Below are 72,089 nucleotides of genomic sequence, written 5' to 3'. Positions count from 1 at the left end.
CCAGGCTTTTGCCTAGACTCAGGGCCTGAGCAGCTAGGCTAGCCTTGTGTGCACCAACCCAGTTGGGAGTTCCGCTGCCCAGCAGAGTGATCAGCACGCAGAAAAGGTCCCTGCAGCATCTACCCTCAGCACTCCCTGAAGGAGCAAACGGGCACTGTTCTGGTTCTCAGACACAATCTGGGGCAAAGCACACTAGGGTTGCAAGGGCACCCAAGAGGAGGACAGCACATCAGCAATCTGCAACAGGGGAAACCCTGCCATCCAGTGTTGCAGAAATAGCCCTAGAGCCTCTCAGAAGGCTAAAACACCAGCCAGAGACAAGACCAACTAGCTCCAGAGAACAAGATGGCAAAGGGTAAATGCAGGAACGCTACTAACAGAAATCTAGGCAATATGGCAGCATCTGAACCAAACTCTCCAACATCAGCAAGTCCTGGTTATGCCAATACACCAGAGAAACAAGATTTGGATTTAAAATCACTGGTCATGATGCTGCTAGAAGAACACAAAAAGGACACAAATGAATCTCTTAAAGAAATACAGGGGAACAGGAATAAGCTAGAAACCTGTATAATGGAAACACAAAAATCACTTAAAGAAATGCAAGAGAATAAGGCCCAGAGATAGAATCCAATAAAGAAGAAAGGCAAAAAAACTTAAAGAAATGCAGGAGAACTTGAGTCAACAGGCAGAAGTCATGAAAGAGGAAACACAAAAATCTCTTAAAGAATTGCAGGAAAACACAAACAACAAATGATGGAACTGAGCAAAACTATCCTGGATCTAAAAACAGAAGTAGAAACAACTAAGAAATCACAAAGGGAGACAACTTTGGAGATAGAAAACCTTGAGAAGAAATCAGGGGCCATAGATGCAAATATAAACAACAGAATATAAGAGATGGAAGAAAGAATCTCAGATGCTGAAGATTCCATAGAAACCATGGACTCAACTGTCAAAGAAAATGCAAAATGCAAAAAGATTGTATCCCAGAATATCCAGGAAATCCAGGATACAATGAGAAGACCAAACCTAAGGATTATAGGTATAGATGAGAGTGAAGATTTACAACAGAAAGGGCCAGCAAATATCTTCAACAAAATTACGGAAGAAAACTTTTCCAACTTAAAGAGAGAGATGCCTATGAATATACAAGAAGCCTACAGAACTCCAAACAGACTGGACCTGAGCAGAAATACCTCCCGTCACATAATAATCAAAACCCCAAATGCACTAAACAAAGAAAGAATATTAAAGGCAGTAAGAGAAAAAGGCCAAGTAACATATAAAGGAAGACCTATCAGAATCACACCAGACTTCTCACCAGAGACCATGAAAGCTAGAAGATCCTGGGCAGATCTCATGCAGACTCTAAGAGAACTCTAAGAAATGCCAGCCAAGACTACTATACCCAGCAAAACTCTCATTCACCATAGATGGAGAAACCAAGATATTCCATGACAAAACCAAATTTACACAATATCTTTCTACAAACCCAGATCTGCAAAGAATAATAGGAGGAAAACTCCAATACAAGGAGGGAAACTACACCCTGGAAAAAGCAAGATAGTTACCTTCCTTCATCAAACCCAAAAGAAGATAACCACTCAAATATAAAAAGAACATCAAAAATGACAGGAAGTAATAATCACTATTCCTTAATATCTCTTAACATCAATGGTCTCAATTCCCCAATAAAAAGACATAGACTAACAGAATAGATAAGGAAACAGGACCCTACAATTTGCTGCATACAGGAGACACACCTCAGTGTCAAAGATAAAAACTACCTTAGAGTAAAAGGCTGGAAGACAATCTTACAAGCCAATGGTCACAGGAAACGAGCAGGAGTAGCCATTCTAATATCAGATAAAATTGACTTTCAACCTAAAGTCATCAAAAGAGATACAGAAGGACACCTCTTGCTGGTCAAAGGAAAAATCCACCAAGAAGAACTCTCAATTCTGAACATCTATGCGCCAAATGCAAGGGCACCCTCATTTGTAAAAGAAACTTTACTAAAGCTCAAAGCATACATTGCACCTAACACAATAATTGTGGGGGACTTCAACACTCCACTCTCCTCAATGGACCAATCAGGAAAACAGAAACTAAACAGGGACACAGTAAAACTAATTGAAGCTTTGGACCAATTGGATTTGACTGATATTTATAGAACATTTCACCCTAAAGCAAAAGAATATACCTTTTTCTCAGCACCTCATGGTACCTTCTCCAAAATCGACCATATAATTGGTCACAAGACAGACCTCAACAAATATAAGACGATCGAACTAATCCCATGCTTCCTATCAGATCACTATGGTGTAAGAGTGGTTTTCAATAGCAACAAAAACAACAGAAAGCCCACATACACATGGAGGCTGAATAATACTCTACTCAATGACACCTTGGCCAAAGAAGTAATAAAGAAAGAAATCAGAGACTTTTTAGAATTTAATGAAAATGAAGGCACAACATACCCAAATCGTTGGGACACAATGAAAGCAGTGCTAAGAGAAAAACTCATAGCCCTGAGTGCCTCCAAAAAGAAAATTGAGAGAGCATACACTAGCAGCTTAATGACACACCTGAAAGTCCTGGAACAAAAACAAGCTAATTCATCCAGGAGGAGTAGAAGACAGGAAATCATCAAACTCAGGGCTGAAATCAATCAGTTGGAAACAAAGAGAACCATACAAAGAATCAATGAATCCAGGAGCTGGTTCTTTGAGAAAATCAACAAGATAGATAAACCCTTAGCCAGACTGACCAAAGGGCACAGAGAAAGTATCCAAATTAACAAACTTAGAAATGAAAAGGGGGATATAACAACAGAAAGTGAGGAATTCCAAAAAATCATCAGATCCTGCTACAAGAGCCTATACTCAACACAATTGGAGAATCCGGAGGAAATAGACAATTTCCTTGACAGATACCAAATACCAAAATTAAATCAGGACCAAATAGATCATCTAAACAGTCCCATAACCCCTAAAGAAATAGAAGGAGTCATAGAAAGTCTTCCAACCAAAAAAGCACAGGACCAGATAGATGGTTTCAGTGCAGAATTCTATCAGACCTTCAAAGAAGACTTAACACCAATACTCTTCAAACTATTCCACAAAATAGAAACAGAAGGAACACTACCCAATTCCTTCTATGAAGCCACAATTACGCTGATACCAAAACCACACAAAGATCCAACAAAGATGAGAACTTCAGACCAATTTCCCTTATGAACATCGATGCAAAAATACTCAATAAAATTCTTGCCAACTGAATCCAAGAACACATAAAAAATGATCATCCACCATGATCAAGTAGGCTTTATCCCGGGAATGCAGGGTTGGTTCAATATACGGAAATCCATCAATGCAATCCACTATATAAACAAACTCAAAGAAAAAAACCACATGGTCATTTCATTGGATGCTGAAAAAGCATTTGACAAAATTCAGCATCCTTTCATGCTTAAAGTCTTGGAAAGAACAGGAATTCAAGGCCCATATATAAACATAGTAAAAGCAATATACAGCAAACTGGTAGTCAGCATCAAACTAAATGGAGAGAAACTTGAAGCAATCCCACTGAAATCAGGGACTAGACAGGGCTGCCCCCTTTCTCCTTATCTTTTCAATATTGTACTTGAGGTACTAGCTCGGGCAATTTGACAACATAAGGAGGTCAAAGGGATACAAATTGGAAAGGAAGAAGTCAAACTATCATTATTTGCAGACGACATGATAGTCTACCTAAGTGACCCAAAAAACTCCACTAGAGAACTCCTACAGCTGATAAACAACTTCAGCAAAGTGGCAGGTTATAAAATCAACTCAAGCAAATCAGTGGCCTTCCTATACTCAAAGGATAAGCAGGCTGAGAAAGAAATTAGGGAAATGACCCCCTTCACAATAGCCACAAACAGTATAAAGTATCTTGGGGTGACTCTTACCAAACATGTGAAAGTTCTGTATGATAAGAACTTCAAGACTCTGAAGAAGGAAATGGAAGAAGACCTCAAAAAATGGGAAAACCTCCCATGCTCATGAATCGGCAGAATCGATATAGTTAAAATGGCCATTTTGCCAAAAGCAATATACAGATTCAATGCAATACCCATCAAAATCCCAACTCAATTCTTCACAGAGTTAGAAAGAGCAATTATCAAATTCATCTGGAATAACAAAAACCCAGGATAGCTAAAACTATTCTCAGCAACAAAAGAAAATCTGGGAGAATCAGTATCCCTGACGTCAAGCAGTACTACAGAGCAATAGGGTTAAAAACTGCATGGTATTGGTACAGTGACAGGCAGGCAGATCAATGGAACAGGATTGAAGATCCAGAAATAAACCCACACAACTATGGCCACTTGATCCTCAAAAAAGGGGCTGAAAACATCCAATGGAAAAAAGATAGCCTTTTCAACAAATGGTCCTGGTTCAACTGGAGGTCAGCATGCAGAAGAATGCGAATTGATCCATCCTTGTCTCCTTGTACTAAGCTCAAATCCAAATGGATCAAGGACCTCCACATAAAGCCAGACACTCTGAAGCTAATAGAAAAGAAACTGGGGAAGACCCTTGAGGACATCGGTACAGGGAGAAAGTTTCTGAACAGAACACCAATAGTGTATGCTCTAAGATCAAGAATTGACAAATGGGACCTCATAAAATTACAAAGTTTCTGTAAGGCAAAGGACACCATCAAAAAGACAAATCGGCAACCAACAAATTGGGAAAAGATCTTCACCAATCCTGCATCAGATAGAGGGCTAATATCCAATATATATAAAGAACTCAAGAAGTTAGACTCCATAAAACCAAACAACCCTATTAAAAATGGGGTACAGAGCTAAACAAAGAATTCTCACCTGAAGAACTTCGGATGGCGAAGAAGCATCTTAAAAAATGCTCAACTTCATTAGTCATTAGGGAAATGCAAATCAAAACAACCCTGAGATTTCACCTTACACCACTCAGAATGGCTAAGATTAAAAATTCAGGAGACAGCAGGTGTTGGCGAGGATGTGGAGAAAGAGGAACACTCCTCCACTGCTGGTGGGGTTGCAAATTGGTACAACCACTCTGGAAATCAGTCTGGCGGTTCCTCCGAAAACTGGGCACCTTACTTCCAGAAGATCCTGCTATACCACTCCTGGGCATATACCCAGAAGACTCCCCACCATGTAATAAGGATACATGTTCTACTATGTTCATAGCAGCCCTATTTGTAATTGCCAGATGCTGGAAAGAACCCAGGTATCCCTCAACAGAAGAGTGGATGCAAAAAATGTGGTATATCTACACAATGGAGTACTATTCAGCCATTAGAAACAATGAATTCATGAAATCTTAGGCAAATGGATGGAGCTAGAGAATATCATACTAAGTGAGGTAACCCAGACTCAAAAGGTGAATCATGGTATGCACTCACTAATAAGTGGATATTAACCTAGAAAACTGGAATACCCAAAACATAATCCACACATCAAATGAGGTAAAAGAAGAAAGGAAGAGTGGCCCCTTGTTCTGGAAAGACTCAGTGAAGCAGTATTCGGCAAAACCAGAACGGGGAAGTGGGAAGGGGCGGGTGGGAGGACGGGGGAGAGAAGGGAGCTTATGGGACTTTCGGGGAGTGGGGGGCTAGAAAAGGGGAAATCATTTGATATGTAAATAAAAAATATATCGAGTAAAAAAAAAAAAGGATGGATGTGGCAGGCTCCAGTCCACTGTGGGAAGTGCCATTCCTAGGAAGATAAACCCTAGGCTATTTAAGAAAGCCAGAGGAGAGCAATCCAGTAAGCAGCATGCTTTCATGGCTCTCATCCCCAGGTTCTTGTCTTGAGTTACTGCCCTGGAAACCTCAGGAATGGCACAACCTAAAGTGTAAGCCAAAGCCCTTCCTCTCTGAGTTGCTTTTGGTGGGTGGTTCCTCATAGCAAGAGACCGAAACTAGAGCATCAGTTAGAAGAGAGGTGATTACTGCTAGAAAGGGAAAGAAAAATAGAAAATGACCTATGGAATGATAGCCCCTGTGTGACCAGACCTTCCCTTCATTCTTCAGGTAGGGCAACAGCCTGCATCTTCTTGGGCAGAACAAAACTGATAAGAGGAAACAATGAGTGTCCCACCTGCAATGTTTTCTCTGAGAATCCCGGGCTGCTTTCCATTGTAATCTCAAATCTCTTTGCTAAATTCTGATCTTGCAAATGCCTTCATAGAACACATTCAAAGAGATTTTGTCTGTGCTTTGTCCCAGGAACACAGATGTGTAGAAGAATGCCGGGCCCCTGCTTTTCATTATCACAAGCATGCATTAATAGTCATACAATTTGTTTTAAGAAAAGAATATTGTAGGGCGAGTCACAAGGTTTCCTCTTCCTTGGTACAGCAGTGGATTCCAGGGGATCTAGGTTCTGAATGCAAACCTACAATTCCATGAAAGCCTTGTGGACTGCTTTCATGGTGTAAAGCAATGGTTCTCAACCTGTGGGTCATGACCCCTTGGAGAGGTAGAAAACCTTTTCACATTCATACCTTCAGAAACACAGATTTTTACATTATTATTCATAACAGCAGCAAAACTATAGTTATAAAGTAACAACAAACATAATTTTATCATTGGGGATCATCACAAGATAAGAAACTGTATTTAAGGATCATAATATTAGGAAGGTTGAGAAACACTGGTATAAAGGTTACTGTGTGCTGAAGTGGCTCATAGGTTCCACTGGAACTCAGAATAAAGTATTAAGGGTGAATTCACTTAATGCCAGAAATGGTAGTGTGTCTGTAATCCAACTGAGGTTGGAAGAATTGGATTGAGGCTAGTCTGAGATATGCAATGAGAGATAGATAGATAGATAGATAGATAGATAGATAGATAGATAGATAGATAGATATCAATAATAATGAGACATGGAGGGAGTCAGAGTAAGGAGGGAAGGATAGCAATAACATAAATACAGATCTCATATATAAAATTCACAAAATAATTAAAAACATAGAAAAGATGAACAGACAACCAATGACTGGCCCAACTTGAGACCCTTCCCATGGGAGAGAGCCACTTCCTGACGCTATTAATGATACTCTGCTATGTTTGCAGATAGGAACCCAGCACAATTGTCTCCTGAGAGGCTTCATCCAGCAGTAGGTGGAAATAGATGCAGAGACCCATAGGCAAACATCAGGCAGAACTTGAGGAGTCTTGTTCAAGAGTTGGGGATAGAATTGATCAGCCAGGGAGGTCAATGGCACTAAAAGATCTACAGTGTCAACTCACCTGAGCCCACTGGGGCTCAAAGAGACTGACCCAACAACCAGAGAGCACGCAGGGGCTGGACCCAGGCCCCAGACACATTTGTATCAGATGTACAGCTTGCTCTTCGTGTGGGTTCCCTAACATTTGGAGCAGGGGCTATCCGTGCCATTGGATCCCATTCCCCTACCTGGACTACCTGTTTGGGCGTCAGTGGGAGAGGAGGTGCTTAGTCCTACTGGGACTAGATATACCACGGTGGGGTGGCACTCAAAGTGGGCTTTCTAGAATGGGAGGGGGTAATGGGGGGAGGGATTTGTAAGGGCAGAACTGGGAGAAGAGTAGAGAGGGGGGTAACATAAGTTAAAAAAAATAAGTTATGGAAAGAAAAAAATAATACCTACTTGTAAAAAGAAAAATAAACATAGAGATAAATCTAAAATTTAAATAAGTAAATAAGATGGAGGTCTGTGCATCCTGACAGCAGCATAGCTTCATGCCCTGCTGTTAATGCCTTCCTCACTATGCTGGACTGTTTCCCGTGGAACTAGAAAGCAAGATAAACACTTTATCCCTTAAGAAAGTAAAAAGGTAGGGAGTTATAGAGGAGGGCACCCACTGTCAAATTCTGACTTCCACATACATGTGCACAGATGTGCATCTACATATACATGTGTACATACACATGCATATACATACATCTACACAAAAGAAATTTATATTGCTCTGACAAGGCCATGATTTTTCTCCCTCAGATGACACTGGGCCTGAGAATACTCTGGTCTAGGACCATCTCAGAATATTCGGAGAACACGCCAGACGCTGGTAGGATGGCTCTCCAAGCATTTCTCAGGGTTGATCCAGATAGAACTACTCTGAGGGTCACAGACAGATCTCAAGGAGAATGGCAATGGCTTGAGGTCCATAGAAAATCAATACTTGCCATCTCTAGTGTCTCTGGGCAGAAGGCATGGGACAGAAAAGGAATCTCTAATCTCAGACATCAGAGTATAAAAGACTGGTGTCTGACCCGCATCTCCATCAATGAACACACAGAATCCCTTTCAATGGTTATAACGTACAATGAAATGTTAGTGCTAATTTCTTTCCAAGAAACAACATTTGTTGAAGATAGACATGGCTTGAATGGAGTCCAGGACTGTACTGCTATCATTCAGGGAATTCAGTACCACAGATGCGTTCAGCACATTGGGTATGAGTCTTGGTTCTTGGAGGGATTTTAGTTAGCTAAAGAAGACAGTAAATATAACTCGGGCACAAGTTAACCTTATTTGTCATTAAAGGACTTTAGAGCACCTCCTAAGATGGGCCCTGAATATTATTGGAATATCAACATAGAGAAATGCTTTGCAATCCCAACCTCACCAAACTGAGGGACATGTCTGCAATGACAAGTGTCACAAACCCTTCCCACATGAAACTAGGGATCAAGAGCGAAGGTAAATATGAGAAAACATGTGATTGTATGGTGAGATTCTGTGTGGGAAAGGAACTCATCATGATGGCTGGGAGGATGCTCCAAGGGCCAAAATGAAAGTGTTTACCAAGCCTTTGGAGGGAGAGATGTGACCCGTCCTCAGCAAGACTAATGTGTACAGTAAGAACTGGTGACAAGATAAATTGAACAGTGCAACTCTAAATACATGTGCTGTCCCACCACTTTTAATATTCAGTCCTACTAAATCCAAAACCTTTACCACAGCCTCATAGGGCTTGTTTTGTTTTTTCTTTTCTTTTTTAATTGTTAGTATTTAGGGAGAAAAAGACAAGAGTCCTCTTGAAATCTAGCCAACAAGAAGAAAACCACTGTCAAACAGCTGCTCTGTGAAAAACCCAGTATACATGGGGCCAAGTCTAAATACAAGGTTGTTGTTTGTGGCTGGAAGAGATTTACCTGGGTGGTACTGCTCCCTACACAGGATTCCTTGGTAATTAGGAAGCAATAAATCTAATGGTTACTAAGAGCCCTGAAGGACGTGGAAGCAGGGAGTGGATGCTGGTGATCAAAGGGAAACACTTTGTCATCCATTGCACAGTCGACTGAACATAAACCAAAATAATGTATTTTATATCTCACAAGAAGGAGAGGACATTTCAAATGTCCTACCACAAAAACTGATAAGTAAATGAAGTGATAGGTCAATTAGCTTGATTTGATCATGCAACATTTATATCAATACAACACATTGTATCGCATAGACGGGCAATCAGGGCCTGTTTATCAAACATAGCATTAAAATAATTTAAGATTAAATTTTATTGAAAAAATAACAAAAGAGAAAAGTGAGAGAAAAATAAGACACTAATGGAAAAATAACTGTCTGACAGACTAGAAGACTCGTTTGTAAAAATAAACTTGAGGCAGTTCAGGTCAGGAACAAAGGAAACCTGAATCGAATTTGACCTGATAAATAGTTCCTGTTTTCACCTTCAATTTCCAAATATCCCTTGCTGCAACAGTTCCGATAATTTCTCCAATGAATGTCTCCTGAAATCCGCTAGACTTGAGGAAATGTTATTAGATCCATGAGGGACAGCTCCATTTTTCTTCATATCCTATGAACTTCTTCCATGGCCAGAGAACCTAAGATATTTTCAGTCAGGCAAGCAGAAGAGAGAACAGGGTTGGGTTGGGGAACAGAGAGGAATCAAGAAATGGAAAATATAAGCAACTTGACTAAATATGACATTTTCTTACAACACAGGAAAAAGAGTGTGTGTGTGTGTGTGTGTGTGTGTGAAAGAGAGAGAGAGAGAGAGAGAGAGAGAGAGAGAGAGAGTCTATAAAACTGCAACTCTTATTTACATATTCTGCTCTTCAACTTGCTTAGGTTTTAGCAACTGTGCTTTACTACAAGATGGCACCAGACACCAAAGCAGGGTATTTTTACTCTCCTCTTCTGGGGATGTTGAGACCTCAAACTCTATCCAAGAGGATCTGGCTTGGTGTGATGCTACTTGGTATCTTGTTTTGTTCTTCTTTCTTTCTTTCTTTCTTTCTTTCTTTCTTTCTTTCTTTCTTTCTTTCTTTCTTTCTTTCTTTCTTTCTTTCTTTCTTTCTTTCTCTTTCTCTTTCTTTCTTTTTCTTTTTCTTTCTCTCTCTTTTTTCTTTTCTCTTTTTCTTTTGCCTTGCTTAAAGCAAAGATGTTTAATAAATATATGTACAAAGACTGATCATCACGGCAAAAGAAGCAAAAAGTCATAAAGCCTCACAGTTTGCCTCTTTAAAGTATGAGTTTGCTAAGAGGCCTTACTCAGACTTCATCTGGCCACCCATGAGTAACAGTAGCCATTCTCCTATAAGGGAGGGCCAGGAGTCAGATCCTTGGGGGACACTTTGGATGAACTCCACATGGGCTCTAATCTGTGCTTGGGCTCTGTAAGTTCCCAAAGGGGGATAATTTTCCCAAGACTTAATCCATGATCTCCTTTGAGGGGGTAATGATGTCATGTTTGTTGAGTTCTTTGAACCCACACAGGAGAAAGGCAACGCACAAGTTGAAGACATTCTTCTCACACTATGCAAGACATAGCTAGCATATTTCTGTTCTGCATATAAAAAGCTGTCCCTCTTCCTTATCCTGCTCTATAGAGTCATTACACAAAGGGACATAGATCCTTTGGGACCCCCCTAAGTTGACTTCTTTACATATTCTTTCTCCCTCTCCATCCTCCTCTCTTCTCTCCTCTCTATGACCCACCTTCATCCCTCTCTTTATTTCTGCTTTCTGGGGGTTTTTTTGTAATTTTTTTGTTTTGATGTGTGTGTGTGTGTGTGTGTGTGTGTGTGTGTGTGTGTTGTTTTGGCAAAGGGGAAAAAGAGAAGAAATAAATACAAAGAAAACCAAGCAGTAGTCCACCCTTATGGAAAAGGACTGTTCTGGAATTCATGGAAAGAACCTGATTGAATGATACCTCCCCGGACTTTAATTTGATATTTTACCAAACAAGGATTTAAACCTTAAGTTCTGCCCTCATCATGCATACCTCTTGCACAGATATCGAAAGAGTATGTTTTGATTGCAAGGAAGTCTTTTGATGCATAAAGTCTTCCCACATTATGGTGGGAAGAATGCGAACCAAGTGCCAGAAGCAAGAGGGGAACCTTGAGATTGCTATGTCGCTCAGTCTTGCCTAGAACTCACGATCCTGCTTCTCCCTCCTGAGAACTGGCTTTATAGGGTTGAGCCACCACACCTAGGTTCTCATTATGATTTAGCAAAATAACCACATTGTTATAATGTCAACTAAATTCATCGTTTCTTTATTCTCCAGGTCATAATTTATTTCATATAAAACTAACTTGAAAGATCTTTAAAACTACAATGAAAACTCAGCTCTTGCTAACAAGACTTCCCTAGTTGTAATGAAATCTAACTCCTAACTCTTTGATCTGTCTGTCTATTTATTCCAGACTTCTGACTCTAAGAATCCGTAAGTGGTCTTTCCTTTCTCAGATGGCAAACTCTGTCATGCCTCATAATTGAGTGGGCACTCGATAAATGAATGCTATAGTGCTCTGCAAAATAATTCACTTCCTATTGGCAGCAAATCCAAGAGAAACTTCCTTAGAAGAAAGGACTGTCAGTTACCACTTAACAAGCCTGAGTTGGCTCCCACCGAAAGAGCAGGCAGAATAATAGCAACTTGCTCCCCAACAGCAGCCACATGGCTATCTGGTTGCTGCCTCCAGTCACCTGGCACGCTGCTGGTCACACAGAAGGAGCTCAACAAGTCCTTGTTGTCAGATCGATTCAGAAAGGCACGGGACTGGTGATATGTAATCCATCACCTGATAGGTGGGAGCCAGCTGGGTTTCTCACAGGCTGGCTGTGCCAGTTTTTGACCTCCTGTGGTCTTTGGCTCTCTTACAGCTGACAAATTTAGTTAGTGCGAGATGCCAGACTAAGAGCAGGATGCCCAGAGCAAGGGCAGGAAGGCTGTTCTGGAACTCTGATGGGAGATTTGCATTTGTAAGACCCTCATCCTCTCTATAGATGATTTCGCCTTCAAACTTTATCCCAAGATGTCCTCTATAATAATCTAGGCCTGAGCTTCAGACTGGACAGGAGAGATTTAGAATTAGACCATACATCAGACTTAGCTGGGAAGCCTGTAGCTGCTGATGGGCAGACCTTGTTTATAATTACTGCTATTCTTAAGAAGAACATTGGTGTTGACATTCCCATAAACCAACCAAAAGGGCTAGTATGCAGCGAAAATCAAAAAATAATGCTTTAGATTTTTGTAAGGTCTGTTATTCCTTTCACACCATTAGAACAACAAACATCACTCTTATTGCCAATTGGAACTTTTTTATTAATCACTTGTTATATGCTAGACATTATTATGAGTAATTGTTTAAATCAGACTAATCCTTATAAGAAGTGAGTACGCTTGAACTTTCAAGTTTTCTGTAGGCCCTGTCCTGATTTCAGAGAGATTGAGTAAATAAATTTACATAATTTTCACAGGGAAAATAAATTGCACTTCTAGAACAAAATACCCCGGAGTTGTTCTCTCAAAAATAGTCTCTTTCATATATTTTTAGATGTTATGTAATTTGGTTTTTGAAAATTTTATAGGTGTATACTTTGAAATATGATAATCTCTGCCTCCCAGATCACTGGAATAGGGGGACATATACAGTTTTCTTTGAAAGCCCTATTAAAACAGGATTTCTGAGGAAGAGGCGGGAGTCTCTGAACAACAAGTTTTCTTTCTGTTCTTTAATAAACTCCGTCACCACCAGCATCTCTAGAGTTTCTTTCTCCTGTGTCATCCAAACCTACCTTGCACCACTGGAGAGTAATCTCTGGGAACAAAACTGGATGCTGAACCTCTGCTCAAATTCTATCTGCAAGCCTCCCCATGCCTCACAATAAGCTCCAAAGCTTTAGGGTGAGTCCCCAAGCCACACTAATCCAGACCCTAACACCTTCTTCAGCCCTGCTTCCCACCGCTCCGTCCTTGAGCCCATCCTGAATTCTTCACACTGCCTTGGACCCATGGGGCTTGTGATGGGTTGTATATGCTTGGCCCAGGGAGTGTAGGCCTTGTTGGAGTAGGTGTGACACTGTGGGAGTGGGTTTTAGGACCCTCATCCTAGCTGCCTGGAAGCCAGTCTTCTCTGAGCAGCCTTCAGATGAAGATGTAGAACTCTCAGCTCCTCCTGTACCATACCTACATGGATGCTGCCATGTTCCTACCTTGATGATAATAAACTGAACCTCTGAACCTGTAAGCCAGGCCAAACTAAATATTGTCCTTAAAAAAGTTGCCTTGGTCATGGTGACCGTTCACAGCAATAAAACCCTAAGTAAGACAGGGCTCTTATGGTTTGGTTTCCTCAACAATCTAAGCCCTTCCTTCTCTCTTCCCAATGTAGCCATTAATACCAGGTTACAAACTCTCAGTTGTGTACAAACTCTCAGTAGATTAAGCCAACATGGATTTTTTTCCTCATTCTGTGTCACTGTGTGACACTGTGGCAAGTATTCCCTAACAGGACAAACGGTAAATACTTTAGGCTTTGAGTAACATGGTCTTTGATATGTGAGTATATGCATCCAAACCTTTAAAATGTATCTAAAAGCCTTCTTATTCATCGACATTGTCAGAGGTGTGTGTACTGCTACTCATGCAGTCCATCAGAAACCTTGGCTAATGGCACAGCCACCTCTTGAATGCCTTCTGTTGCCAGGGAGACAAAAAGAGCCCCCCCCCCATACACACACACACAAGCAATGAAATGTCAGGGTCTGGAAGTGATGCCCTTGTAACTTCTGTCTCTTAACAGGTGAAAGTTAATTTCTTAACTCAGCCAATGATAAAGAGGCTGAGGCAGGCTGTGAGTTACTGAGTGAAAAAATGCTCACTAGATCAGCTCAAGTCAAGCACCTGAGGAAGCCTTTTTCTTACAGCCTCATCCTGCAACCAAGTCAGCTGGGCTTCCCCTGTAATCCTATTCATTCGTTCATTCATTTGTTCATTGATTCATTTGTTTATTCATCTGTTCATTCATCTTTGCAATACTTCCGATGGAATGTATAACCTAGAGCACGCTAGGCAAGAATTCCACCACTGAGGAACAGCCGCAGCCCATCTCTGTATTCTACAGCATCTTAGACAACTTGGGGTTATAGTGCCGTGTGTAAAACACTGCCGTAATTTTCAACATGCCTCTCTTACCCTGACCAGCTCCTATGGCTTTCTCAGCTGAGTGTTTATCCACGGTGATTGCCTTGCATAGCCTAGAACCCAGCACTGTTCGAGATGTATACTGTTTGGGGTGTGTAGTTCCGATTGCAGAAGTAAATAGTGCTGCTCGCACAGTTACCTGGAGGCCTCTGTTCGTTGGTCCATGTTATCTCCTCGTGATTACTTTATTCTTTTAGTTATCAGTTACTCCCACGCTAATCGCATGCATACCTTCTCTGTAACTTCTTTCAGCCAATAATAGATTGGACTGAAAGAGAGCCAGTTCTTGAGGCCTCAGAAAATGTTGAGCATCTTGTGGGTTGTTTCCTTTTTCAGTTTACAGGTCAGACAACAGGCCCAGAAAAGGGAGAGGTTTGTTTTTGTTGCTTGTCGTTGCCCGGAGGCAGAGCCAGTCGGATGATAGACCAGAAAAGCCACCAGATTGAGTGTATAGCCGTAATTCGGCTTACCAACAGTTTATTTATACTAGAAAGCTTAATACGTGCTTTGCTTGTCAAAGATAAGTCTTATGGTACCATATCAATGTTTCCCTTGTAGTGTACACTTCTCTCTTAAGTAAAACACTAAAAACAAGCAATTGACGTCTCAGTTAACGACTGAACCTGTTCATATCAACTTCGCCTATGTCCCTCACCCATTTCACCAGGTGTAAAGTGGCTATGAGCTTTTCAAGGCCTAGAAATAGGAAAGTTAGACCACGCCCCCTCACACTTTGTCTGTGAGGTGAGTACTTGCTGGGAACACTGTAAGATGGTTTCCACCCATCTTCTACCCTCGGATTCTACACAACAGCATCCACAGTGGGGAGCTTTGAAAGATCCCATCTGCGGGTAAGCTTATCAATCACAATGAGGCTAAATTACAAGGACAAAAAAAGGTGTCCAGGCTGAGAATTACCCCCCAGGGTCCCCTGGGCACAGGAAGTTCCCAAGTAAACATCTCTTCCAGTAGTCTGCCCCTGTGGCCCGCTCAGGAGAACCAAAGCAAGGACATTTCAATGCCAGAAGAATGCTAGGACACGGGATCTGAAATCTGCCAGCTTTGATTGATTCGAGGCGCAGCAACCTATAAAACAGAAGTGTATACACACATTAACAGGCGAAAGAAATAGCTGTATCCCTCTACTCTGCTCAGATCATAGCACAGAAAGCGTCGCAACCAGGACGCTATGTTTAAAAAAAAAAAAAAAAAGCCTGCAGTAACTAAGAACACATCATGGACTTAAGTCCTGTCTGGCACCCACCTCCCTCCAATCTTAGCCTTTCTGGGAGGCTCGACTTTACTTCCTTCTTTCCCTCCACAACGCTTATAATTGAACGTTACAAACTATACCAAGAATAAATCTTCCAGGGTCCCCTTCCTCCAACCAGAAAAAGGTTAAGCTTTTAATTACAGACCCTCAAACTATCATTTTGTGCAATTAGCAATTAACTATAATCGTTGATGAGAGAATGCAGAGCCGCGCTGGCAACTTCCCTCCTCCCCATCCCAGACTCGGTTATTTTAGTCTTGTTCTATTACTGAGGACAAGCCACAACCGCGGGAGCGCTCTCTCTCTCTCTCTCTCTCTCTCTCTCTCTCTCTCTCTCTCTCTCTCTCTCTCACACACACACACACACACACACACACACTCTTACTCAAAGCCACATTTAATTTTTAACAAAATGGCATCTCAGCTTGCCATCGAGATGGAACTCCACAGCAGAAAGCGGAGCTGTCGCACCCCTCCTCTTCATCACTTTCAGGGTGGAAAGAAGAGTCCCCCGGAAGATGCTACCTACCGACCTCACAACATCAGCCCTTCCTTGGGGCTCAGGAGAGGGAGGAAAGGGGTTCCTTGCTGCCCCCAGACCCCTCAACTGCCAGCCCCATCAAGCCCGGAGGCCGTGGCAACAGCAGCAATAGTTGCATCAGCGCTCCTTGCCAAGGCGCCAGGAGGGTACAGTAGCGACTGTAGGGAGCTAGGGAGCGCACAGCTGCTGCGGCCGCGGGTTCCCTGGATCAGGAAATTAGGACAGGCACCCGGGATTGGAGGTGAGGACCGTGCGCGAGCCAACCAGAGGCCGCCCCGGGTCCCCCGTGAGCCCCGGGCCAACGCGCGGAGCAATCGAGCCCCTGGAGCCATCCGATGGCGGCGGCGACAGCCCCAGCCCCAGCCACTCACGCACGCACGCTGCCACTTGCCCCCGCACCCTCCTCACTGCGCGCGGGAGAGCGGTGCGTGCCGGAGCGGCTGGGCTGAGCTCCCCCACTGGGGTCCCCGCGCCGCTCGGCCGCGCTCCTGCCACCGCCCGGGCGGTTGCCCCTAGACCGCTCACTTGAGCTGTCCCCCGGTGGCGGACGGGCTCCCCGCCCCCTCCTCCCGCGCCGTTCCCTCCCATCTCCCTCCCCTTCTCTGCAACGCCTGCATTATTTTCCGCCCGCAGGGTCCGCGCGCACACCGCGGCCGCGGCGGGGGAGGTGACCGGGTGGGTGGTTGGGTGGGTGGCTGGCTGGGAGTAGAGTGTGCAAGTTGCAGGCAAGGGGTGCCCGCTCCTTGCGTGCTCTTCGTGCTCCCGGCTCCTCACTCCTTCCCCCTCCTCCTCGCCTCCTCCCTCCCCGCCCCCACCTCCTTCCTCCTCTCCGAAGGGCTGGTAACTTGTTGTGCGGAGCGAACGGCGACAACGACGGCGCGACGGAGGCACCATCCGGGCGGGCAGCATGGGCACGTCCGCGCGCTGGGCGCTGTGGCTGCTGCTCGCGCTGTGCTGGGCGCCCCGGGACAGCGGCGCCACTGCAAGCGGTGAGTGGGGACGCGCCCCTCCGCACTCGGCCCGAAACAAGCCGGGGCGTCCGTGATCGCTGCGTTTTGGGGGACCCCGGGGCTCTTCTTGCCCATCCCCTCCTAGCAGGCGCCTCTCCACGCTCCTCTCCTGCCTCCTCTCCCCACCCGGGTGGCGCCTCTGAGCTGTCAGAGCCGAGGTTACTGGGAGCCAGGCCCGGGGGACAGTAGGGTTTAGGGTGTCCTAAAGCGTCCCTTGAACTTGTTGTCATCCTTCTGTGCCTCCCCTTCTTTCCAGAATCTCTGTTTTACATGGTTTTCACCCCCCATTGACAAGGGCTAGGGGATGTGGGCTTTGGAGCCACTGAACAATGGTTCTGCCTCCTCTGCCAGGCGGGCTGTTAGGACCGTGGCAGAGCATGGGGCCTGGAAGCCCGGGTGCGCCCCTTGGACTTAAGCAGGGTTAGAGCGCACGGTGGATGAAGGTGGGCGTCTCCGAGGACACCGGGCGCCAGGTGCTGGCCGAGCCGGGAGTCCTCGCGCCGCCGTGAGCAAGCGCACGTTCGGTGGGCGGCAGCCTGGAGGCCGAGCCGTGACAAGTATGCAGCCTGTGCCGGGACTGCGACTCCCCAGGCGCCGGGCCGTCTCTCAGGCTCCAAGTGTGGCTTTCAACTGGATTGTCCTCCGAGTGCTTTTCTCTCTCCCTTCCCCGGGGATTCCGCAGCTACTGCAGCATTTAAAACCCTCTGGGGTCTCTGAGATAACTGAACGGGGGGAGGGGACTGGGATCAAGACTTAATCAGGTTACTTTGCTGAGCCTCATTCTGGGCAACACTTTCCCCCAGAGAAACTGAGTCCAAGTGTAGTGGCTGTACTTAGCCTTAATTCTACACAATAAGACCCGAAGGTGTGATGCTAGAATTGGAGTGTGACTGGAACTTGGGGAGGGCGGAGGTGACGACTGTCGAGTCCCCGGGGGTCCGCACACTGGCTTCAGCACCCCATCTTGGGTCACTCAACTTTCCAGAGCAGGTGATAAGACGCCTTCCTAACAAGGTTCGGTCTGATCCTTGGCGGGCCACTGAAGAGGTCTTAGAGGTCTTAAGAGGTGACACCAAAGTGCTTGCTTGCCAACCAGCTCTAGGTAATTAGGGAAGAACACTGTCCCAGCTCTAAATAGTCCACAATCCCCATCTCCTGTCGCCGGGTAGCTTAGAAGGCCCGCCTGTGTGCGGTCACGTGTGCCCTGGAGTGAGAGCGAACTTTCAAGTGTGTGGTCAAACAGTCTGTCGAGCTATGCTGGGGTGTTTAAGTCTCCCAGCGCCCCTGGGCCTTTGGTTTCTCTGTCCGGAGCGTGAGAAGCTGGGCAGGGCTTTTCTGCCCCATGCGATTGGCTGGTGGCTGGATTGCGTTTAGCTTGGTCACGTGACTACGCGGAGTTAATTGAGCCGCCCCAGCTGGGTTACCTTCAAGATCCTCCAGGCTCAGAGGGGCCTTTCCCTCTGGCGTTTTCTCCAGCTGCACTCTGAAAAGGGCCCAGGTATAGTGACGCTAGAATCCTGTGTGATAAACCTATGTGCTCAGAAAAGCCCTGTGTGACAGAACATTTCAGACGTTGACATTAATCATTAATGGATGAGTAATGTTAACTTATTAAACCATCTCTCAGAAGAGTGACTTGACTCGTGTTATATATTTTGTAATATTTCAAAACATGAATGTATAAAATCCATTACTGACTGTGATCCAGGGAGGTGGGAGAAAGGAGTCACTTTAGCTTCAGAACTTTTTCTATTCTTGAGATGTTTAAAGTACTAACTTTCCAGCAGGTGCTGTTTTTTTACGGGCTGGTCAGAAAGCACCCAGACTGCTGCAAAGAGCTAGTCAAACATCAGAAGTTGTTCAGCTGGGTTCAGGAAAGTGGGGATAATCTTTGTTCCTCATTTACTGCAAGTGGAATATGGTGGTACTGAAAAAGTGGGACAGAGAACCAGGCACAAACCTAAATAATCAGAGCGAGAGAAGCAGTTCTTTCTGAACTGCAGAGAACTTGGAGTTGCTTAAAGCAGGTATTGACCATAAGTGAACCCAGACAGTTGTGTCGTAAGTTCAAAGTCCCAAAACATGAGAACTGATTTTTCTACCCCAAACCTTCTGTGCTTACTCTCCAACTCTCTGTCCCCCCAACACACACACACACACACACCCTCGCGCGCCACTTCAAACTACCTGACACGTGGCAGGCATGTGTGCAGAATTTCTGCAAGGAACTGAACTGAGGCTAACAAGGGACGTTAACAAAGGAGACCATCACAAGGGCTGCTGGCAGAATACATGGGGGTTCTAGGACTCTTCCCTCCAGCCTGGGATAGATTAAGATGTGGTGTGTCATACAGTCTTCCAAGCCAGAGTTCTGCAAGAGCTCTTCCAATCTGACCCGTGACTATTACTTCTCTTACCCTGGGAGTGAGCAATACCAGAGTAGGAGTCTGAAAGACCATGGGAAATAATTCCTGGCTTACTAAAGCACCAAGAAAAGGTAAAGACCATAGCAATCCAGGCTAAAGGTGAAGGCTTTCTTTTTTAAAAGAGAGTCACAAGCCTGAAACAGCTTTTTGCCCAGGTTCATCCTCTTACCAGTAACTCTAGTGCTGTGTCATTTCAATGCAGCTCTTTATATTTAATGCTGGAATCTCCAGACCTACACTGAAAGTCCAAGCTCAGTAGAGCTGGCATATGTTAAGACTTCAGGCCAACCAGCTGCATTTGCAAACACTATGCAGTACTTGTAAAGGCGTTTTCCTCTTCTTCTAAACAGCGGCAAACCTGCACATCATGTTTCTGATTTCTAAAATGTCAATAACTATAGGCAGAACTTCGCTGTGGTACTTTTTGTGAAGGTCCTGGAAAAGCTAAAGAGCTGTCATGACCCTTTTCTGTTCCCTGGACAATGTCAAAACAATAAGACATGTGCCTTAAGGTGAAGAATACAGATTCCCAAACCCTGCCATTTACTAAATAGCATAGAAAGAGAAAATGCATAGTAAATATTTTCTAGTCTCTTCCAGAGTGTTAAGTGGCTCTCAGTGGGGATAAGATGAAGATGAGGTTGTTCCCATTTCAGCCCCGACCTCTGCTCCTGGCCCTGATTGGCTTAACTTGACCTTGCTTTGGAAAGCCACTGGTAGGTGCTAGCCTATGAGACATTAGGCACAGCACAAAGCCTGAACCAGTGCTTGTCACATAGAGACAGTGGCTTACAAGGGAGAGTCTCACAGCTGACTAAGGCAGCAGCCCTTCTTCTCATGGAAGGTGACAGGGGCGTCTAACTTGAGATAATCTCAAGAGATGATCACCTAGACCACAGACAGCAGATGGCTTTCAAGAAAAGTAGAAGCCCTTCTTTGGAGGTTACACGTGAAATGTGCTTATTTAAAAGGAAGAATCTAAGACTGTTTCCCCATCTCGCTGAGGAGGGGATAATCTGAGGGCTGGTAGCTTCTTCTGAGGTCTCCAAGGCATTACTATAACCCAGTTCTTGGAGAACCTGATTTTTTGTAAGTGAAAACTGGCTCAATTTTACTCTATTTGTTTTTAATATGAATCCCTATTGTTATGCTTAGCTCCAGGGTTGGTTTGCAACCATGGCCCTAAATGTGGTGAATTCCAACTAGTTAGACATGCTAACTGTGGTCTAGCTGCATGAGAAAGCACCTTAAACTGGACCTACTTTGCCTTTGGGTGGAGAAAGAAACCTGGATGATTTGGGCCTGTGAGTCTTTCTTATGCTCTAAATTAGAAATGTAAGAGAGGAACCACTACATAGAGACAGTAAGTATAGAGATCTTCCAGAAATGTTTCCGTGTTTGTTCAGGGGCCTTTCACCAGCTTTGTGAGGGAGAGATGCACTGTGGAGAGGGGAGACAGTAAGCCCCAGCCAGCACTTAAGAAGTACATTGAAGGCAAGAAACAACAACTTGGAAGGGTCAGGCACTCACTAGAATGACCAATTCTGCCACCAGCCTGGAGCATCCTGGGTTGGCAACTGGCCAGTAGCCATGGAAGTGAGGGGGTAAGGGGATATGCAGTTTGCCAGGAAGTGATGTTTGACATTTGGGAGCTCATATGTTATAACCACATTTTCTGCGAAGAATTTAGTGTATACTGTCCTATTGTCTATACTTGCCTCTGATCTTGAATTGTCCTAAGAATGCTTCCTCAAGATCTAAGTTATTAACTGGCTGGGGGGTTACCATGCTGGTTATAAAAATCCCTTCTGGCTTTAACATATGAAAGTCTAAGTTGCTGGTGAACTGGAAGCCAGTCACCTTTATAGATCTGCTCAGGACCACTTGATATCAGGTCAGCTCAGAAGCCAGAAAGCTGCCCTCTTGACGCCATGTTTTTGTAGGAAGTCAAACCAGGAAATTCAAGATCCAAAAGGAGGTGAGCATAGAGACTGTGAGTGAAGTGAGCAGGGCAGGTGCTTCTCAGTCACAAAAGCCACTGCCATCAGCTGAAGATGTCCTATGATCTCCCACATGCTTCTTTGACCATCACTCATAATGTTTCCCTAAAATCACCTGCAACTTAGACTTTAATACGCCAAAGCCAGAAGGGATTTTATCTCTGTCAAGTGATCCCGTGAAGGTAAGGATTCAAAGGACAGCAGTGGTTATGGCCAGCATCCCAAAGAGCAGTAGTATGTCAAAAGTAAGACTTGGGTCTGACACACCCACCTTCTAACCTGCCCAGATCTTCTGTGTCTTTTAGAATCTCTCTCATGTGGAAATGTGGCTGACACAATTATGGCAGACAACTGTGCAAAGTGTCTTGGTTTTTTTTTTTTTTAATAACTTGCCACACAAGATGAGATGAAAGTACTCTCACGGGTATAGAAAGCAGGTACTTTTTTTTTTTTTTTGACATTTTATTTTCTATATTCTTTGTTTACATTCCAAATGATTTCCCCTTTCCCGGATCCCCCCTCCCCATATGTCCCATAAACCTTCTTCTCTCCATCCCTTCTCCAATCACCTCCCTCCTTTTTCTCTGTCCTTATATTCCCTTCCCATGTTAGATCAACCCTTTCCAGGATCAGGACCCTCTCCATACTTCTTCATGGGAGTCATTTGTTATGCAATTTGTGCCTTGGGTATTCAGGGCTTCTGGGCTAATTAATATCCACTTATCAGAGATTGCATTCCATGTGTATTCTTTTGTGATTGGGTTACCTCACTTAGGATGCTATTTTCCAGATCAAACCATTTGCCTAAAAATTTTGTGAATTCATTGTTTCTAATTGCTGAGTAGTATTCCATTGTGTAAATATACCACATTTTCTGTATCCATTCCTCCTTTGAGGGGCATCTGGGTTCTTTCCAGCTTCTGGCTATTATAAATAAGGCAAGCAGGTACTTTTTATAACTTTATCTTTCAAAGGATTCTACCAGGCAAAACTTCATTTAGCAGGTCATACTTCATTTCAAGTTCAGAAAAAGCTGAGAAAATATTTTGACAAAAGTCTATAATGCAGAACAGCTTTGCAGGTTAATTCATTAACCAACTAATACATTCATGGCTATTGACTGGGACTTAGCAAATCGTTGGATGCTGGATGATAAATCCTCAGTGCACTGGCTCTGGAAAAGGCATGAAAACTTTTGGGAAATTAGCCAGATCTCTCCTGTTTCCAAAGAATTTAAAGACCCAGAGGGGCCCAGAGGGCCTCCATGAAGAAGTGCTATCTGAACCTGCCCCTGGTGGGGGAGAGGATAGAATCATATGGATAAATGTAACCAAAACATCGGTGAGAGCGGTTGAAAGCATGGGAAATAAGGGAAGCCCCTTAGAGCTGTTAGCTCAGCTGTTGTAGCCAGAGCAGATGGTGGGTGATGACTGAGAGGAAGAAGTCAGGGAAAGCTGGTAGGGAACTAAGACTTAATTCTGGAGTCAGTGGGAAGCCAGGAAATGATCCTATCCTCGGCCCTTCTGGATATTCTAAGTGGCTTAAATCACTCTCTTAATTTGGATAGAGAATGTGACAGCCTGGAGGCAAAGGGAAGGGCGACTTAAATTTAGACCAAGTGAGAAATGAGGGGTCACCCATGGCCAGGATTTGATGGCCCAATGTCAGGGGACAAGGATCAAAGACTCAAAGAGTAGAGGGTGGGTTTTGGATCAAACTCCTTTACATTGCATGTCTGGCAAGCCATCCAGATGAATGTTACCTATATCATAAGCTCAAAAGCTATATTCTGGATGTCATCAACATGTCTGTTATAAAACACTTTCATTTATCTCCTATCTGAACCCAGTGATAGACATGAGGGCTTATGGGGGATTAACAGTATATTCAGTATTCAATTTCAAGTACAACCTTGAAAACAAAGCCTCTTCCATGATATGTTGCCTTTGTAACTTCTTGGTCTTCATGCTGAGGATAGCCCCTTGGGGCTATTCTCCATCCCCAGGCAGATAAGGTACAGAGACTTTACAATGACTTGGTCAATGTACACTCATCAAGAAACTCAAAAGACTTAGTCCTTCTAGGAAAAGCTACTAGGGAGATTCTAGCAGCATATTGACAAACCTACAATGATGGGAAGACGGGAAGAGGAAACCAGGCCCTATCTCAACTATAAAGCTATGCTGTGGAGTATCATTCTTGAGAAGGAAAATTATTTCATTCTTGATGAATTTAAGCAGACAGTACTAGGCAAATTCTAAGGAAATGGAATATTCTAGAATTATGCAGTCCTGAATTGGTTAGTGTCATTTGTGTGCTTGGTAGGTAGCATGGGATTTAGAGCCAGAGTTCCTGAGTTCAGATCTTAGGTCAGCCAAGGGTAATCTTGGGCAAGTTACCATACTTTTTCTTTTTCAAAACTGTGAAGAGGGAAAAGGAAAGGGTCACATAGAACTAAGGAGTGGAGACCGGAGACATCTTAGAGCAGCAACTGGCCAACAATAAAAAGCATCTGGCTGTATCTAGGATTTTAAGATAATTACCATCAGGTGTAAATGGAACAACTTGTGACAACTGAACTGTAAAATTCATTTGTCTGCATCTCAGGGCCTCTTCCTGGGCACCTTGCTGTAGAATTTGCTGCTGATAGCCTCTCATTCCTGTAGGAAAACTTTCTTTTCTTTTCTTTTCTTTTCTTTTTTTATTTTTTATTTTTATTTATTTTTTTTTTTTTGCTGACTCAGAAGTCTGCTTGTCCTAAAAGGAGTTTTAGCCTATGAATAGGATTGGCATTAAATTAGCAAACGGTAGAGACAAGTAGACTAAAAATAAATGCCCTTGGTGACCCTAGAAGTGCCAAAGGAAATGGACTGAAGAAAAACCAGTAGAAGATAGCACCCTTACCCTGTCAGCCAGTGAAGGGAATGCTGGGCCTGGCAGAGTGTGGCAACCCTCTACCCCTGACAGATTCAAGTTCTTGCTGAGCCTAATACTCCGATGTCTGGAATACTCAATATTCCAGACATTCAAGCAAGAGGACTCCTGCCAACATTACTCAAAGCCTACGGGGAAATCTGTGGCCCATGCTGAAAGCCAGCTAGGCTATTCACTGTAAGGCCTATGCAGTGCTTTACTGAAGTTCACAAGCTGATTTTCTATGTTAACCCTTTCAGAACCAATTAGACAGTGACAAGCTGACATCTCTGTATACTCAAACTTCCCACTTCCCAAGGCCTGTGAATGGCTGATTGTGGGTCGCAGTTAGTGAGTGCGAAGTGTTCTGGTGAGTCAATCTCCTGGGACATGGATATCTTCTAAAGCCTGGTGCCACCTATACAAGCAACAAGAGAAGCATTTGGGGGACTGTATCTATTACTAACTCTAATAGCCACATGAGTGGGTAGACGCAAGCAAACCTGAATCTCTGGGCTCAAAAGGACAAAGGTATTCCTGCTCAATATTAGAGTTAGAAGGAAACTTAGAAAGTTTGATCTCTTCATGGGGGAGGAGCCTTTTCATATTCCTAAACTAATACCAAGAGAGTCTTTCCCATTTGCAATGGAGATAGAGATCCCGACTCCATGCCTCTCCACTCTAGCCTGCTCCCACCCCCATTCCATTAGCCCCAAGCTATTTCCTGAGAACACTGCAGCTTTAAGGAAACCACTGGAAACCGTTTTACATCCAGCTACCCACCTTTCAGAACAGACAGATGCAGGGCTATAGAGTCCCAAGCATTTCCACTCCCAAGGTTATTTATGGTGTACCATGACTTTAGCTGAGCTTAACAATGAAAAGAAACCTGGTGGTAGACGATTTCATGCCCATCTGTTCCCTCTATGTACTGTAATAGTGAACGTGAGATTTAACGTCCATGGATGAAAATAGACCACAGGTGTACAATCCTATAATCCCCAAAGCCTTGAGAACCAAAAGCTTCTTAATTCACGTGGTGGTTTCGGTTCTGGACCTCTGAGCAGCAGTGGTCTCAGCGGAACATCCAAGTGGAAAGGTAGAATCCTTTTGGAACCTGCGGAGAAAATCTGCAGTGTCCCAGGAGGGCTGGCTGGGGTCTCTCTGTGTTCAGTTTAGTGGCTGAGCTCTCCCTGCTGTGCATGGAGCAGAGAAGTAAGCAGAAGCAGGCAGCACTTTCTACCTAGCAGGCTCTTAAAGTGCTCTGCTCGCTGGTTGAGCCGGAACTCTGAGAAACAAGGCCATAAAGCGCAGTGTCTTTGATTCTCTTTAGAGAGCCTTTCATCAAACCAGCTGGCTTTCCATCCATCCTTTTCTCCATCATCTTTTGGATAAGCAGGGATGTTTTGGTGACCACTGCCTTCCTCATGTACGTTCTCCCTCTTTGACAATGGAATGTCACGTATGTCATGGTAACATACAACTTTCTGATAAGCAAGCAGAAGCCTTGCTGACATGGGCACGTGTAAGAAAAGAAAAGCTAGACATTAGATCCCTTTCTGCTTTAGGATACTGGAACAGATGAAAATGCTCTGTCTGTTATAACCCTGTTTTGAGCCAAAACCTCCAGGGATTTTAGCATAACCTATTACTGTTGATAGCTTGTGTATTACAACTGGATCCAGAGTCCAAAATGATCAGGATCTGTCTATTAGCTTTATCATGTTATATGCTTTGCTTTTAGTTCCAAGACAGCTCGAGGGTGTACAAAATCCATCACACAAGCCTCATTTTTGAGGAAGCTCTCTCCCACAAGCCTAATTCTAAGGCTAAAATGAATTTTCCCCCAAGTCTCTCTTGAAGTCTTGATGGCATGATTATCATCCTCACTATGTAGATTTCAATGTTAATGGGTTTGGCTCATTTTGACTTGCTCTCCAGAATGAAAGCCTTGGATGTCACTCTTCACCTTGACTATATCCTAGCAGCAGGGAGCTGTCCTAAGTTTGTTCCATTCTATATTCTCTGAGTGTAAATTCCTTTTCCTAATAAAGTCCTTTGAGTGGATTCCTGCCATTCCTGTAGTCCTCTAAGCGGAAAGGTTATAGAGCTGTAGCAAATGGCCCTAGGAACATAGACCTCCAGCCCCTAAGAATACAGAGAGCATCCCAAGAACACATGGTGGCAGGAGGAGGAAAGGAGGGCAGGAGAGAGGGAAGAGGCAGCCAGGTACCACACACTTGGCTTCTTGGTTTTAAAACAGACAACTGATGTTCACCTCTCGTTCCCTTTGTAACTCCCTAGTATTTTTTTATTTGATAAAATATTTGTAGAACAAATAAACATTATGTAATGGTGGTAGGAAATATTATCAAGTTATTTTGCTCCGGTAGCCAAGTTCTGGCTTGCTAACCGTTTAAAAGCCGGAAGGTCCACACAGGTTTGAAAAGCAATGTACATAGTACCCAAAGGTAGCCACACCTCGGTGTTAATCTTGTCTTGGGCCAAATTTTGATCTCTTGGGAAATTAGCCACAATGTGCAGAATTCTCCCTGACAGCAGGGCGGAGTTGACACCAGGGAGACCAACCAGAGCATTGTGCGTTTCACACAAGAGTTCCAGTCTGTGCTTGCCTCTGCCCTCTCTGTTTCAATGCCAGCATGCCCCAGCTGCAAGTGCTGAGAGGTGGCAGGAAATCTGAAGGCTTTCTGCTTGGAGCCACCCTCCCCCAGCGAATCTGCATGCACCCTGGGATGCATGCTGGGTTTTGTAAGTCTGTACAGAGTATGTAAGAGAGGCCTTGAAGGGACAAGAGCTGCACCTTTTATTGCAATGCAAACTGGTCTTGCAGAAGGATAGAACTGTTGATGAATAAAGCACCTAAACATCCACCATCCTCGCCATGGAGTACCGCCATGAAAATCTTAGTTCACACCTCTCTAAAGGACATTTCCACAAAGAGCCAAAGCCACCAAGTCAGATCCGTGGCTCTAGCTTGCTCTCCTTTTCTCTCTTCACTGAGTCAGACATGGCACCCCGTTGTCTCCTAACCATGCTCTCTTGATGCTCTTGACTTGGTGTTGGAGCTGTTTTGTAAACATGTTTTCCAAGGGTGGCCTCAGTTTTTAAGACACACAACCTTCTCAGTCTGTTGTTGTTTCTGCTTGCCACCCTCTCAAGTTGTTTGCTCTTTGCTGGTGATAGCAGAGTCACTCGTGAATAAGGCTGTGGCTGTGGCCACACACACACACACACACACACACACACACACACACAGAGGTTATGCAAAGAAGAGTCTAGAGGCCGGCCATTCGATGGCCCTGTATCTCTGACCTAGCTAGGTTCATTAATCTTGGTCTGATTCCATTGGCCCAAGATCACTATTTCAGCTACCATGTCCATTTTTAGACATAAAAAGGACTTTAATTTTATTTATTTACTCATTTATTTATGTGTATATATGTGTGCACATGTGCCATAGTATAGATGGGAGGTCAGAGGGCAACTTGCAGGAATCAGTTCTCTACAATGCTGTAGGAATAAAATTTATATTTCAATCTTGGTAGCAAGTGCCTTTTCTTGCTGCACCAATTCTCCTCTGTATCCTGGAAGCAAAAACTAAAGGAAAGGAAAGTGAACTCCCTGTTCTTTTTGAGAGATAGCCATGCATCACATAATGATAGAGATAAGTCCTACACTCTACAGTTCATTGGGCAACTCATTGCTCCTTTACTTAAACACACAGCAGTGGTCATCTTCGTTATTGTCCTATTGCTGTGCTGAGACATCGTGAGCAAGGCAGCCTAGAAGAGAAAGTACTTGACTGGGCACTGCTCACAGTTTCAGGGGCTTAGTCTATGACCATCATCGTGGGGAGCATAGCAACAGGAAAGCAGGCATGACACTGCACTGGAACAAAAGCTGAGAGCAGAGAGAGAGAGAGAGAGAGAGAGAGAGAGAGAGAGAGAGAGAGAGAGAGAGAGCTTTGTGTGCTTTTGAAACTTCCTAATCATTCCCACAGGTCCACCAACTAGGGACCAACATTAAAATGTATGAGCCTATAGAGGCTATTCTCATTCAAACACAATGGTTTGACTTCACACCTGGGCTATAGGGTCTAACCTATCGATTCTAGGCTGCCTGTATGGTACTTGCACTAAATTTTGTAGATATCCCTAACACAATGGCAGGTATGTGTGTATCAAATATATCTAAACATGGAAAAGGTATATACAAACATCTGTTCAAGGTTAAAATGGAACCTCTCTACAGGATGCTTAGCATGGATGGACTTGGCAGGGTTGGAGGTTGCCCTGGGTGAGCCTGTGAATGAGTAAAATGTGAAATCCAAGGCCTAAGACATTACTGTCACTTCAGAAGCACTGTATACTTAGTGGGCCTTCGATTTAGAAAAAGGTTATATAAAAATGTTTCAGTTTTCAATAATGAATATTCTTTTTCTTTTTTAAACATTAAAAAAACGTTTATTCAGGGTGCACAGCACAGGTGTAAAAAGTTGGTGACAAATTTCAGGAGTCATGTCATTCCACCATAGGTTCAAGAACTTTGCCTCAGGTGATGAGACTTGGGAAGCAAGTGCGTTACCCAATGAGCCATCTATCCCACTGGCCACCTTAAAAAAAATAAACTCTAATAACAGCTTAAAACACATGGCACACAGCTATGTAAAAATATTTTTTCTATATGCTCATTCTATAAGCTTTCCTGTTTTGATCTTTTTTGTGTTTCAAACATTTCCTGAGAACAAACACATGGTCATACACCTTCTCCCCAGCCTATTTCAGGGTCAGGTCTGTTAGTGCCCCCCTCCCCCACCCCGTCCCCGTGTGCTTGAAACTATCCTCTATGACAGTAAGGCTTCTGGATTTTCTCCTGAAGGAGGTGACGAGAGCTCTCTCTTAGTCCATGGTGTGTTGTATCTCCTTTTCAGTCAGAACATTCTCTATGAACATACCTTCCTGTCAGTGAGCACATTTAGGTGTTGGGAGTTCATGTTTGCTGAGACAGTCCCAAGTTACTTGACGTCTGTAATCTTCTCCTAACCCTTGAATTTTCTCAGAGGTGGTTTCTTTTCTTCTGCAGTTCTTCGTCTGGGTGTTCTCTAGACGCTGGGAATTACGTTGCTCCATTGTAATTTTATGGTCACCATTGGAGATGAGGTATATGTTGACATACTAGCCAAAATATCCAGCATGTGTCTGGATTTCTTAGAAGCTACATAATTCCTCTCTGCTTGTATTTCACCAATTAGAACCTGGTACCACAGCTGTGGCTCTCTGGGAGAAAGGCTGGACCTCTAATGTTCAGTTTTAGTTTGTTGCCCAGTGAAGGAGTCTGCAAGTGTTATCCACTGCCCCTAAACCCATCCAAGGCTGGCCCCAAGAATGTTATGTTGGCCGAGTTTGCAGCTGTCCTTATTCATCAGCTTTGGGGAACTTGTATCTCTAACTTACCTTCTATGCATACATTGATCAATGTCACTTCCTCCTCCTAGGGAAGAAAGCCAAATGTGATAACTCCCAATTCCAGTGCACAAATGGTCGCTGTATTACTCTGCTTTGGAAATGTGATGGAGATGAAGACTGTGCGGATGGCAGTGATGAGAAGAACTGTGGTAAGTAAAGACTTGGGCCGTCGTGATCATCACCAAGCTTCAGTTCTAGATTGGACTTACGCATTTGACTGAAATGTGTATGTGTTCTTTCAGTTTCTGCAAATATATTGAGATTCTATAAGTAAAACTCACTAAAGCATGGCTTTGAATCAGCGTCCAATGAGTCTAGACTGGTCTAGAGGAATATAATTGAATATTTGACAGGAAGTAATGAACTTGAATATAGAACGTTGACTACCAAGTAGGATTTCTTTCAAATGACAAGATCTGATTTATCATACCTCAGACAAATGTGCTGAGGGACACTGAGAAAGGAAAGAGAGGAACAGACATAGAAGCAGGCAGAAGACTGCACAAAGTAACTTTATAAATATACAAATGGGGGGATTGATGGAGGGATGTCTTAAGTTTGTGTTAAGTTTGTGTACGGCTTTTTGAGAGGATCTGAGTTCAATTCCTACAACTCAGATTAGAAAGTTCATAGCATCCCTGTTTTGGGGGATCTGACACCCTTATTTGACATCCATGGACATCTCCTGTGTATCCACATGAGGACACACATATAGGATACAATTCTGCAGAAATGCACATATATGCATAAATAAAATAAATACATCTTTAAATTCACAAGTAGCTCTGATCCAAGAATAGAAAGCTAATGGACACTACAAAATCCCCTAACATTTCAGAGGTTAATTAACTGCTATAAAAATGACAAGACAACAACAGGCATCAAAGATCAGAAAAGGATTCTGTCTATGTTTACAATACTTGCTTCTACAAAACCATTAGGCAGGGTAGAAAACATTCTCTTCCCAAAAGAATGTGAATATGATAGCATACCATTGATGAGAACCTATCAAAGGGTCATTGTGAGAAATGCCTGTGTGTGCTGGCCCCATAACCTCCCACTATAAAGAGTAGCTAAGAACTGTATGTCACCATCACATGAACCTGGAGTTTGTTGTTGTTGTTGCGGTTGTTTTTGAAGTTTACTTTTTCACTCTGTTCTGTGTTGTAAAAAAAAAAAAAAAAAAAAATCCCAGCACAGTGTTGCAAGGGAAGTGTGACCAGTGTTGTTTGCCTTTTGAAAGATGGTACGGAACGAACAATGCTGGGTGTGGAGGCACATGTATACCCCAGCACTTGGGGGACAGAAGAAAAATAAAGGCCATGTTTGGTTTCATTGGCTGCCTTGTTGATTGCGCCTTTGGCACTTTTTTATTTATCAGCATTAAAATGTCATGGACATTGTCTGCACTCAAATTGATCAGAGTTGTAGTTGTTGTCAAGTGCAAAAATGAGCCCTCCTGAAAATCAAAACCATGTAAGGGTCAAAGGTTAGATGAGGAAGTTGGAAGGAGGCTTCAGAAGTTTTAAGTAAAGGTGTAGTTTTTCCATTTCAGACACATATTTTAAGGCTGCTTTTGAAGATCCTTGAAACTTCCCTGTTTACCTCCTGGGAGCTAGCAACAAACTTGCAGATTGATGTGTTTAATTTATCCCACCTCAAGAGATCTTAAAATGTCACGGCAGCAGCAATACCCCAGGCCTTTCTGTGCCAGTGCCAGCTCTGAAAGTCCGTTCTGCAACAGGGAAAACTTATCCCCAGTCTTAAGACCAAGAATAGTTCTGTACTATCCTTCTCCATTGTGTGCTTTTAATGTAAAGATTTCACTCTGCTCCACAGAACACCCAGTTCCCTGCTACTTCTAGGTTGTCTAAAGACTATAGTTCTCTCAACTCATACCTCACTAAGAGGACTTTCAACTGTTTTGTGGTTGTAAAGTGCAAGGCTACCAAAAAATCCTGTATCGAGCAAAGGATATCTTACACCTATTTTTATACTTCCCATGATAGGACGTTTTAATCATCTAGTTCACCAGAGACACCTGTGTCATCATAGGAACAGTGACTGGATTTCCTTAAGTCCTTTCTGCATAAATACTCGCTACCAGCCACATGGTAGAAGGATTTGGGTGATGGGAAGTGGTAGATGAACAGCAATAATAAATCAAGATCTCTTGAGGTGACATAAATTAAACACATCAATTGGCAGATTGGTTGCTGGCTCCAAGGAGGTAAACAGGGAAGGTGAAAACATCACCAAAATCAGTCTTAAATGTGTCTTAATGGGAAAACTTCACATTCACTTAAAATTTCTGAAGCCACTTTTCAACTTCCCCATATAACCTTTGACTCATACGTAGTAGCAATTTTTGGGAGGGCTCATTTTTGCACTTGACAACTACTATGATCAGTGTGAGTGTGGATTTCACATGCCACCTGCTTCTGCGGGCTCCTAGAGTATGTATCTGATGGCTTTCCTCCCCTAAGGAACACTTTCCATCTGCATGTCAGTGTTGGTTTGAACAGCTTTTCTTTGCTCCTGTAGTGTATGCTCAGAATTGAGGAAGACAAACTCTATGAAGATGTGTCTGTATTTATTTTTGCTCTGACTCTTTGTTGCACAGTTGATCTTTCATATCATGACATTTTCTACTTGCAAAATCATCTACTTTCTTAATGGTCATTACCCTGTTCTCTCTTTTGCAACTTACTGAGCCGGTCACAGGTTGAATTAGAGCATCCAGCCCTATAGTCTGGCCTCAGTTTCCATATGGGCCCAGGAGAACACAGGCCTTGTATAGTATTTGCTGTGTTAACGTTGTATTATGGTGATTTAATAAAATGGGTCGATTTGTGAGTTGGCATTGCTTTGCATGGTTCCTTAGCTATGTTCAAAGATATGAATAAGCCCTTAGGAATCATCATAATTTATCAGCCCATACTGACTGTTACAGAGTAACTGTCTTCCAAGTTTATAAGCTTAACAAGAAAGGCATAAGAATGAGCCCTAGCCTTCAAGGCCTCTCTACCCAGCTTAAAACTCTTATGCCCAGTGATCTCTTTGAAATTTGCAAAGCATTGTAGGCTTTGGCTGATTTATAAACATAGAAAATTGATGAGAGGTTTTTTTTTAATTAGATATTTTCTTTATTTACATTTCAAATGTTATCCCTTTTCCTGGTTTCTCCTCCGAAATCACCCTATCCTATCCCCCCCCCCAATCCACCCACTCCCGCTTCCCTGTCCTGGCATTCCCCTAAACTGGGGCATCGAGCCTTCTCAGGAACAAGGGCCTCTCCTCCCTTTGATGTCCAACAAGGCCATCTTCTGTTATATATGCATCTGGAGCCCTGGGTCCCTTTGTGAGTACACTTTGGTTGGTGGTTTAGTCCTCGGGAGCTCTGAGGGTACTGGTTGGTTCATATTGTTGTTCCTCCTATGGGGCTGCAAGCTCCTTCAGCTCCTTCAGTCCTTTCTCTAGCTCCTCCATTGGGACCTTGTGCTCAGTACAATGGTTAGCTGAGAGCTGAGAGCATCCACCTCTGTATTTGTCAGGTACTGGCACAGCCACTCAGGAGACAGGTATAACAGGCTCCTGTTGGCAAGTGCTTGTTGGCATCTACAATAGTGTCTGGGTTTGATGACTGTATATGGGATGGATCCCCAGGTGGGGCAGTCTTTGGATGGTCTTTCCCTCAGTCTCTGCACCACACTTTTTCTCTGTATCTCCTCCCATGGATATTTTGTTTCCTCTTCTAAGAAGGGTCAAAGCATCCATACTTTGGTCTTTCTTTTTCTTGAGCTTCATTTGGTCTCTGAAATGTATCTTGAGTATTCCAAGCTTCTAGGCTAATATCCATTTATCAGTGGGTACATACCATGTGTGTTCTTTTGTGATTGGGTTACCTCACTCAGGATGGTATTTTCTAGTTCCATCCATTTGCCTAAGAATTTCATGATTTCTTTGTTTTTAATAGCTGAGTAGTATTCCATTGTGTAAATGTACCACATTTTCTGTATCCATTCCTCTGTTGAGGAACATCTGTGTTCTCTCTAGCTTCCGACTATTATAAATAAGGCTGCTATGAACATAATGGAGCATGTGAAGCTTCTGCAAGGCAAAGAGCACTGCCAATAGGACAAAACGGCAACAAACAGATTAGGAAAAGATTTTTACCAACGCTACACCCTATAGAGGGCTAATATCCAATATATACAAAGAACTCAAAAATTTAGACTCCAGAGAATCAAATAGCCCTATTAAAAATGGGGGTACAGAGCCAAGCAAAGAATTCTCAACTGAGGAATACCGAATGGCTGGCTGAGAAGCACCTAAAGAAATGTTCAACGTCCTTAGTCATCACAGAAATGCAAATCAAAACAACTCTGTGATTCCACCTCATACCAGTCAGAATGGTTAAGATCAAAATCTCAGGGGACAGCAGATGCTGGCGAGAATGTGGAGAAATCCCTCCATTGCTTGTGGGATTGCAAGCTCGTACAACCACTCTGGAAATCAATTTGTTGTTTCTTCATAAAATTGGACATACTAGTACCAAAGGAACCAGCTATACCACTCCTGGGAATATACCCAGAAGATTCTCCAACATGTATCAAGGAGAGGTTTTTTTTTGTTTTTTGGTTTTTTTTTGTTTGTTTGTTTTTTAAAGTGGATCTTTGAGTAGAAAGCATAGACACATAGAGAGATGGAGGAGTCTAGTCTAAAAGGACAATCACAGTGTGTTGGTATCTCATCTAGTTACTGAGACTCTTCCAGATTCTGGGACTCCTCCATAGGAATGGTGATCAAATTGCCTGCTTTCTTTGCATTTACTTTCCTGCTCTAATTAATGGGTGGCAAGTGGTAGCGTAACTCTAAGTCTTGCTGTAGGAAGAATTAGTAGTAAAATTGATAGTTTGCCTTAGGCTATTTGATGGGAGCTGTGAATTATGGGACTTAGTCCTGGCAGCTCCAATGACTTTCAGATGGTTGATGTTAAACCGAACTTTGGCTGAAAGCCTAAAATCTCTTTGAATTCCAAGTCCTGCCACTTGTTATAAGTGTTATAATTGGCTTTAAGCTTGTCTAGTGTGTCAGTTCCTCTACCCCAGTAGACCAGCTAGAGTGGCAATACCCAGTTCTAGAGCATCTCTCTACATACCACCACACTAAATGCATGCATTGTGACAACCGTCCCTAAACCAGCCTTGTCTTACACTGCTGTGACACAGATACTATAGGTAGGGAGGTTTAAATGATATAAATTTGAGTTTAGGATTCTGGGTATTAGCAAAGAATTGAGTGTCTGATAAAAACCCTATTTTCTGAAATGCAGAAGGCTGTTTTCTTCCCATGTTCTCTTATGGTAGGAGAGAGCAGAGAGAAATGAGAGGCTGGCAAACAAACATTCATCTTTCTAATAAGAGCACCAATCCCATCTGAGAAGGTTCCAGCCTTGCCTCCCTCACGTCCTCCCTCCTAGAACAGAACTGTAGGGATTTCAAGATATGAAGTATATGAAGACACACACACTCAAGATCAAACAATTATCCAAGGGTCCAGTAGGAAACCTTTTCTATGGTTTTCTGCTCTGGAGCTCATGTTGAAGTCTGGTTTTTAATAGTATTGTGTTGAGAGATGGCAGGGTACTAAGGAAGTGATTAGGTCAGTGAGGGGGAATAAACCCCTTCTCCCTGGACCTGATGAATTACTAAGAATATGGGCTAGGAAGCAAGCCACATTCAAAAGCAAGTCAGTGTTAGGGCCAAGCTCTTAGGATTCCCAGCTCAGAACCTTGCGCCGAAACAAGTTTCTTTCCTTTATAAATTGTCCACTCTCAAATGTTCTATTATAGAGACAGAAAATGGTCTTGGAGGAAAATCACCTCAGACTGTGTGAATGAATTGGAAGAATTCCATGGTGCTAACACTGGACACAGACGAGTCCATTTTAAGATGGCCCTGGGTCATAAGACAATGGACAACCTTTGTCTTTTCTTGACTTTGTTATCCTCCAAGTCTCTCTCATGAATGACTGCCTCCCCCTGAAACCTATGAGAAAAAGATGAGCTTGCTAAAGTCTCCCTAGAGATGCCAACAATTCGAATCCCACTCAGTTGATTCAGCATTATTTTTTAAAGGGAAATATACCTAAATATGGTTTTTACCTTAATCAGAAAACTGAGGTCTGGGGTCATTGACCTTAATTCTAACTCTGAGAATAAACGTTTATAGTAAAGAAGACATGTGCTGAGTCTGACTTCGTGTGCAAAAACGGCCAGTGTGTTCCGAACAGATGGCAGTGTGATGGGGATCCTGACTGTGAAGATGGTTCTGACGAGAGCCCAGAGCAGTGCCGTGAGTGTGCCTTGACTTGCCTTGGACTTGACCTCTTCTGTGCTGTTCTGTCACCGTTCTAAGTGATGCTTTATCGATTGCTTGGCATTCATTTTTTTTCTTTGCCTGCCTTAAACTTGAGGCCAACTGACTTGAAGGTCATTCGAGCTATTAACAGTTATTCCCTCTCCTTTAAAGACTACTCTCCCTAGTCTAACAAGACTGACATTCTCTTGGGTAGCTTCCTCATTGAATACTTAAGACTGAAGCCAGCAGATTCAATTAAGAACTCCTTGACTAGGTGCACAGATCTCAGATGTTTGACAGGAACTGGATAGATGGTTCCCTGATCCTAGAAGCAAAATCAAGATGTGAAGGTTTCCTAAGAGACTCACATAAGCTTTGAAATGCACAGATTTTTTTTTATATTACAAAAACATGCTATAATTAAAACAGGAAGATTATTAGTAATAGGGTAATTTGGTTTTTTTTTTAAACAAACATGTAACTAAAAGCAGGGGCCATAGAGTAAGAAAAACTTCATAAAGGTACAAATAAATCTCTCTTCTCATAGGCTGATATTCAGGAGCAAGTCCCAAAGCCACGGAGAAAGGTGTGTTGGAATCACACTGGAATCATTTGGATGCTAAGATGAGGGCAAGCCTGATGGTTCACCACAGTAGAGGCCCGATCACCCAGAAGAAATAGGACTGACCTGAACCAAGTTTAGGTTTAGGATATGATTCTGAAAATAACTAAGGTTTCTAGCAACGAAGTGAACTGTTTTGTCAGTGAGTTAGAAACTCGAGGGTCCTAGACAGGATCTACACAGATTCAACCCCTTGTTTCAGTGGTGAGTGACATGGTAAAATCAATAATGAGGGCATAGTCCTCTTCATGTATACAAAGAAAGACGTGAAAGGGGGCCTAGGAAGGAAACTGTTCCATCAATGTCTCATAGGTAGTAGCGCACATCTGACCTTTAATGGAATCAGGATTAGGTGACAATATCTGGTATGCCCACTGATATCCAAACATAAGTAATGGACTAGGAGCAGGCTGACAAGTCAACTTAACTGTGCCAAGTAAAACAGAGGCCAGAACTAAGCGTGCGGCAGAGCCTTGAAGGAGTAACCTGGTCAAGGTTCTCAGGTACGCTGCCAGGCGACCTTGCTTGGCGTAGCTTCTAAGGACGGAGCTGGCGAAGGATCTGCCCAGCTTCCGCCACTCGGTGTGCCCTGTGTGCCTGAGCACTGAGTCCCAGGTGTTGCACTTCCAGGCAGCACGGGAGCAGCAGCTTTTGCACTGACCAGTTTGGAGGCTCTTTTGAGACTGTATGTCATCAACAGATATGAGAACATGCCGCATTAATGAAATCAGCTGTGGCGCCCGTTCTACTCAATGTATCCCAGTGTCCTGGAGATGCGATGGTGAAAATGATTGTGACAATGGAGACGATGAAGAAAACTGTGGTAAGAAGACCAGTGTGCAGTGGCATACCCCAGAGACCCTTTCCCTAAAGAAAGGTGGGCAAGGGATGCTAACCTAAGCCCGAAGACCCAGTGCCGCTGGCCCACTTGGCAGTGGCTTCGCTGTCTGCTCAATATTTGTCCTTCGTAACCACCATAAAACTGTGAAAGGCCTTTTCCTGGTAATTGACCATTGCCTGGTACGTCTTCTGCTTGCTTGCAGATAGAAGCAAGCAGAGAAGTCATCTTGGTGATTATGTTCAGCATAGTACATTTAGCATAGCTTAGTAAGGTAGCAGCGATATGGGCTTCTGTCTTTTATGGCAGTAATTCATGGGCCTTTCTTACAGTGGGTCAATAAAACTAGAAAGTGATAGGGCCAAGAGACACATTCCTAGCTTTAGTTAGATTAGCTTCTTGGGATAAGGTACCTGCCACCAACTAGAATCTATGGTTAAGTGAGCAGAGAAACATGTTCTAGCGTGTTGCCAGCAAATACTTAGAAAGTCTACCTGACCTGTGTGTCCTATTATGATTCCTATCTCTGAATGCTAGCGCTGTTTCCTATTCTTTCATGCCTATATTCTTGGAAAGTGTATAATGAAGGGTTCCATGTTAAAGGTGAGGCCCTGGAGAAAATCTGCAGGTTAGATAAACATTATCCTGACTTCTTTCAAACTGCTACCTCTTTAAGGTGCCTCTATAACCCAAGTTTGATGAGTTTAACTTCAGGCAGCAGCAGTATCCAAGGGAGCTCAGGGTCCTTGCAAGTCAAACCCTAGTCTGGCATTACAAGTCACTTTGTGAGTGTAATACCACTGCACCTAGTCCAATGAGTTTCACGTTCAGTCACAGAATTGAGCTTCATACATTGCCCTGGCAAGCCCTGGAGCTGCCAAACATTTCCCTCACAAATCTACACTTTGCTTCCCAAGAGAGTCGTGGTCTCCTGTCCAGTTACCACCAAATTATAACCTTGGTATGTTTGGCAGGAATTTACATCAAAATCTAAACTGGCTACCAAGAATACCTTCTCATCAATAGCATGAGAGGTTGCTAGGCTGCAACTCCTAGTCTTAGCAGAAACATTTTTTTTAAAAAATACCTAAAGATTATTACGATGGTATTCCTAATGTTTATTTAAAAGACTCAAAAGGAGGTAACCATGTAAAGGTTTCTTTGGTTTGTTTCTTTTTGTATAGTGCCTTAATATCCATTATACCTTGCCCATATAGCTGATGGATATTCTCAGCTAGTGATATGATTTGGGCTGACATGCAATAGGTTGGTCTAGGTATAACCCTGCCTTCCAAAATGAAATGCCCAATACCAGCTTAAGTTTTTGAACACTGTCCCTTTAAGTGTCAGTTGTGGGTCTCATCTCAAATTAGTCTCCAGCCTTCTACTGTTTTCTTGGTCCTTTATTTCTGCTCTTATACATAGTATGGCTGCATCTTATTTTATACTGTGAAACTGTTTTGTCATATTTCAGAAACTTGTTCTCAATATAACAGCACTATAGCTTTTCAATTAGAAAGCTAAAGAGTTAATCATCAAAGATGAATATATTTGATTTGGTGATGAGAGGCTTATGTTTTTCTTACAAAGAGCTGATGTACTTTCAATGGGCATCCTCCTTCTAACAGGCAACATAACGTGTAGTGTGGATGAGTTCACTTGCTCCAGCGGCCGCTGCGTCTCCAGGAACTTTGTGTGCAATGGCCAGGATGACTGTGACGATGGCAGTGACGAGCTAGACTGTGCGCCTCCAACCTGCGGTGCCCACGAGTTCCAGTGCAGCACCTCTTCTTGCATCCCCCTCAGCTGGGTGTGTGATGATGACGCAGACTGTTCTGACCAATCAGATGAGTCTCTTGAGCAGTGTGGCCGTCAGCCTGTGATACATACCAAATGTCCCACCAGTGAGATCCAGTGTGGCTCTGGCGAGTGCATTCACAAAAAATGGCGGTGTGATGGAGACCCTGACTGCAAGGACGGCAGCGATGAGGTCAACTGTCGTAAGTAACTTTCCAGTTCTCTTCTGCGTGCCGACCAGAAGCCATTCGGCTGGCTTCATTCCATCGTTGTTACCTCCTTTCATAGCTTCTCGAACCTGCAGACCTGACCAGTTTGAATGTGAAGATGGTAGCTGTATCCATGGCAGCAGGCAATGCAATGGCATCCGAGACTGTGTTGATGGCTCTGATGAAGTCAACTGCAAAAATGGTGAGGTTCTTTCCCCATCGTGTTCGGTTAGGCCATTGCCCACTTCGGTCAGACCAACAGTGGAACTTTTCTCCTGTGTTTGGTTTTACAGTCAATCAGTGCCTGGGCCCTGGAAAGTTCAAGTGCAGAAGTGGGGAATGCATAGACATCAGCAAAGTATGTGACCAGGAACAGGACTGCAGGGACTGGAGCGACGAGCCCCTGAAGGAATGCAGTAAGTGGGGAGCTTGTTCAAGGCCAGAGCTGGGAGGCTCCATTCAGCCCATCAGAACTAATGCTGTTTGGACCCTGCTTTGTTCCCTGTTGAACTCAGAATGAGCTAAATTTTAGTAGTTAGGCTTGAAGATAAAGTGTTACAAAATGGAATTCTACCTCAGTGACAATCTACCTCAGGGTTGAGGAACCCCTTAAGATAGCTAAAAAATCATAGCAACACTTGAGTAAATTCTTTGTAACTAACTACCATCCAGCCTGTAATTTGTATATACAAAACAAATAATCGAATCTAAGAAAAGCCGTCACTGATAGTCTGAGATTGAATGTGAATAAGACAACTATCAATTAAGAATAAGATGCCATACCAATTTGGACTCCGGGTTTACAAAACAGAAAACAGAAGGGGCACCAAGAAGCTGGGAGAGAGACATTTGTACAGCATCTTCAGAGAGTTGTTGGGTGGGGTGCGGGGTGGTGGGTGTGACCAAAATATATCGAACCTGTAGGTGGAAGTCTCAAGGAACATAAATCTAAAACATTATATTAAAAGCAAAAAAAAATTGCATAACAAATGACTCCCATGAAGAAGTATGGAGAGGGTCCTGATTCTGGAAAGGATTGATCTAGCATTGGAAGGGAATATAAGGACAGAGAAAAAGGAGGGAGGTGATTGGAGAAGGGATGGAGAGAAGAAGGTTTATGGGACATATGGGGAGGAGGGATCCGGGAAAGGGGAAATCATTTGGAATGTAAACAAAGAATATAGAAAATAAAAATATTAAAAAAATTAATTAATTAATTAATTTTTTAAAAAGGCAAAAAAAAAAAAAAAAAGAGCTATCGGATGACTTTACTACTCTTTCATTCCAGATATCAATGAATGCTTGGTCAATAACGGTGGCTGTTCCCATATCTGCAAAGACCTAGTTATAGGCTATGAATGTGACTGTGCGGCTGGGTTTGAACTGATAGATAGGAAAACCTGTGGAGGTGAGTGGAAGCTAAGAGCTTGACCCCTGGAGGACATGGGAGAGAGCAGCCTACATCCAGGAAGGCCTAGGAAGAACAAGACTAATTCTAATTTCCCTCCTAGATATTGATGAATGCCAAAATCCGGGGATCTGCAGTCAAATTTGTATCAACTTAAAAGGCGGTTACAAGTGTGAATGTAGTCGTGGCTATCAAATGGATCTTGCCACTGGCGTGTGCAAGGCAGTAGGTAAATGGACTTGGGCTGGTGTTGCTCTGGTTGTACCTTTTTGAGTTAGTGATTCCAAAAGGTACCTTCGGTGACTGCAGCGGTCAACCTACACATTAAGTCACACCCCAGAGCAATGCTATTAAACTCCTAGTGCAGCAGGACAGCTTAAAATAAACCATCTTCCTACGCATCTGCCTTGGTCCTTCCTTTTGCCTAGGATACTATGACTATTCACCATGGTTTCTTCCTTTCTGCTTCTAAAACTGAGCACAATTCAAACAAGTAACTTGTTTATCAGCCACCCTACTTTTGAATGCTGTAATACCAAGACTGCCTTCCTAAACAGGGTGGAGATACTTGCAGGTCCTGGGGGTGGGCTGGAAATCCAGGCTGGATACTACTGAGATGTTCAGCATCATCTTTATAAGTGGTCCTCTGTGGAGAGGAGGTGACTTAGGGGATCTTGCTTTCTAGTAAAACTAAATCAACCCGGCTTATGTCTTACAGGCAAAGAGCCAAGTCTGATCTTCACTAATCGAAGAGACATCAGGAAGATTGGCCTAGAGAGGAAGGAATATATCCAACTTGTAGAACAACTAAGAAACACGGTGGCCCTCGATGCTGACATCGCTGCTCAGAAGCTATTTTGGGCTGACCTAAGTCAAAAAGCCATCTTCAGGTAACTTCCACTTGCATCCCTGATATCTGGACATATAAGTCACTGTCATCAGGTCTGTGGAAAGGATTGGAGTATGGGTGGCTCTTCTCTTGTCTGTGGCTCCAGTCTACCATCTACTCAGCTGGGAGTTTTAAATTCAACACTGTTTTTTTTTAAAGCTATTAAATGATCATCAGCTATACCTTTGATAATCATTGATCATGATGTAAAAGGTGACTATGCCTGCGTATGACATTAGAATCTCTCCCCTTTGGTAGTTGTCAACTGACTTTTCTTGCTACAAATAGAAATGATGTCGGCAGCTTTTCCTCAGTGGAAACCGTAGACCCAAGATGATGGCTCCTGAGTCGAATATCTCTTTTCTAATTTTGCTGGACTCTGAGCGCCTGTCTAGAGTTCATATCTACAACTAGATAAGCTACAGTATTACTAATTTTCCATCCCCAAGAGACATGGCTGAATAATTTTGGTGCTGAGCGATGGGGTTCCTAGAGTCCTTTCAGAGTAAAGTCCTTGAACATTTTGTAATCAGAAAAGTCCATTCTCCAGGGTCCTATGGTGACAACTTTTAAATTTCTTGTGACCTATTCTGTTTCAGTGCCTCAATTGATGACAAGGTTGGTAGACATTTTAAAATGATCGACAATGTCTATAATCCTGCAGCCATTGCTGTTGATTGGGTGTACAAGACCATCTACTGGACTGATGCGGCTTCTAAGACTATTTCAGTAGCTACCCTAGATGGAGCCAAGAGGAAGTTCCTGTTTAACTCTGACTTGCGAGAGCCTGCCTCCATAGCTGTGGATCCGTTGTCTGGGTTTGTAGTCTATGTTGTCTTTCACTTAGCCTTTTGGGTGCTAGCCACAAAGATCGAGAGCTTTTCTCATACAGAGCTCACTCATCATAAGAGTTCCCCGGAACAGAATTAGTTGGTTCAAGACATCAATGACAGTGTTCAATCCCTAGCCCCTCCCATTTTTCTCCTTTATGCCCCCCCCCCATTAATTCTCTTTCTTCCCTGATCTCATGTCTCTATTCTCCTCTCTCTCCCTCCTTCTCTCTCTCCCCTCACTCACACACAATTTATCTTTATAAAATCTAGTATCTCTAAGTAGGAGAAAAGAGGTGATGTTTGTTTTTGGCATCTGTCTGTGCTTAATATGATCACCTACAGTTGCCTCCATTTTCCTGAAAATGACAAAATTTCTTCTTCTCTATGGCTATATAAAATTCCATTGTGTACACGGTAAACTTGAATGAAAATATCCTCTTGAAACCAATCGTGATACATAATGAATGTATATGAATAAAAAAAATGTCGTAAGTGGCAATATATGGAACAGCCCTGGGCAGCTCTGTGTGTGATGGGCCTTCCCAATCTCGCTCGTTCTTAGCCAGCTGTTTGATGACATTGGTAATACTTTAGATTTCATGTAGTACAAAAACCAAAAGCTATGTCTGAACCCTTTGCCCACCCAACTTCCATATATGTGTGTGTGTGTGTGTGTGTGTGTGTGTGAGAGAGAGAGAGAGAGAGAGAGAGAGAGAGAGAGAGAGAGAGAGAGAGAGAGAGAGAGATGGGTTGGTTAGCGCTCTGCTCTGGGTGCTCAAATCTAGGACTTGCAGGAAATACTTGGATTTGCATAATCCTATCCTCTCAAGGCTTCTATCTAAGAAATGCAAATTATGTGAAAGTTCATTTGAGAGGAAGAGACCTTTGTCAAAATGTTTCACTGAGGCAGGCTGCTTAGATAGTTGACTGCAGCGATCACAATTGGTTCCTATGAAACATCATTAGAACATAATCCCCAAGCTCTTCCCATAAAGCTTATGGGAAAAGACCTCCTTCGTGGTTGTGAAAGAATGTGTCTTTCAAAAAAAATGGTACTTTCGGCTGATAGTTACATATCAGATCAACAGAGACCAAGATGACTATGACTTGGAAATTATATGATTGCCTCCTCTGGTCCTGAGGAGTAGACCCAGAGCCTCACACGTAGTAGGCCAAATGTTCTACACTGAGCTGTGCCTCCAATCCTTGTGAATTCCTACTGTTAAGTTTAATTTACTCAAAACAGTATTAGAGCCTTAAGCATCAGCATTTATCTCAAGAATCTCAAGCTTAAGATTTTTCTGCCCATTCTTGAAGCTTTTGTTCTAAGGTACAACTTTATTCCTTCTAATCCATTAAGGCACTTTTCTGATTTCACTTTTCCCAGCTTTGTTTACTGGTCAGACTGGGGTGAGCCAGCTAAAATAGAAAAAGCAGGAATGAATGGATTTGATAGACGTCCACTGGTGACAGAGGACATCCAATGGCCTAATGGAATTACACTGGGTATGTATGTCCTTCCCTGTCACTGACTAGTTAACTACCTTCATAGTTTTTAAATGCATGCCCATTATAAATTTGAAATGATTCTTCTAGTTCCACCTATAGCAGAAACTTTGGGCGAGAGTAGCTAAACAAACATGGTGGACTTAACAAATTGTGAGTGCCAGGATGGATGGCTTGTCATCTAGTTTGTCTAATATGCAACAGAAACTCAGGGAATCTTGGATCTTTGGGCTTCTCATATGGAGCACTGTAGGCATGGGTGCTTTGCTTTTTCTGGGTGGTAACTTGTAACTGTTTCTTTCTGAATTATCTGGGAAGAAATAACAAAATACAAGCCTTCTCTCTCCAAGTAGCATATCCTGAGTCAATGACTTTGAGAGTCTTAGAAATCCCGTTGATCCCCACAGAGAGAATGCACACACATATTCTTTTGGTGGCCTCGCAAGTATTATAGTGTCCTCATTAAGTACTCCTAATAGAGAGGAAACCATAAAGTAGAATAGATTCTTTGAGTATTTTAAATAGAAACCAGAGCAGCAATAGCTCATATCATGTCAATTATTTTCCTGCCTAGACCTTGTCAAAAGCCGCCTCTACTGGCTGGATTCCAAGTTGCACATGCTCTCTAGTGTGGACCTGAATGGTCAAGATCGTAGGATAGTGCTCAAATCTCTGGAGTTCCTAGCTCATCCTCTTGCGCTCACCATATTTGAGGTAAGACTCATGCCTCATGTCTATGTGGACACTTTTGGAGCAGTTCTAGAGAAAGGAGAAGTAAACCTTTACCTAAAGCCTTTACCTAAAAGCCTGGTATACATTAGACACTATGTCCTTAAAACCTGGTATATATTAAACTAGATGCTAAGTCCACAAAGAACTTGCATCTCTTACCCTTTGTACTCTGTGTTCCTAAGAATCTTTCAGTAACCTTGCCCCATTAAATGTCAAGTAAATCATGATAACCTTAGCTCTTGATTTGTTGCCAGTCTTGGGTCTACATGCTAACTGTAGGGTTCTGTTTTAGGATCGTGTCTACTGGATAGATGGAGAAAATGAAGCAGTATATGGTGCCAATAAATTCACTGGGTCAGAGCTGGCCACACTAGTGAACAATCTCAATGATGCCCAAGACATCATTGTCTACCATGAACTCGTCCAGCCATCAGGTAACATGAAGGTGCCCACTCCTTAATGACCATCCTAAAGGAGTAGTATGATCTTGAATTTACTACTTCCTGGTTCCTTAGCAACTCAACTCCCTTTAAAACGGAACCTTTGTCCTCTTGAACCCTAGGCCCAACTACAAACTTGATACCTGATATCTCCTTCCAGCCATCTTAAAGAAATGGCTTCAGAGTCAGCTCTTAGCTCCTTCCAACCCCTAGTGGCATAGCTTTCATCTACATCTTCTGGTTCTTCCTTGTTAAGCCTGTTGTACCAGTTTCCATGGTAACCTTCAGGCAACAGATACTACTCATAATTAGTTATCTAAGTTTGCTGTACTGAAGTAACACAAATTGGATGCCTAAAACAGAAATTTACTGTCTCTCAATCTGGAAACTAAGAGTATATAATCAAGGTGTTGGTACATTGGTTCCTTTTGGAGACTTGCAGGAAGGCTCGATTTCTCTCTTCTTGACTAGAAGATGGCCATTTCTCAGCATCTATTCACATCTTCTTTTGGTACATGCTTGTATCCATAGTTCATCTTCTGTGAAGGACACTGGATACTTGGGGTTTAGACCTTCCCTAATGACTTCTGTCAATACCATATCTGCAACTAAGGTCACATTCTAAGATATTGTCAGTTAGGACTTCAATGTGCAAATTTTATGGAGAGACACAACTTCATCTTTAATACCTTTTTCTCCATGCTGGGCAGTGGTGGCGCATGCCTATAATCCTAGCACTTGGGAGGCAGAGGCAGGTGGATTTCTGAGTTCAAGGCCAGCCTCGTCTACAGAGTGAGTTCCAGGACAGCCAGGGCTACACAGAGAAACCCTGTCTCGAAAAACCAAAAAAAAAAAAAAACCTTTTTTCTCCACTATGACACATCTTATATAGGATTTAGCAAGTTATCAACTGTTCAACTGTATCTAGTCATGTTTTCTCTCGCCTGGAACACCAGCTTGTCTATCTAATGACACCCTCACACCTCTCTCTGGCTGAGTTTCTTTATACTTTGTAGGAGTGAGCCAATATAAAGCCAGGGAATTATGATTTGTCTCCTTCTTCTGAGTCTTTGCTCTGAGCTTTGAATAAACAGTGTGAGCCAGGCCTGGTCTCTCACCATCCTTCATATCTACCCATCGAAGGCATAACTCTTTCTTACTCTACTTCCAAGAAGCCCCTGAATTAGTTATCTTTAGAGTGTACTTCAAGTACATTGGTTGAAACCCATTCAACACCAGCAATACCCATTCTTCATTGATGTTAGTCTCACTTGAAGAACTGATAGAGTAGATAAACTTAAGCTCCACAGAGACTCCAGGTAGTTAACACTCCAGTGCTTATTTTTAAATGACTTTTTTTCCCCAACTAGGTAAAAATTGGTGCGAAGATGATATGGAGAATGGAGGATGTGAATATCTCTGCCTGCCAGCACCACAGATCAATGACCACTCTCCAAAATATACCTGTTCCTGTCCCAATGGCTACAATCTCGAAGAAAATGGACGACAGTGTCAAAGTAAGGTTTTCAGAATTTCAACCACAAGCAAGACATGAATGAGCACTGTAAGACACCAGCTACAATGTACCTGGATTTTAGAGACTCTGTTGTGGCTCACCTTTGAAACTGATTTCAGAATAAGTGATTAGGTGTTATGTTTGTATGGTAGGCATTCATTCTATCTGTGCTTTGGGCCTCACTTGTAATCCATTTCAACGTCGATTGAGTTTAGAAGGGACAAAAGTGTTAATGTACCACTTGCTAACTTGTACCCATTGCTCTATAATAGCCCCTGAGCTAGTCAATAGTTAGCTAATTAAAGTCTTCCATAGAGGGCTAAACAAATATACTGGAGGCACTTGGGTAAGGAGGCCACGGTTCCAGGACACTTACTGGCCTCAGTCGATCACACAAGTTTAAACTCATAAACACCCTGAACTTGAATGTTAATAGTCTATTCTCGGGGTTTTGATTAAGAAGCAAACTGAACTTGCTGATTGTAAGCAAGGAGCTCACGTAGTGATGTCTTAATTAGCCTCATTATGTAGTACCATAATAAGCACTTAGTTTTCTTAGAAAATAGGTACAAGACCCCCTGGTGTGCATAGCACACTAGAGTAGTTTTGAGAACATTTGTGGAAATTTCAGGAGCTTGGGGCTTTGTTTAGAGGAATCCATTTGTCTTAATCTTTCTGAGTTGTCAAATTACACATGCTGACTGCCCTGCCCAACATTTCCTACATTTTTGGATTTTTGCACAAAGCTGGCTATTTCTCTCCATTCAGATATGTCCATTTTACAAGTTAATTCTGCAACAGATGGTCTTTTTTACCTGGAGTAAATATAACCTTTCAGAGTGGCTTCTCTGAACTACACAGTCAGCAACTCAGAAACCTTGGCCTTAACCAGGTTCTTGGTTTTTATAATCCAGGTACTTCAACTCCTGTGACTTACAGTGAGACAAAAGATATCAACACAACAGATATTCTTCGAACTAGTGCACTGGTTCCTGGAGGTATTGGGTCCAGCCCTGCAAAATGTTAATCGCAACTAACTGCCGCTTAAATAATTAATGCAGCTTTTAACTACTGGTTCTGCCCCAACTGGCGACTTGTGCCTAAAGTCCAAAGATTTAGACCCTGCATATCCTGGATTTCTCTTGACTTATTTAAACCTACAGGTTTAATGTATCTCAAATAATTCTAAGCCTAAGGTCTTCTGATATCTAATTATAATGGATGCTAGAAATCAATATTAAGTACAAAGGTCTGAGGATCTCTACCTAATCAGTAGATGTCTAAGTCTTAATTCAAATCTTTATAGACTGATTCCTTATATGTCCTTGTAGGGATCAATGTGACCACAGCAGTATCAGAAGTCAGTGTTCCCCCAAAAGGGACTTCAGCTGCCTGGGCCATCCTTCCCCTCTGTAAGTAAATTTGCTTCTCATATAGATATTATGGACAGTTTTAGTTGTCTCCAGACACCTCCCAGTGGTCTCTTTTGTTGTCATAACATGTGAGACACTGACTGCCATTTACCTTCTCACCTACCTGGCACCTACTCTTCAGTGTCATCTTTCCCTTGATGGAGAATATCTATTAGTTGTCTACAAGGTCTTATGGTCTGTTGAACTTGCTAATCTTGCTTATCCCTATTTAGAGAAAAGCTCTTAAATAAGAGTTTTATTCTAGTCCCATTTGTTGTATACAGTCATTCACAAAGAGGAGTGGCACAAAGGGTCAGATGTTTTTTGAACGAGCTGTAGAATTCATGAAGGCTAATTAAAAGTAGATAAGTATTTTCAAACTCGAGGAAAAGAATCCCTAAAGATACTTTCAGGCATGTGAATGTGAAGGCGCCTTGCTTTAATGTCTCCTTTGACCTAGCTTACTGGTTGACCTAACACACCAGAACCACTTAACTAGCAGGCCAAAGGCTTCTGTAATTTTTATGTAGCTGGCCTAGGGTTGGGGTTCAGGACTCTATACTTCCCTGGGTGCACTTTCCCTCACCACCACCACCCCCAGTGCCAAAAATTCATATAACCACTGGGCTGAATTTATTTCAAGACTTTGTCTCACCTATATTCCAACTTCTAGATATCCAAGCTCCCTAAAACAGGGAACTCTTTTTAGTGTTAATTACCACAGATCCATACACATTAGACTTTACTTAGTTACCTCTGATTTTTTTTTATCAGTGCTCTTAGTGATGGCAGCAGTAGGTGGCTACTTGATGTGGAGGAATTGGCAGCATAAGAACATGAAGAGCATGAACTTTGACAATCCCGTGTACTTGAAGACCACTGAAGAGGACCTGTCAATAGACATTGGTAGACACAGCGCTTCTGTAGGACACACATACCCAGCAGTAAGTGTGCTTTGTCTGTATTCATTGGCTGGACATCAGCTGCTTCTACGGAGACTAGAATCACCAGCTGTGGCTACCTGGGCTGGGAAGGATCATTAAGTCCCAGACATGTTATCCACTGACTGCATATTAAACACTAAATGTCTGGCCCACTTAGAACAGTCAGTTAATAAGCATCTCACCCACAGAGGAACGGGAGGTAAGTCCTACCTGACCTTATTTTAGATTATAGAAATGGCATGTGAACAGTGTATGAACCAACTAGCTCCTTTTTAAACTTCAGTTCCTTGATACTGGGTACCTAAAGGTAAATCAGTGTGGACATAGGAGAATTGTGGATAGGAGAGTTGACTGAAAGTCAATAGTTTGAGTAAGATTCAATTAGCCAAAAGTAATAAGTGCTTTCCTTGGAGAGGTGCTCCATCCCACCCAGGAGAGCAACCACAGCAATCATTTGTTCTTCTGCTAGGAACCCAAGTCCGTATTTGACCTCCACTTCAGGACCAATGTGAATGAAATATGCTGAACAGGAACAGTGTCCTTGCATGCTCTCCAGTGGAACAAGGAATAGTGTTTAGATCATATTGTATGTCTTTTCACATTTGTCTTTAAGAGTTCTAGTCCTTAAACAGAATTAGTCACACTTTTTTTTCCTACCAATTAGGTACAGATTAAATATCCCTCATTTAAAATACTTGGAGCCAGAAGTGTTCAGACTTGTAGTTCTTTTTTTAAATGGAGACATGGATTTTGAAGTTTTTGCATACATAAAAAGTTTGAACACAAAATCCATTTGTTCATATATTCTTATATACATACATATGCCTATGATTCTTTATACAATATTTTGTTTATGTTCATTTTTACCACAACTAATAACATAAGATTAGATGTGGAATTTTCCTTTTATAGTGTCATGCTAATACTCAGAAATTTTCAGACTTGGGAGGCCCCTTTTTTTTTATTCGATATATTTTTTATTTACATTTCAAATGATTTCCCCTTTTCTAGCCCCCCACTCCCCGAAAGTCCTGTAAGCCCCCTTCTCTCTCCCTGTCCTCCCACCCACCCCTTCCCACTTTCCCGTTCTGGTTTTGCCGAATACTGCTTCACTGAGTCTTTCCAGAACAAGGGGCCACTCCTCCTTTCTTCTTGTACCTCATTTGATGTGTGGAGTTTCAGATTTTCAGCTTGAGGACACAAACAACAACTTATGTGTGTGACCTTCAACTCTTTGGGTCTTTAAATAGCCAACTCAAAAGCAAAGTCCACTTTGTTGAGTGGTTAACAATAACCACCAAGCTCACCAGAACCTTTTTCTTCTCTGCAGATATCAGTTGTAAGCACAGATGATGATCTGGCTTGAGTTCTGGACAAGTCTGATCTGTGAGTTCTACACCAATAACACCCCACTCTGGAATGGTCACAGAGCCAGCGCTGAAGTCTCTTTTCTTCCTCCCATCTGGAAGAACATCAAGATATCTTTTTGTGGATCAAGTTTGTGTACTTGATCATTTTTATATTACTTTTGTAAATATTCTTGGCCACATTCTACTTGAGCTTTGGATGTGGTTACCAAGTATCTGTAACCCTTGAATCCCTAGACAGTATTGCCATCTCTGGCCAAATATGCACTTTCCCTAGAAAGCCATATTCCAGCAATGAACTTTGTGCTATAGTGACTCCCACCTGTACATACATTGTATAGGCCACCTGTACATATCCCAGAGAACAATCACTATTCTTAAGCACTTTGAAGATATTTCTATGTAAATTATTGTAAACTTTTTCAATGGTTGGGACAATGGCAATAGGATAAAACGGGTTACTAAGATGAAATTGCCAAAAAAAAAAAAATTTGTAACTAATTTTGTACGTATGAATGAAATCTTTGACCTCTGTAGAGGTTTGCAAAGACTGACTTCAAACTACTGTACATTTTTTTTCAAATGCTAAAAAATTAAACCAAGCAGCTTAACCATGGTTTTGATTATTCCTCTAAGATGAGCTTCTGGGAATAGTAGCACCAAATGTCCTGGACATCTAAGCTATAGTTAGTTCTTGATATTGTATACCTAAGCCCATAACTGAGCTAGTATCTTTAACAACTAAGAACTAGCTAACCATTAAGTACCATTTAATATTCGTTCCCCCAAATCTATCACTTCCTTCTTTCCTTCCTTCCTTTCTTTCTTTGCTGGCCTCAAGCTTGTAATGCTCCTGCCTCAGCCTTTCTACTTCTAGAATTACATGTCTTCACCACTACATCCTGCCCATGTACTTTTTATTTTATAAATGTCACTGTCTTCCCAGAATTCCTTTCTTTAACAGAATTCTTTTTCTTACTTTTTTCTCCACAATCGAGAAACACATGCCAAGATTCTCCTGAGTTTTCTTGCTTTGTTGTCCATGTTGTTTTGTTATTTGTAGGTTAAAGACAAGTGCCTTCTATGGCATGGGAAAGGGCTTTATTCTTATAAGAGTCTGGCCTTTCTCAACCATGAAGATGAGTAGGAAGGATACTGGGAAGCTTCGCTGAAGAATCTAAGTTGCAGTTCTTAGCCTGTCCCAGGAACAGCAGCATGGGCTGCTAGGAACTTAACAGAAATGAGAACTCTTGGTTCTCATCCCAAACCTACTTAATCAGAAACCCTAGAAATACAGACCAGGAAACAGTTTTCACAAATTCTTCATATACTTTGGATATAACATAAAGTTTGACAAAAGCTATTCCGATGTGACTTTTTATGGAGGGTATAACTGTAATGTGTTGAAAATTGTCAGTGTGGTAGCATCAAACATGTAGACATGGTCTTTCTGTGGAGAATTTGTGAAACTTTGTGTAAAGGACAGACAAGGAGTTGGAGAAGAAAAAGTGGTACTGTGCCAAGGGAAGATTTTTGTGAGTTTTCCATCACATTGGCCATCGCATCCTGACTCAAGACTCATGATTCCTGGAAGTGAAGAAAGATACAAAGCTTAAAACACAGACAAGATACTCTGACTCTACCATGACGTGGTCACTGTAAAAAGTTGCTGGTTCCCTGGGATGAAATGACTGAGCCAGCATCTGAAATAGTCAAGGTCATATCATTATTTTTTTTAAAAACCTTGTCTCTTCTGTAAAAATCCAATATTAGGTAGAACTTACTGTAATTTGAAAGTCACAAAGTCATTTATAAAAATGAAGTACTTAAATATTGACCAAGTATTATTAAGTATTGCTAGAGTAGCTAGTTATCTGCTGAGACTGCTAATTGAATTCAATGTATAATAGTTCACAAGGGATAAGAACCCTGGCCTTTATCACCCAAACAAGACCTTAAGAACTCTATATGAGATGGGTTGACATAAGTTGTTGAGTCTCTAGAGCATCAGTTTTCAACTTGTGGGTTGCAACCCCTTTGAGGGTGGGGGACCACATAACAGATATGCTGAATATCAGAAATTTCAATTATGATTTATAATAATATCAAATTTATAGTTATGAAATAGTAATGAAGTAATCTTATGCTTGGGGGTCACCACAACATGAGGAACTATATTAAAGACTCATGGCATTAGGAAGGTTGAGAACCATTGCTCTAGGGCTCAGCGTATTCGATAATTCCTTAAGGGGTAAAATATGAAATATCAAATCCTAAAAAGGATATTTATCATTAAAATAGCTTACCATGAGGCAACTGTAAGTGGAACATCTGGGGACTTGAGAAATAGCTGCTAAGTATAGAAAAAAAATAACAGATTTGTGGACCCTGGTAAAGAAATTCAGCTGAGTCTCAGTCCAAAATTTTAAGAGGTTGATGCAAGCTGCATACTCTTTAAGATGCAGGCCTCATATATCACCAGGTCCCTTAGCATACTCTAACAGCTACTCTGAAGATGTGGCATCATTTGTGAGTCTTTGGATCTGGGTAAATAGGGAACAAAACTAGTTCTTTGAGGCTTTAACTTGGGCTTGCCTCGATTCCTTTTATTATTGGAAGTCAGATATCCCCCAAAAAGAAAGGATGGGTTTCTATTTGGCTGTGCTTGGGGGCAAAGTCAGATGGGCAGCTGGGTACCTGTTTAGAGCTCTACACATTGTCGATAGCACATGCTTCTCTGTCCCAGGTGTCCTAGTATGGGCAAATTACTAAGCATCTCTGTAGGATGGAGATGATAGGAATTCACTGGGGAGATGGCATGATATAGCAGTGGAATCCAGGCAGGCAGGTTTTAAACAGCTCAATTACTGACCAGTTAAAAGACTCACTTTTCAGTCAAGAACTCTGTAGAAATCTGAGACCCACCCAAATCCTAGCTTTTAACTGTCTTCACTCCACCCCAAAGATGCAAGTGAACTTCCTGTGCATGGCATAGCTAAAGAGAACTGATTTCCTAGCATTCTTCCCTAGTAAAATCTTTCCCAATAGAACAGAGTATGTTCCCTTAAACCAAATGAACATCACACTGCTTTCTTTTTCCTGTGGCAAAAGAAACAAATTTTATATATAAAAAAAAAACCATACACCCTTTTGCTTACCTAATTTCAAGAACAACAACAACAACAAAAATATGCTACTCCTGATCCAGATGTTGTACCCTTCATTTATAAATCCAGTGTTTTGTCCTCTTTGGAAAGACTGAGAACTGTGTGCTGATTTCATCCGTATTCAAACTTGGCAAATTCCAGAAATGGAAAAAAGTCCACGAGAGTGTCTTGCTTTTGAGGATAAAGGGAAATGGCTTTGAAGATGAGACAGTCTTTGTGGGGTTTGTTGTTGGTTTTTGTTTGTTTACTTGGTTTTTCTCACATCTAGCATAGAGGTCTCCAGCTCACAAGACTTTCATGGAAAGGATAATAATCATGTTTGTAGAAATCTCATTCCCAGTGTCCTTTTCTGATGGAAAGTTGACTATAAGTTTTTTGTCCTAAGGACTAGGGACTCCTAAGTTGCGAGTTGTGGTTGGAGGTCCCATCTCTTTACAGTGTCACTTCAATCTGTTTAGTGTTTCTGAGCCTGGTTCCTTCAAGACACAGGAATGAAGTGGAGCCACAGACACAGAGTTTCCCTGTTGTGTGTATGTGCTGACCCTGAGATAAGTGTAAGACAGGAAGAGTGCGGGGAGTATGGGCTCGGTAGTTAACTCTGGGATATCTCAAGGATGACTTTCTTTTTGGCTGTGCTCGGGGGTAAAGTCAGATGGGCAGCTGGGTAACTGTTTAGAGCTCTACACATTGTCGATAGCACATGCTTCTCTGTCCCAGGTGTCCTAGTATGGGCAAATTACTAAGCATCTCTGTAGGATGGAGATGATAGGAATTCTCTGGGGTGATAGCATGATAAAGCATGGTGGAATCCAAGAGCTCAGCACAATGTCCAGCAACTGGTGTGTATGGGCAAATGTTCCAACTATGACTGTCAGTGTGTGTTGTTACACAGCCCAGGAACTGGTAAGTGCCCTCACCAGAGAGCATGGCAGGAAGCTTTACTCAGTGAGTAGCAATGGCACTGGGCCCTGATACACTCGTTTGCCATCGCACCATTCAGGAAGGATCTCAAGTCATACAGGTGAAAATCCTTAAAGACGCTATGATTTGAACCCTGGAGTCACAGCTGGTCTGAAACAAGTATTAGAACCTCCAGAGTGTTTAATTGGCTATTGAAGTGTTTTTAATGACCCTTCAGTTCTTACAATATGTTTAACATTGTGCTAAATAAGTGCTCTTCTGGATTTTATTAGAGTTTCTCAGAAACCCTAATAGGCAAGTATTATCTTGGTTTTGCAGATGTGAAAGCTTAGACTATGAACCATATGATATTCCAAACCAAATAAGCTTGCTGCCATGGTCTAGGGAGAGGGTACTGTCATGGGCAAATGTTACATTGGATATCACATTGTATATTTGCTGAGTCTCTTTCCTATAGGTTTGCTGAGCATGGCTGCAGTTTCTCTGATATTATAGATTTCCTACCTAACCAGGTGCCCAGAACTAAAACGCCAGCAGCGTGGCATCAGAATATCACAACATGACTTCACGATGCCAGAATCCTTTTTACTTGAGCACTTGAGTAGAAATAGGAATAGCTTTAAAGAAAAAGACAGATTCCCTAAAGAAATTTGGAGATATGACATCACTCCCTAGCAGAGCATATTAGAAGAAAGCAAGCTACCATACAATAATTTTCAGTTTCTAAGACAGCCAAGTGGAGAACTCATCACAAGAGACAGGAAATGTGGCTTGTTCATAGAATGATGGTACTGTGACTTCAAAACTTGAGTGTTCAAATCTTGAGTGTTCAGGAATCTGCCGGGACACTGGGCAGTTTCTCAATTTATGTGTACACTTGGAGAGAAAAGAATGTATTTGAACAAAATGACTGGCTTTCACAAAAATGTCTTGCCTCTTTTGAACACTACACTTGATGCTAGAAGTATGGCTTAAGAACACGTGATGCCTCGGGAGACCTATGCACACACCAGACTGCCATCTTAGTACCGCCACTCTTGTAAAGGCACATATTGGAACACATCCAGTCCTGCTGACGTGTAGATAATTATTTTTCTCTAAATGAACTGTACATTTATCTTAAATAAAAATTTATTTTTGAGATGACTGTTTCAAGTCTACTTTTTCTAGAGACCTTCTTGGGAGAACATTGGCTCATATTGTCCTTCATTTCTCATTTGAATAAGGATCACACAGAAAGAAAACAAGAATCATCCAGACCTGAACTGGTCAGGCTAAGATGACTCCTGTCTTGCCACCCTGAAAAGGACAGTAGTGTCTTACCACAAGGAGCAGTGTCTTAGTCACCCCCTCACAATTTTTACTTGACCATCTGAGTAGAAATAGGAATAGCTTTAAAAGAAAAAGACAGATTCCCTAAAGAAATTTGGAGATATCACATCACTCCCTAGCAGAGCATATTAGAAGATAGCAAGCTACCATACAATAATTTTCACTTTCCAAGGCAGCCAAGTGGAGAACTCATCACAGGAGACAGGAAATAAGGCTTGTTCATAGAATGATGGTACTATGACTTCAAAACTGATCTCGAGTGTTCTAGAATCTACGGGGGCCACTGGGCAGTTTCTCAATTTATGTGTACACTTGGAGAGAAAAGCATGTCTTCCTCTCCCTATCCCTCTTCCCTTGAATGAAACAAAGTCAATGCTATATTCCAGAAGGACTGTTGGACCAGCTCTTCCTCACAGATTAGGCCACCCTGACTGAAAGGATGATGCTCCAAAATGAGAGATGAGACAGGCACTGAGAAGCAGGGAACCATTCCTGAAATGCCAGCCTTTCATCAGTTCTCCCAAGGTTTATTGGAATTGGTTCATGATAAGAGTAAATCTTCCTGAACCTTAGAATTATTCTATATGACACTCTTCTAAGAAATAGACTTTGAGTGTTTGAATTACACTGGCTGCAAACTGAGTTCAGAGGGAGCCAATTGGAAGATAGGGAAACTCCAAACAGGAAGACAGGAAGGGTCAGGAAGAAAGGAAGGGGGTGGGGACAAGCAAGGGGTAGGGAGTGAAGAAAAGTAAAAAAAAAAAAAAAAAAAAAAAAAAAAAAAAAAAAAAGAGAGAAGGACTCTTTGACATTTTAAAGTTAGTTCACTTTATGGTGAGTTCATAATGAATTCAATGGCACAACACATGGTACTGCCCTCCCACATTTGACTACCTTTGGTCACGGTCATACTACTAGGTTCTTCTGAAAACTATGACACCCACCTCCATGCATATCTCTGATAGAGGTAAGTAGATCTAGACTCATCTGATGACAACTACAGCTTTTCTTACACCGTTCTTACCTCCTCGTCATCAGATTTTTGCTTTGTTTTGGATTGGGATTGTTGATTTTTTGGTTAGTTGGTTAGCTGTTTGTTTGTTTCATTAAAGTTAAAATCTTTTACCCATGTTCACTTAGGGACCTGGTTTCTGATCTGCTTCTTTGAATTAATCTCCCATTTATGGGTGTTCCTTTTTAATTCTCTCCTTGAAACAGTTGCATTGGTAACCTTTTTTACATTCAAAGAAGAAGAAGAAGAAGAAGAAGAAGAAGAAGAAGAAGAAGAAGAAGAAGAAGAAGAAGAAGAAGAAGAAGAAGAAGAAGATTAATTGTCCTGTACTTATTGGCTTTGCAGAAAGCCTCACATGTGACTTTGTACTGATTAGAGAATGCAAGTGGCTGGCTATAGTTCACCAGCTATACAGCAAGCTCTTTTTAATCAGTGGGGGGAAGGTAGCTTATACCCTAACACCACTTGGGAAGGAGAGCTTAACACACCCTCTGGAATGATTATGCTCAGTAGACAAGTCCAGTCCTTAGTGTAAGAAAAGCCGAGTTAAGGTCTGAATAACTAAGGCTGGAAAGTTGAATTCTAGGGCAGAATTGTTTTAGCTGTTATATTTGTTTTCTTTGTTTTAAAAGGTGGTTTTCAATTATGTGTATGTATGTGTGTGTCTGTGTGTGAATATGTCCATGCAAGTGCAGGTGCCTATCAAAGCCAGGTTGGATTCCACTAGAGCTGGAGTTATAGGCAGTTGTGAGCCACCCAACATAGGTGATGAGAACCAAGGTTGGGTCCTCTGCAATAGCATTTTGTGCTTTTAATTGCTGAGTCATCACTCAAGCCCCTGTGTGATGCTTTCTGAGGATTAGTTCTTTAAATTAATTAGGACCATGGTTTTCTGAGAAAAAAATCTCAGTGGAGAATAGTGTAAGGTAGTTAGACAGCACACAGTGTTTTTCCCTCAGGCTTCAGGGGAATAGTGGTGACAGTCTCTCAGAGGTTCTAGGACAGTTTTAAGATGGGCAGACTCTGGATGGAACATCAATTAGGACAAAATACAAAACTCTTTTAATGAAATTAATCTAGGATGTACAGACCTACACCTCATAAGTTACTTCTTCTCATGTACACAAACATACACACACACAGACACACAAACATACACACACACACACACACTCACACACACAATCACAGGTATTATCCTTATTTCAATTTTTCAGTGTGTCCTATGGGTCAAGCACTGTTCTTGATGCTGGAGAGCCAAGACCATGACAGACAAAGCCACACCCTTCATGGTGCTCATTCTATCTGGGAGCCAGGAACTGAACCGACATTGAGCCAGGTAGAGACAAGAGTTATAAAGGAAAATAAAATAAACCATGGAACCCCAAGTGATCTAATGTTTAGATAACATTTCCAGGACACTCGCCAGGAGGTGACTGGAGGAAAAAAAACCCAGATGAAGTGTCAGGCGAGCCCATCAGGGTGGAGTGAAACACATGCATAACTTAGCACAGACAAAGCAAAGTGGCTTTGTGTCCACAGAGGCAACGGCAGAGACTGGGAGAAGAGAGGCAGTAAGGACCAAGGCTTGCCAACTTCAAGGATCCTGGTTAGAACTCAGGAATGTCTAAGTGATGGAATCACATGAGATGGGATGAGATAGCAGAAACACACCCAATTTGAAAACATTTCCACTGAATGCTTCATTTAGGAGGCAAATGCACACACAGGATGTGAGTTAGAGGACTATGACAGTAGATCTGGAACAAGTTCATAGCTTGGGTGGGGCTGATAACTACTCTTCACATTTATTACATGAGGAAGATATGTGTACCAGATGCCTCCCTGAATGAATAATGGAGTGTAATGCATATCTCTCCATCCAGGCTCCTATCTCAGCTGTGTCCTCTGCCTGGACATACCAACTAGACTGCCCCTAACTAGCAAGGGATGATAGGCACAAACCGTGGATGGAAAAGCTAACAATTCTGCAGGCAATATGGGAAGAACATTAATGGTACTACTCCTGAACCAAGGATATTAGAATCTAGAAGACTCTGGTTGCACCTGGAGCAGAAATCGTTGCCTGCAGCTCCAAGGCCTCAACATGTCAGTCTGTCCTTTTCTGTCTTCCAGGTGAAGTCCTTCTAGGGACACATTTGGATGAGGTTATTGAAGAACAGAGCCATATGGGCATTCCACCTTCATATGGGCAATATTTTCTCTTTTATAACACAGTGGCTTTAGATGTTATTTTCTGTACACCCAGCTGCTTCTGGTGTCTCTGCCAGCCACTTTGGTTCTTAAAGGCTTCAGAGAACCATCTGAACTACTTTCTTGAGGAAATGTTGAAACCTTGGCTTGTCTGAACTAAGGAGGACCCTAAGTCACTGAGTCTGATATTAGATAGAGAAGAACGTGACAGAGCCCTGGTAGAGCAAAGAACCCATTCAGCAGGCTGGCTTCCAGCCGCCCACAGTGTAACAACAACTCTTATCATAAGCCACAAAGTCACTGACAGCTCATGCCCTTGTGATACCAAAAAAAAAAAAAGGAAGAAAAAGAAAGAAAGAAAGAAAGAAAGAAAGAAAGAAAGAAAGAAAGAAAGAAAGAAAGAAAGAAAGAAAGAAAGAGAAGACCCCTAGGATCTAAAACGTGAAGGATTTTATTTAAATGCGCTAATATAGGAACTGAGCTTCCAAACTGCTACTCTGCTAGAATCCAAATGTTAACAGATTATGAAAGAGAAAGCCACTTCCCACACATCAGCCCAGTACCTTTCTCTACTCAGAAAAGCAAGCCTGTCCCACAGTATCTCCGGATCTGGTGACCTCCAGGAAGAGTGTGCAGGGCTGAGAACAGTGACTCCGTGCAGTTCTCCTCGCAGCCTCTCCCTAGCAGCAGACACAACGTTCCCAACACTCTATGAACTGTCTCCATTAGGAAACAGATAAAGATTTCACTGGGCCTAATTAATAGCATCAATTCATCAGAAGTGGCATACTAGTTTGCGTGCAGTCTCAGACTCCAGTGAAATTGAGGTGGAACAGTATCTGCTCTCGCCTTGGCAGAAGGCCTGGGAACATAATGTCCCTGGGAAAGGCGATTTCTATATTGCTGTGTGGATGGGAAATCTTAATATTTACTGGAGAATGTCCCTGAGTTGAGTCAGGGGATTGGGCTAATCCATTGATCCAAAAATCTATAAAGAATCAGACAGGGAGTAAGGTAAAGCCAAAGGTAGGAAGTGGAAATTTATCCCTTGAGTAAACAAACAATAGGAATGTGAAATACACAGATTGGGGGGGGGGGTTGTGGTGTATGTGTGTTTGTGTGTGTGTGTGTGTGTGTGTATGTGTGTATGTGTGTGTGTGTTCCTTCAGTAAGATTTACTTAAGTGGGGGGCTGGAGAGATGGCTCAGCGGTTAAGAGCACTGACTGCTCTTCTGAAGGTCCTGAGTTCAAATCCTGCAACCACATGGTGGCTCACAACCATCTGTAATGAGATCTGACACCCTCTTTCTTCTAGTGTCTGAAAAGAGCTACAGTGTACGCACATTTAAAAGAACGTAAATAAATAAATCTTAAAAAAAATTAAAAAGTAAATAAATAAATCTTAAAGATTTACTTAAGTGGCCTTTGATGAAAGGTAAACAAGACAGCAGTCTTGGACACACAAGTCAACACAACAGGGCACCTACCAGGAAACTGATCATTAACTGAATCATTAGTTAACTATCATTAGTTAACATAACTAGTTAACTAATCATTAAATAGTTAACTAAACATTAACTGAACAACCTCAGTCTTAGAGAAGCATAGAGCCCAAGAGAGTGTGCAATCCAAGGAGTTTTGTTCATTAATAGTTCAAGTGCCCTTAGATATGTAGCTTGAAGGTGACGGCATACAAAGAGTTCAAGCATTCTGTGTATGAAGCAAGGCTCATGATGTGGAGTTTTCTTCTTCTAGTATCATGTTAAGATCAAAAGGTTTCTATTTGGTGTTTATGAGTTATGGATGCCCAACCTGTAATCCTGACACGAAATATACGGGAGAAGAGGCACAGGCTGTATGCAAGTCCTAGCATCCAAGGAAACATTGAAGAAACTCTGGCTTCCATGAAATTTGGTTGACAGTTGACCAAGCCAGTTCAGCCAACAGGGTCTCAAGGGAGGGAGGGAGAACTGAAAAAGAAGAAAAACAATTGGACAACATTATAACATGACTCCAGCCAGTGCTGAGGCTGAAGCAGCTTTATCTTTCTCCAGCCTGCTTTTTAAATCATTCTAGGTACATCCAAAACCCATGGTCAGTTTTTTGATCAAAGACAAAGTAATCAAGCAAAGTAGTAAACAAGGTGATCACACAGGATAGTAATCAAGCAAAGTAGTAAGCAAAGAGATCACACAAGGTAATAATTAACTGAAGTAGTAAACAAAGCCCCACAGTCACCGTTTCTAATATTCTTATCTGAGCCTACTTCCTTGTCCAAGCCCAGTGACAAATGCCAAATTCCTAGAAGCGGCACCAAAAGCTCTCAACTGACAGGAGTCCTGGGAAATAGGCCTCATGAATACTGATAGATGACTGAAACATATGATGTCAGTGACCAGGGATCTCCTGCTGTCTACCTATGAAGTATAAAGATGTGCACACCTCAGAATAGAGTGAATATATGAGACTCATCCATCTCAATACCTCCATATTTTCTGTTATTGTTTCCTTACTCCTAAGATACAATATGTAAGTCCTGAGTCATTCACAGATGCTGCCAAAATGGACAGAGCCAACCACAGAATCACTATCTTAGTGATGCATACTATAGGAGTCCTTTGAAAATTTCATTAAACATCCAATTCTACATAAACAACGTACCCTCGTTAGAGGACACAGAAGTCAGAATGGAGCTGAGCTGTTAAGCATCCTCCCTGCTGAGCATTGTTCATAGACCCAAAGGTACTATACAGGATGCTGGAGAAGAATCGCCGCAGTTCTATTCAGCTTTGAAGCGTTTGTGCTATAGCATTAACTTACCAGCAAGATATGCCTACTGTGCAATTGGTGGTCTGACTGTTTTGCAGACAGGGGTTAGGGAAAAGAGAAACTAACTGCCTTCTGATTGGATTTAAGGCCCATTCCACAGGAGACACATTCCTACTACAGGAAATCCACCCAGCACTCTATGGCTGGTGAGAGACATTAACAAATCTAATCCAGCAGTGTAATGTTGATTTTAACTGTGGCTTGGGGGTGGGGGTATATTTTGATCTTTCAAACTGAACTCTGAACTATAATATCTATGTATTCATTCTGAAGAAATTACCACACTGGTACTACCATGAAAGTCTGGGATGAGAGCTGCAAATTCTACTCTTAGCTGCTTCCTACTTGCCTTATAATCCTGGTAAATTCCCTTCTATTACTGACTCTCCATTTCTCCACCTTCAAACAAGCCAATGATAAACTCTGAATCAGTCACTGCACACACAGTTGTTATGAGAACCAGATGGGAAAACAGATGTGCACTATTCGAATGTGAGCTCTCTTTCCCCCAGAGCTGTTTGAATAAAACACATTTGCCATGTGCGCATTTGGCAGGCTCACATCCCAGATAGAGACTGTACTGAAGTTTGATACCACAGACCTTCGGTTTACAATAAGAATCACAGTGCAGGGTGTTCTGTGGTTAAAATAATGCCACCCACGTTGGCAAAATCAAGTCATTCACAGTGATGCCAGTGATCCCTATTCTGTAATCCAGTAAGTCTTCCAGAGATGTTGACTGTGCCTTCCTCCTGGCAACAGTTCTTAACATTAGCAAGGTATGCATGCTTTAATAACACAGGTTTTGTTGGACTCAAAGGAAAGAAGGAAATCCCAAAAGACACTCTTAAATACACTCCTTGTATCTTAGGAGATATTTTCAAGAGCTGTAACAGATTTACAGGATACTGTAGTTTTGATCTGCAAATAAGCCCATGTCACTGTTCTTACAATTGGCCTTACTAAGCTTTTTATTTTGCCCTGTCCTATCCTGGGAGCTGATGCAATACAGGGTAACTTGGTGAGAGCAGCTGGGGAAATAGATCACATGCTGCAATACTGTTCTCTTCAACACGATAGAAGGAAATTCCCTGCACACCATGTCTAGAATAGAAGACCAAGTCCAGATTGTACTTGTTCATATGACAAATCTTCAGAGTTGGAGGCAGCCAACAACTCTGCAGAGTGGTGTTATGAATAGGTCCTTTGGATTTCTCTTTCTTTTATGGTTGTTTAAACATACAAAGAAAGGGAAATCCAAGATAGTCTTTGAAAACCCCAGTACCTTAAAAATGGTCTGGCCTGATTTCATTCTTGGCACTTCATAGAGCATGTGTGAAGCCAGGCTAGATTTGTTCGGCTACATGAGAAGCTCCACACAGGAGGTGTCACTCCTCAGTGTCCATGGTGACAGCCTTCTTACAGCCTTCCCACGAAGAAAACATTCTGTTCAGTTTTTATCAGAGTCACTTTCACTCCTATGTTGACAAATCTCCCCAGGCCTTCCAAAATTAACCAGAAACTTTATTTTTAGGAACATTGGCAATTAGAACATGTTTTCTTCAGTGCTTAGGCTCTCTCTCTCTACCTACAAGTGCTAGATTCAGTTTCTCAAGAAAACTGTGTAGACATCACCTTTTTTTATATCATTGGGTCTGCTCATGAGACTGGTAGTCAAAGCCATCCCCACCAAATATTGAAGAAAACAGTAGCACTGTGCTTATCTAATACATCCTGGAAAATTGAAGGCTATAGAATATTTGTCAAATTATTTCAAGATGCAAACAGTATTTTGATAGAAAACTATATGAAATATTATAAGAAAATTGGTCAATGTACCCCATGATCAAAGACATAAAAATTCTTCAGGTATACATCTCTACTTATTTAATAAGTTATTAAGAAGAAGAAACAGTTAAGTCTCTTATAAATCTGGATTATTTTACTTACAGTGGAAACAATCTTGTCCTGCTTCTAACACTGATAGATTGCTTGCATTCACACACATCTATGCTTACATGAATTTATAGGTTATCATCATTTATGAAGGCAAATGAAAAGAATTCCCAAAGAACATGCTGACAAATCCAATTCAAAGGCGCTCTAGAATGCACAATCTGCCATGCTCAAATCATAATTCTCAAGCTAAACCAGCAATACTAAATATTAAGCAATTAATACGGCACATCAATGGATCGAGTAAAGAAAAACTCATAGGAGGCAGTCTGTAAAAGTCAACTGACAACTTTAAAAGTCCTTTGAAATCCATGATTGGAAGGACAGTTCATTAAGATGGTAAAGAGCAGGAAGGAGAGAGAATGACAGAGAGAACATAAAATCTTAATGGTCAACATACCATTTTCAAACTTACTGCCATGTGATTGACATTTTTTTCTAGGACCCTCAACAAAAGGAAAGTATAGAGTTTCCAAGGATGCCTGTGGCTCATTTACACTCACTCTCCATGCTACCCACCTCCTGGTCTCAGGCCCCTTGAGTTTCTCTACTTTGCACCACAGAGAGTGGCCGCGGGCTGCTGGGTCACTTGGTGCCACAGAGCTCATACTATATTTCACCTCCTGTTTTGGCCAAAGTATCTATGAGTCACACCACTGAGAAGAGGCAGGAAGAGAGCCAAAGCAACTGAGCATGTGATCGCCTCATATTTCACCAAATGAGAAAGCTTTCTGAAAAGATACCTCTTTAGTTTTACAAGTAAAGAGCCATTTATCTTGAAAACACAGTTTTTGTCTTATAAAATTTGTGTATAATATTATACACATTTTTTATCATATGAACTCTTGATTATCTCTCTTATATTATGAACATTTTCCTCTATAACAGATTTGTCTAAATAATCCTTTTATCACCCAAAAATCAGGACAGGGCTGAACCAGGACTATGTTCTGCTGTTGGCATTCTGTTTTGTTCCAGTTCCCTAAATACTGAGTGGTAAAGGAATATATAGACCTGCTTTCGTTCGTGTAGCAAATTGAAAACCTTTTAGATGTCTTCCCTAACACAGATCATTCTCTAATCTTGACAGGAATCTTCAGCTATACAGTCTTAAAGAGACAATCCAGAGACTTTTCATAGACAGTAGGATGATCGAGCTTGGAATCAACATTGTTCATTAATCTGTTTCTCAAAATCTGCCTATCTATCTTATTATGTATGTGTTTGTATGTGAGTTTGTATATGTATAAATGCACATGAATATGTGGTGTGTGTGTGTGTGTGTGTGTGTGTGTGTGTCATTAGTGTTCCAGTCTCTGTGGAGGCCAAAAGAACATGTCAAATATCTTGGAACAAAAATTTGAGAAAATTCTCATATTTAATTGTAGTAAGTCACCTGATGATATCTAAACGAATAAAAAATAAGGCAGTACAGTAAAATATAATTTGGACAATGGAATGTGATATAATATTAGCAATAAAATAAGTAAGAGTTAATGATACTTGTCTCTGTGTAGCTAGATTCAGGAAGAGGAATGAATAAGAAAGTAAGTGCTGGGTTCCATTATATCATTGTAGAACCTTTTGACTTTTAAAATTGCCTGCGCTAAGAATAGTAACTTTAAAAAAGAAAGCCAGGTGCAGACAGAAGAGAGGAGGCTCCTTTATGCTTTGGCGTAAGGGAGGTAAAACTGACATTCTAAGAAACCTAATGGCTCTAACTCTCCTGTGATGAAGGAATGTGTGGGCTGCGTGGGCAATATCACAGCACAAAGAACGGACTCTGGCTTCAGTTTAAACAGCTGCACAGCTTTCCAAACCCACACCTGGTTCACAGACTGTTATCTCCATGCCAGCCAGGGAGGACACCATCTATCACTGAGGCAGTTTTGGATCTGAGGACCAAATGCTTCCAAGTAGAAAAAGGATGATGGGAAAGATGAGATGGCATAAGGATCAGGTGAAAGTGTAGGCATTGGGGAGAAGATGGGAGGGCCTATGAATTAACTATGTCATGCCTACCTGAGTTGGGCACTGTGCTAAGCCTCACACACACACAACAATATTACAATCATCATCTCTCATTGGTTCATTTTACCATCAAGAAAGCTGGTGATCTACAAGAAATCTATCAACTAAAGATCCTCACCAATCAATGGGTGTGTGGCAGGGCATGGATTTGTACCAAATGTGTATGCTGCCAAAGTCTTATACCAAGACAGAACTTAAAAAATAATCAGAGACCTTTGTCTCTGGGGAACATTTCCTTCCATTCCTTGAGCTCCTCAAAACAGGGTTTGATATCATGCCTTACCTTTTTAAACTATGGCAGGATACACATATCATAAAAGGTGTCATTTTGACTATTTCAAAGCAGGCAATTTAGAGGAACTGTTTTAGTTTGGTTTCTATTGCTATGATAAAACACCATGATCAAAAAACAAATTGGGGAAAGGGGGTGTTTATTTCATCTTATAGTTTATAGTCCACCATGAAAGGAAGTCAGGGCAGGAACTCAAGCAGGGCCGACACTTAGAGGCAGAAGCTCAAGGCAAGAACCTGAAGACAACAACTGAAGCACAGACCATGGAGGAAGGCTGCTTACTGGCTTGTTCCCTATGAATTGTTCAACATTCTTTCTATATAACTGAAGTCTCCAAAGCTGGAAAAGATGGCTGCTTCATGTAAAGGTATAGCCTACTATAGTTTTAGATTTAAAGAGAATCCAAAACTTTTATGTCCCACTCTTATAGCCAGAGGTTTTCAACCTTCCTAATGCTGCAACCCTTTAATATAGTTCTCCTCTTGGTGTGGTAACCCCCAATCCTAAAATTATTGAGACAAGCTAAGCTGACTCTATGACCTGATTCAAATTAGCAGTTCTGGAGACTAGGCCTAAATCTCTGTTTTTAAGAACTGCTCAAGTCCAGGCAAGTCCATGCCCCACCACCTGGCTTGAGACAAGGTCAATGGGTCAGCAACAGTTTCCAGACTTCCTCAGCAGCAGTTACCATCCCCACCCCACCCCCCCCCACCCCCCCCCACCCCCGCATCCCAGTAATGGTTCTGGAATGTCCCTAGAGATAGAGCCAACAGATTACAATAGAAGTCACCTACCCCTCTCCAGAATTCCCCTAATGTTCTTTAAATTGAGTCTGAAAGCTTACTGGAGTGCCTCTGTCTTCGAAGATGGTAGACCCCAGCATGCTGGATTTCTGCAGAATAAAACGCTCTTTGCTTTTGCAAATTGCTATTTTGCTTTTGAGTCTGGGATATCATTCTTCAGCAAATCATGAACCATTACATTTGGGAGCTTATCTGGAGACCACCTGACCCAAATAGTGGAGTGTTTTTCTGATCAGTAAGTCATCCATTGTTCATCTCTGTGTTTCTGTTTCAGGTTTAATCTGGAGACCGAGAGGGGCAAACCTGACAAGTATTTTGTCACCTGGTCAGGGGCAACAGAGGATACTCCAGACCCCCTACTAGAAACAGGAGACCTTGCTAGTTCTCATCTGATTTCTGAACCAGCTGTGGGTCTGTGGGCCTCCCATGAGCTTGGAGGAAGACTGAAACAACCTTTTTGTTTTGTTTTTGTTTTCCCAGGGAATGTCCTTCAGTGTCTGTCTGTGTGTATTCTGTTTGTGCTGCTTGTCCTCTCGTACAATCTTTTCTTTGATTCCTAGGATGGAACAGGTACAAAGCACCGCCACTGGGCTTGGTCCTGAGTCATTTTAAGGACTTTTGCAGAGTCGCAGAAGACTTTGGTCTGATAATTCCTCTCTGCAAACTAACCATCTTTTGCAGGAATGAATGGACTACCTATAAAGTAGGATGGCCTGAGGAGGGGACTTTCCATCTCCCCATCATTTACAGGGTAAAGGTTAAGTATATGAGGCCTAGGCCGCCTGGACCAAGTACCATATATCACCATGTGACAATGCCTGGTTGAGAAGCTCCCTGTTTAGATAAGACTTTATTGACACCAGCCCTGCCACTCCCCACCCCTCTTCCTCTAAAAGGTTAGCCTCATTCCCCTGCCTTGCTCCCCCTTTCTGCTCCGGGGAGGATCTCTGTCCCCCAACCTTATGTTCCTACTGCTACTACCACTGATCATGCCCAGCCAGCACAGGCAGAGGGAGGAGCAGGCCCTGACTCCCGTGACTCCCCTGACTTTCCTGACTCTATTTGGAATCCACCTGACACTTGGGCCCATATTACCCAGAGAGCAGACTCTACTATCGCCTTACTTCTCCAGACTACAGGACCCCTAGATGCTCAGGGGAGACAGTTCATGATAAATGTGCTATTTGCCAGTAATGATCTTTACAACTGAAAGTTGCAGAACACCCCATTTTTAGAAAGACCATCAGCTCTCACGGGTCTTCTAGATTCAATTGTGCAGACTCACCTGCCCTCCTGGGATGACTGTCAGCGACTGCTCCAGCTCTTCTTCATGACAGAAGAGAGAGAGAGAAGATCGTGGGAACCACCCAGAAATTGGTTCTGGGAGCAAATGGGCTGCCCACTGAAGTCCAGGCTGATATCGATGCAGCTGTTCTTTTGACTCAACATGACTGGGATTTTAACTGCTGAAAGTAAGGAAAGGCTCTGGGTCTACCACCAGATTCTGATGGGGAGGCCTCTGAGAAGTTTCCAGGTGGCGCACAAATTTATCTAAGGTGAGCCAGGTGATCTGGGGAAAGAATGAAAGTCCAAGGGAATATCTAGAAAGGCTTTTTGAAGCCTATAGGACCTACACTCCTTCTGACCCAGAAACTAGAGAGCCCCAGTCAGCTATGAACATGGCTTTTGTTAACCAAGCTGCCCCCAACATCCGTTGGAAGCTTCAGCCACTGAATGGCTTCTCAGTCTGCCTCTAACACCTAAAAGTCAGTCTGTATTTGCCTTTGAATGGCAACATTTGGAGAGAGGATTCAAGGGACAACTGACATGGACATGTCTGCCTCAAGGATTCAAGAACTCACCCACCATCTTTGATGAGCCACTGCATGAGGACTTGGATGAGTACTGGCAGGCCTGTAAGACTTGAGGGAGTCTTAACCTACCGGAGAGACCCCTGAGTGGACCACATGGAGACGGGAATCAATGCAAAAAGCAAGAGAATTTTTATTATTATCTAGCATGCTGGGACTGCCCTGTACATGGAGACAGAACGACCTGTGCTCTGGGCTGCTTGGACCTTTTATACAGTTCTCAGACAGCCGCCACTGGGCATAATGTGATTGGCAGAACAGTGTTACCTTTAAACTAATTGGTTGATAGGAGATGAGGTAGGTGGCCAATGGACTCTGGGCCTTTCCTAGCTGCAGGGATGACCCTGTGTTCTAAGAAATGTAATCTGACCTCTCCCTTCTGGGAGGGGTAACACTTGCCCTTCTGGGAGGGGCCTGTGCTCTATGACCTTTTCAAACTTTCTGAGTTAACCATTTCAGGCCCACCCCCAAATAACTGTGCTCCAGTACAAAGATGACATCCTGATTGTGAGGTCCCTGATATGGAGGCATTGCCAGGAGGCCACACAAGACCTGCCACACAAGCTGAGTCAACTTGGCTACCAAGTGTCTGCTAAGAAGACTCACCTTTGGCAATTTGAGGTCACCTATCTACGGTACATATTCGGGGAGGGGGCAGCCAAAACATCCTGTTAGATGGCTGGAAGCAAACCATCCTTAGCATCCTAGTTCCATCAACTCAAAGGCAAGTACAGTAATTTCTGGAATGTTCCAGGTCTTGTAGACTTTGGTTGCCAGGGTTCAATGAGATAACCAAACTGTTATATGAGGCCACTGGGGTCAAAAAACCAAAATAGCCTGAGATGGACATGGTTTTTAAGACTCTAAGAAAAAGCCTTATTGGAGCAGCCACCCTTGGCTGTCCCGGACCTTCACAAATCTTTCCACCTGTATATGGATCAAAGAAAAGGGATAGCAAAGGGCTGTTCACCCAAACTTTGGGACCTTGGAAAAGATCTGTGGCTTATTTAAGTAGCTGTACCTGGTGACCCAAGGATGGCCAGCCTGCCTCCAGATCATAGCTGCCATTGCGTTACTGGTCAAGAATGCTGACAAAATAACCATGGGGCAGGAACTTGTTATCACTCCCCATGCTATTCAGGGGACCTTCAAGAATCCAGCCAGCCAGCGGCCGACCCACACTAGTGCACCTTCAGGCTCTACTTTTGAATCCCCTTGAATAAGATATAACTCATCATCTGCCCTATACCCAGCCACCTTGCTACCTGACCCATTCTCAGACAGGCAGCATAAAGATTGCTCTATAGTTCTGGGGCGTGAAAAGAACATGCCAGACTTGACTGATAAGCCCTGGCCAGAAGCAGAATGTATTTACTTCATGGATAGGAGCAGCTTCATCCAGAATGGAATCAGGTATGCGTGGGCAATGGTAGTGGACTTGGACTCTCTTATTTGGGGAACTGCTTTACCACCAGAAGCTTCAGCCCACAAAGCTGAAGTAATGACTCTAACCCAGGTTTTAAAACTGGCAAAAGGGGTCATAGCTTATGTCTACACTAATAGCATATATATATGCCTTTGCTAAGGCTCAGGGGTACATGGGTCCATCTACCAAGAGAGGGAATTATTGACTACTGAAGGAAAGACTATCAAAAACAAGGAAGGAATATTTGCTTTATTGGAAGCATTATGGCTTCCTCTCAAAGTGCCCATAATTCATTGCTCTGGGCATCAGAAAGGGACATCGGAAATAGCCCAAGGGAACAGGTTAGCTGATAAAGCCAAAAGAGAGGCCACTCAAGCTTCCACTGCCAACATCCTGGTAGCTTTGCCACCCCCTGGACTCCTAGTCATCCCTGAATATACTTCTAAAGACAATGACACCAGGCGAAATGCCAAGTAGATTACAGAAGAGACAGATGGGTTGCTGACCTCTGAAAACTGCACCACTGAAGGAGTTTACTAAGTAACTCATCCATCAGATGCATCAAGTTTCACACCTGGTCACCGAAAACTGAAGGAATTTTGTGAGGGGCAAGGTACAAAATATTTAACTTAGGACATTTGGTTGATCAGGTAATCTCAGATTATGCCGCCTGCCAGGCTCTGAACTACTCAGGCTGCATCAAGGAGCCTCTCCAGGGACCAGAATCAGGGATCAATGGCCAGGGGCTAATTGGGAAATACATTAGACAGAAATAAAATCAGGAACATATGGATATAAGTATTTGCTAGTTTCTATAGATACCTTTTCAGGATGGGTAGAAGCCTACCTTCGAAGAAGGAGACGGCCAACACAGTAGCAAGGAAACTTCTGGAAAACATCATACCCAGGTATGGTTTGCCTATCCTGCTTGCATCTTATAGTGGACCAACACTGACCAAATTAATCCTTGAAACTTGTGGTGACTGAGCATTCTTTCTACCTTATGCCTTATATAGGGCTAGGAACACTTCCTACACTTTAAGTCTCACCTCTTTTGAGATCATATGTGGAAGGTACCCTCCCATGCTGCCTAATATCCAGTCTGTTATCTTAGCTGAATTTGATCAAATTAAAATCCTTAAAATCCTTGGAAGCTTCCATAGGGTCCAGAAGTGAGTCTGGGCTGCCATCTTCCAGGTTTATGAGTCTGCTCCTCCTCCTAAC

At 42.5% G+C, this 72,089-nt stretch overlaps 1 protein-coding gene across 3 annotated transcripts; it reads left to right on the top strand.

Annotated features, from left to right (window-relative positions):
- The first annotated feature begins 16,481 nt into the window (after positions 1 to 16,481).
- On the top strand, positions 16,482 to 56,240 carry Vldlr (very low density lipoprotein receptor). Of its 3 annotated transcripts, XM_052187805.1 has the most exons (20): positions 16,482 to 16,542; positions 17,137 to 17,290; positions 30,166 to 30,285; positions 36,370 to 36,492; positions 37,821 to 37,943; positions 39,587 to 39,958; positions 40,044 to 40,166; positions 40,258 to 40,380; positions 41,253 to 41,372; positions 41,476 to 41,601; positions 42,091 to 42,262; positions 42,861 to 43,079; positions 44,482 to 44,600; positions 45,175 to 45,314; positions 45,625 to 45,766; positions 47,143 to 47,289; positions 48,203 to 48,286; positions 48,620 to 48,700; positions 49,475 to 49,644; positions 50,975 to 56,240. In XM_052187805.1, the coding sequence occupies exons 2-20, from the start codon at positions 17,209 to 17,211 to the stop codon at positions 51,008 to 51,010; spliced, it is 2,622 nt and encodes an 873-aa protein (XP_052043765.1). In that variant the 5' UTR covers positions 16,482 to 16,542; positions 17,137 to 17,208; the 3' UTR covers positions 51,011 to 56,240. The 3 variants fall into 3 exon arrangements, with proteins under 3 accessions (XP_052043765.1, XP_052043762.1, XP_052043773.1); XM_052187802.1 differs by lacking the exon at positions 16,482 to 16,542 and having other exon boundaries at positions 17,012 to 17,290; XM_052187813.1 differs by lacking the exons at positions 16,482 to 16,542; positions 48,203 to 48,286 and having other exon boundaries at positions 17,012 to 17,290.
- The last annotated feature ends 15,849 nt before the right edge of the window (positions 56,241 to 72,089 follow it).

This window comes from Apodemus sylvaticus, chromosome 1 (genome assembly GCF_947179515.1).
Source record: "Apodemus sylvaticus chromosome 1, mApoSyl1.1, whole genome shotgun sequence".
In the NCBI taxonomy this organism is placed as follows: domain Eukaryota; kingdom Metazoa; phylum Chordata; class Mammalia; order Rodentia; family Muridae; genus Apodemus; species Apodemus sylvaticus.
The sequence above is the reverse complement of the archived record's forward strand: the minus strand, read 5'-3'. Positions and strand labels throughout refer to the sequence as shown.

Bases quoted from the DNA above. Each gene is read 5' to 3' on its own strand.
- Vldlr (XM_052187805.1), top strand. From the start codon at position 17,209: ATGGGCACGTCCGCGCGCTGGGCGCTGTGGCTGCTGCTCGCGCTGTGC. The intron at 43,080-44,481 runs GTTTGTAGTCTA...CACTTTTCCCAG, and splicing joins GCTGTGGATCCGTTGTCTGG to CTTTGTTTACTGGTCAGACT. The intron at 49,645-50,974 runs GTAAGTGTGCTT...TCTTCTCTGCAG, and splicing joins TAGGACACACATACCCAGCA to ATATCAGTTGTAAGCACAGA.